The 72,089-nt window shown below is 38.6% G+C and overlaps 1 long non-coding RNA gene across 1 annotated transcript; it reads left to right on the top strand.

Moving 5' to 3' along the window:
• The first annotated feature begins 10,003 nt into the window (after positions 1-10,003).
• LOC136794587 (uncharacterized) lies at positions 10,004-37,956 on the top strand. The gene is made up of 3 exons (XR_010841572.1): positions 10,004-10,085; positions 11,054-11,832; positions 37,690-37,956. It is a non-coding gene; the product is annotated as an uncharacterized lncRNA (long non-coding RNA).
• Positions 37,957-72,089: the final 34,133 nt, after the last annotated feature.

Below are 72,089 nucleotides of genomic sequence, written 5' to 3' on the forward strand. Positions count from 1 at the left end.
AATTGCCAGCTAGAGAAAGATATTTCAGACAAAATTGAATATTCAAAGGATTGTGAACAAGCCTAGCAGGTTCAGTGAACAAAGGAAAACTACATAGGATAAGAGAAGGGGCTACAAACTTAGTCTGGGACTAGAGGGAACCTGAACTCTATCTTACAACCAGTGAGAAGGCATCCAAATTTTAACCAGCTCCTCTATGGCCCTTCCTGAGGGAGGGCTTAGATAGAGGTAATGGATCAAGGATCCTGAAAAGGAGAAGGGACAGAAGGATGGAGCCACTACTCTGTCTGGACCTTAGGGAAAGAATGCTGGTGTAAATTAGCCTAGTCCTGTCCCCACCACCCCTCACCCAACTATCCTATAGAATATGTTCAGGGAATTCAAAGTTGCATGTATATTAGTCCAAGCCCAAAATGATAAGGAAAGTGAAGCTGGTGCCAAACATACTGACAGCGCATTTGAAACCCAGTGTGATTCATTTCTCTCTCTCTTGAGTTGATCATACTCCTCCCCCATCAGAACAGATGTTTGAGTCTTTGTAAATGTCTATGAACATACATCTCTCCACTCAAAGCCATGCTTAAAATACCTTTCATAAATATGTACTTTCATCACTGCTCCTTCTAGCATTTTCTCTATTTTCTGTTAAATCCTTCTTTGTGAATCACTTCTTTTTTGGCAACACTCATTCACACTAATATGCAAAGGGGTCACAGGGCAGGTCTGGGGCCACTTTGCCATGCAGATTATTTAGGAGAAGCAACACGAGAGCCCTTTGGGAAATTCTCGCATGTAACTAAATCAGAAAGTAATATCCTGTTTTGTCTGCACTCTGCACTAGTCCTCATGTGTCCTGTAGAGGAATCCCGGAGTTTCTCCCTGCTGGCTGAAAGATAAACAAACCGCTGGCTCCCAGCCCTACCCTCGAGCTGTCCTAGGGAATTACACTGAAAACAAAGTGTCATCAAACTGAACCAAAAAGATGGAAACAAAACCTTAAAGATCTCAGTAGCTGCTAACTTCACTTCTTGGAGCAGAAATTTTGATTTTTGCATTTTTGACAGACAAGCATTTATATCAAGAGTATTTGACTCTCAAACTTTTCATTTAAGAGGATCCCCTTTTTAGCTTCCAATACTTTCAAGAACTCTCCAGAATACTCACTGTCAATATCAGGCAGTTGAGAATAATAGTAATTCAGTAAGAGTTTTTAGAGGAATTTAAATTCTATTAATTATAACAATATATTTATCTGCCCATTGAAAATGACAATATATATACATATAAAGCATCTCTCTTTTGCTCAGTCTGAGGTGTTGCCAACAATCTCTCGGAAAGCATTTTGATCATGGAGGTCTTTGCAAGAATTTTCCTTCCCACACTCCATCCCCAACAGGAGTCCTCCACTCACAGATTGAAAATCACCATGACTCAGAAGAAACAGCAAGGGTGCAGTGTTTTGTGTTTCTTTTAGGTTTGTTTTTTTGTTTTGTCAAAGAACAGAATTCACTGTGATATCTGTAGAAAACTATTGGGATTTGGTGAAAGTCCTGTCACATTGTGCTCTCTGTCTGCCTTCCTCCTGTTTGAAATATCTCCTCAAAGGGTAGGAAATTTTGAAGGTCTCTTTTATCATTTATTTTATCATTGGGTAATCTTGTTTTAAGGTCTGTGGCTCCATACTTAGTATCTAGTACTGTAGTTTCTCCTTTGGGATTTCAGGAAGGACCAGAGTTATCTGGACTTAACACAAGAAGAAACATAGCAATAAGTCTTGAAAGAGAATCTTAGGTCAATAAGATCCCAAAGTTCTCTAAAGAACTTAGCAATAAACCACATTCATTATTTTACCACATACTGATGTGCACCATGTCAGGTAATGGAAGGCAAACATTTAAAATTCTGGCCTCACGGGAGTGAAAGAAACAAGGTGGGGGTGTTTTTGAGCTTATTTCAGAGCTTCGAGGCACAGAAACCTAAATGACATAAACTCTGTGAGAGACTCAGATGAAGTATCATAGGAGTTCAGAGACAGGAAAATGGTCCTCCACCCAGGTGAGATCTGGGTAGGCTTACAAAAGAAGCAGTATTTGAGTTGAGCCTCAAAAGACAGGGAGATTTGGACATTCTTTAAATCCCATGCTGGCTATAATGTTTGTGCTTTGGGTCCAGAAATTAGAATTTTGGGGAAATAGCCACTTTGCTTTCACTTAATCAGGGAAGGTTTTTCAACAGAGGATATGTGAAGGAATCTTTGAAAGAAGGTAAAGGCACACTCCTCTTAGCAGACAAGACAGTTTACAAGCCTCCTGACTGTGTGCACTGGTCATAAAAATTCAGGTTCCAGTCAATCTGAGTGAATGACTTTTCCTGTTACATGTAGAACTGTGTCCCTCTCAAGTTCATATGTTGAAGCTCTAACCCTCAGTACCTTAGACTGTGACTGTATTCAGAGACAGAGTCTTTCAAGATGTAATTAAGGTAAAATAAGGTCATATCGGTAGGCCCCAATCCAGTCTGACTGATGTCCTTATAAGAAGAGGAGATTAGGACACAGACCACGTGAAGACATAGTAGAGAAGATGTAACAGAGAAGAACAAACCTGACTCCATGTTGGATCTATTCCTTTAGCTCTAACATTTGTGATCTGTTTCCTGTGCTTAGTCATACTGGTTCTGCACCTTTTGTAAAAGAATATTGCCTATAGCCTGAAATCTACAGGATAGCCCATTCTCAAGGCTCTGACCTTTAAAGGTGTAACACTTTTCCATTCACATAGAGATAAAAAGTTGCAGAATAGAGAATAACATTTGTCTTGTTGGAGGTTTACAGGAACATTGTGACCCCACCTATGTGGACAGCTGCAAGAACAAAGGATTCCAGCATCAAGAAGTTTGCAACAATTATCCATACCCCCCTTTCAGTATAAAAGAAGGCTGAATATTAACTCAGGTAAGATGGTTATTTGGGACACTAGTCCACCATTTTTTGGATCTGCTGGTTTTCCAAATAAAATCACTATTCCTTGCCCCAACAACTGTATTGGCCTTTCGTGTGGCAGGCAGTACAAGCTTGGACTCGTAACAAAGAAGGTCGTCTACAAACCAAGGAAAGAGGCATCAGAAGAAATTAACCCTGCTGAAACCTTGATATTGGACTTCTAGTCTCCAGAACTGTAAGGAAATACATTTTTCTTCTTTAAGTCACCCAGTCTGTGATGTTTCATTATGGCAGCCTTGGGAAATTTAATCATTCACTGTAATAGTTTCCTGATCTTAGACTCATAATGCCTCCTAGATTAACATTTTTATTATACATCCCTATGCAAAAACCACCAACATTTTATATTTAATCACCTCCCTGGGCTTCATCTTTCACAGTCCTTCCTTACTTCCCACCACAGCAGCCCTCCCTACTTTCCCACTTCACATTTCACTCTCTGCACTCACAAGAAGATTCATTACCTTATGTCTTTTTTTATACCTTCTCCTTTGCCTAGAATGTTCTTATGCTCTACTTATTTGGGGAGTTCCCTGTAATTCTTCAAACCTCAGATCAGAAGCACAACCTCTGAGCAGGCTTCCCTGGCCTCCTCTATCCAATACTTAGATCATGTCCTCCTCTATATTCTGAAAATAATTATGTTATTGCACTTATAGTGATATTTCACTTTCCTAAACACTGACCTATTTTATAGACTATCTCTGGTTCATCTCTGTAGCACCTAGCATCATGATTCCAGCACCTAGCACAGATCCTAGCACACAGCAAGTACTTAATAAGTACTTATTGAATTGAACAAATAATTGAATAGGTTATCATCAAATAAATTCACATTTTAACAAGCATTTTCTCCATAGCAAACTCTGATGTGAGACAACACAAAAATACATCTTTTTGCTTGCCATTACATTGATATAGCATTTAACTGCTTGTCAAACACTTTTATGATTATCAAATATATATGTTAGGAACTAAAAGTGACCTTAGATCCTGCAGCAAGCATCTTCATTTGTAAAGGAAGAAAATTAAACAAAGTGAAGAAATTTATCCAAAGTCACATGGCTAGTCAAATAGAAGACACAGAACTAAAACACACACTGACATCTAACCCAGTGATCTTCCACTTATCCAAATTCTAGTCATTGTTTCAGGACTAGAGCAAGTCCCAGATCCTTCATGGAGCCTCTTCTGATTGCTCCAATCCATGCCAACACCTCACTTCTCTAGAGTTATGTTTGGCCCAACTTTTCTTGGCTCTTACTCTTGCTTTTACACTGATTTCTCCATGACTCATTTTTCAGAACAGGTCCTAAGTCAGGAAGACATAGATCCAAATCCAGCTCTTCATCCTCCAACACACACACATACACACTCACACACACAGAGGTAGACAGACACACATGCACACATACTTGCATACTGACCAAAAATAAACTGGGGTGGGGGCTTCCAAGGGAAGGGAGATTTCTGGGACACTTTCAGGCAGGATGACATCTCTAGGGCTACAGTAGAAGAGGCTCAATATGGGGTAGAAGGAGGCTTAGCCCAGGATGTGGCAGGGGAACCCTTTAGTGGACATTCTTCATGGTCAGAAATTCTGAAGGGTCACAGATATGAGAAAATATGGACTATTTAGATCTTGTTGACACTAGGGAAAGCCAGTCACCTCAGAGTATTTAACAACCTCAACCATTTCCCTAAATTCTAGGTGTCAAGATAGGCAGAAGGTAGAGAAGCCCTACTTTGTCATCCCTGTCCCATCTCTGACTATTCCATGCAGATTGCCTAGTGCTGGCTCGTGGTATGGACAGAATATTCCATGAGCTACCTGCAGTCTGTTGTGACCAACAGAGCCCTGGCAACTTGAGGTCACTCTGTGACAGTCATGAGTGCCCTGGGGCCTACTGATAGCCATGAAACTTTACCTTAGGAAATGCTATACGGTGTTCTGGAGCCATTGCCTGAAAGTGTAAGTGCAGATTTTGGGGGGTGTTGCCTGGGAGAAGGTTTTCTGGGCAACTAAACATAAAGTGAACTTTATTGGGAAAAAGAACTTGGCATTTTATTTTCTGTCCTAGATTAGGAAAAGTTAAAATTTCTTATAAATTCATATCATTGTGACAAGAAAGACTGAAGGATTGGCATTGTCTTTGGTGGAGGTTATCCTTGAGACCAAGCTGTCAGAATATTGAGCCTAGAAGCAAATAGAAAACTAAATAGGTCCCACTCTGGAGGTTAAATAGACTTGCTAGAAAAAGAACTGAGGGAAGAGAAATCTAACATTTGAAATTTTGAAAACTATTTCTGTTTGCCAAGAACTCTATTTACTGTACTTATGGAAAAAAATGTAAAAGTAGCTTGAAGTTTACATAGATAGTCATTGATTTTAAATAAACAACTATTAATTCTGTCCTTTTGCCCTTAACAATACCTGTAGTGGAGGGCAAGGATGAAGCATATATATCTTTCACGTAGGTATTAGGTCTTCAAAAACTATGTATTAAATGAAAAAATTAATGGATTGTTGAATTTTGTTAAGTTGATTTTGTTTTTATAATCTCCCTCTAATTTCATGTGTATCAGAAAATAATTTTCTAATTTAGTAGGTCAACTATTCTGAACTACAGCGTTTAGCATTTCCCTGGTAGATTCATGAGCAAGACCAGTCTCTTCACTCTGGGTTTCCCAGTCTTAAACTGCTTCTGAGTGTGTTTAGTGGTTGACACTACTAATTTGTTTTAGGACTGCTGGGTATAACTCCCATGATAGTAACTATAAGAGCTAGCATTTAATGAATGCTAGTACCAGACACTGTGTGCCAGACACTATGCTAACCACCTTACATGTATTATTTTACTTTATTCTTCATAAGTTCTAGAAGATAGGTGCTCTTATATTCTCCTTCTTAATCTTAAGAGACAACATGTTAAATTACTGTCTAGCAAGTGAATAAACCATTGAGTTTCTCTCTCTCTCTCTCTCTCTCTGCTTCTCTCTCTGTCTCTCTGACTCCAAAGCTTAAGCTCCTGTTCATTGTGCTAAACCCACCCCAGTAACAGGGAAAAATATAGGTTCACAGGACACAATGTACATATGAAGTATATGCTGTATAGACCCACCCTCCAAAGATCTGTACTTTCAGTATAATGATTTAATAGCAGGTATGGCCTATGGCCAAGCCATTTATACTTCTTAATCTGAGCTCCATTCTGATTCATGGTCCATACTCATTTATTAGGATGAATGTAATCCTACCCCATAAACCTGAGTGATATGTTAACTCAGATTCTAAAAGTTCTTCAATATGGGTCACCAGTTTGTCTAACCCTAAGAACTATATCTTCTAAAAGAATTACTAAATGCCATTACCAATGATATCTGCTAGTCTAAAGCCATCATTGATTAATTCTAGAAAATATTCAAGAAATTTGAATGAAGATTCTGCAGAAAAACAATGAATCAATACTGTCTCTCTGAAGGGCATCATAAATTTTAATGTGGTGAGTTTCAATATTACATTCTTGCTTGATCCCATACCAAATAAGAAGTTCCAGGTGAATTTCCAGGTGTCATCTAAGGAAAGCCTTAAGAAAACTTTCTGTAGTGTTTTTTTTTTCCCCCTCAGCATTATAAGTAGACAATGTTGATTTAACTTAACTGCTATTGTATAGCATGGGTTTCATCATTGATTAATTATTTCTCTGGATGTGATAAATTCTAGAATTTAGGCAGAGAATCAGTTAATTTTGCATAGAGAAGTGAGAAATCATAGGTGACATCAGGTGTTTTCCGTTTTCTCCAACCAATTTGTCTTTGCTAAGAGCCAACTACTAGCAATCAAGAAGTCTACAACTTCCTATCTTGTCACTTCCCCTAATGAAATTAATTCTGGTCTAGAAGCTGATGGATAATAAAATGTCTTAAGCAGGCCATTTACAAAAAGAGATGGAAAAAAAGGAACTGGAATCTTAGCAAAGCAGAACAATGTGATAATTGACTGTCACAAAACAACAGGAGTTGAATATTGGAGTGCAACGCTTTGGAAGTCCACAGAAGCCTCAGCTCTTCTGAAAGGGCTAAGACTGAATCTTATAGATCAAATGAATCTTTCTAGAAATCCTTGAGTGTGAGAGTTATGATCAATGTTAAATTGCCTAAAATTAGCACTGTCATTGCTGCCTAGATTAATTCTTTCTTAAATGCATTGTTGTATAATATCCAGGAAACTGCCTGTCCAGACAGTATCCATGCAGCTATAGCCTGAGGCTGGATTTCTGGGTACAATTATTTGCCCTCTTTCTCAATATGGGAGGCAGGACCTGAAATGAAACAGAGGCTGCCCAGTGGTGCAGAGCCCAAGGAGGTGAGTCCATCATTAAGGCACTGGAGAAGTAGGCAAACGGATGCCCTGCTGGAAGGCTGATTACCCCAGTCTGTTTCATGGAGGATGCTAGAAGATCCCAACTGTCTTTCCATTTCTCTCCTTCCTTGATGAATCCTTTCATCTAACTATCACTGTCCATACCCTAGGGGAAAAAAACAAAGACATGATGTACAAAATTAAGAAACATGGGGAAAATTATAAACATTCTAGAAATTCTATAAATTTCCTTTTTTAAAATTCTCAACTTCCATCTTGAAAGGATGCTCAGTAACCTCTTTGATACCATTTAAAATGGTAGTACAGGTACAGTTATTAAGCACACAGCTATTAGGAGACAATTCTCCGGGGTCTGTGGCATGTCTGAACACCTTGCAAGCAGAATCATTGACTATCCTTTCTTTCAGACTATATTTTAAAGGGTATGTGTACAGCAAACAGCCTTAGAAAAATGTCTGCCTCCATAGAAATGAGCAAACATGCTTACTGCTCATTAAAAAAGATGCTGTTCATTTAAAAATATACATTTTTGTAACTATTTATGGTGACAAATATTAACTAGATTTATTTGATGATCATTTTGCAATATATACAAATACCTAATAATTATGTTGTATACCTGAAACTAACATGATGTTTATGTCAATTATACCCCACAAAAAAATCCTCTAGGAGGTTAGTAGAGAAAAACTCTTCAGAAGAACTGTTAGAGCTCCACGTGACCCCAGTGGAGTGAGGGCATGAAACAGTCATAACACAAGGAGAGGGGGCTTTTTTCTGAGCCTGAATTTTGCATTTTTTTTTGTAATTCACATGCTGTGTCTTTAAAGCGCTTATATTATTGAAAAACAACAAAAAAAGATATGGTCCCTTAGCTCCAGGTTCCTCCCCTGTAATGAAACCTACTGGTCTCCTACCAGCATCCCTGAAACTGGCAGGCTAACTTGTTAGGGTAAAATCTCTGACCTTTCACAATTCTTGGCAACAGCACAGTGGCTGGTATACAGAGGATACTGAGTAAATGTTGGTTTCCTCACATAGGTCGCCCTCCTGCAAGCAGCAGCAGGGTCTGCTGTTTCTAGGGCCCGCATCCTAGTCGGCGTCTCAGTGTGGTCCGTTTCTCTCCTCCCCGCTCCGCAGGCTGGTACTTTGGGTTCTTCTGGTTAAGGAAGGCTTCTGCTTATTTGATCCCTTAAGTTTCCTCCACTCTGCAGGATCCTTGCCCCCTGTAGGTTCTCAGGCTTCACATGTTAGAAGCCCTACCATTATGTTTAGTACCATCTATTTCTGATCCCTGAAGAATCTTTCTTCTGGTCTTCAGCTTCTCAGCCCTCTGTGTGGCCTGTTCCTCGGCCCCCAGCTCCAGGGGGAACATTTCATTTAGCTGTTCCACTGGAGCCGCTCTGTGCCATGATATTAGCCTCCCTGTCTGAGACACAGAGGCGGTTCTCCCCAGGCCACAGCTTGCATTAAACACTGTCCCCTCCATCCCTCCCTTCTTTCTTTGTCCTTTGTATTATTTGTTTACTAGTATGTCTTTCCCATTAGCCTGTAAGCAATTTGGAGAGCAGGATATCGTATTTCTTTTTAAATACCCCTTACAAATAATAGACAGTCACTAATTAAAATTAATTTTAATTTTACATAGAGAGGCAGTGCAGGCATATGAAGTCATTAATAGTTGTTACCTTCACAAGGAAAAGAGGAGAGCCAATTTGTCACAGAGGCCACTCCTCTCCCTCATCTGTCCCTCCTTGCCATCACTGTTGCTGTTTTTGCACATCCTATTGCATAAGCTACTTTGGTAACAAAAAAGACGGCTTCATAACTGAGGTGCTATTCTGAAGACAACCCAGAAGCAAGAGTGGAATCACCAGAAGAAGGGGCCTTGGAAACCTGAGTGACACGGGAAGAAGTACATCAGTCACTTTGGAGAAGGTGTTGATCAGGATTATCCAGGAACGTCCAGTGAAGAGTTTTAAAACATAACATGTGGGGGGGTGGGCAGACAACAGGGCAAAATTTGAATGGGGAAGGCTCTAGGGCCATGTTAAATTTCTATAGGACATGGATAAGAGGGATGGAGTGATTTCAGGGAAAAGAATGCCTTATTTAATCTCGCTCTTAGAAAGTGTCTCTAGGGTGTTGCCCTTGAAGAAGGCAGGAAAATAATCCTGGAGCTGAAGGGTCTCTTAGTAAACCCAAGGGCCCCTCATTCTGCCCCCACCCTCCCCCTACTCTTTGCCTTTAGAACGCAAAGTTTGCCAGGCCCACTGGGTCTAAAACTGCTGCTCTGCACTTTCTAAGAGAGTTTCAGTCTGCAGGAGAGAAGAAATGAGGCCTCGGGAGGAAAGCTGGCCCTTTCATTTCACCCCTTTCCACATGCTGGAGATGAAGACACAGGGCGTACACAGCATCTTCATTTTATTTTCTGATGTGCCTGGCACAAATGCCAAAGACAGCTACAAGTAATTGCTCTCCAAGCTCCAGTGAATTAGAACATCTTCATTTAAGTCATGCATAGCCTGGAATTTTTTGTAAAGTAGAGAAAGATGACTTTATGTGGTGGTTGCTAGGCAGCCAGGCTCTCAGGGAGCTCAAACACTCATGAAGCTTTGCAGAATCTCAGCAGGAAGCCACTGTCCTCTTTAAAAAGCTCTCCTTATGCAACCCTTGAGATCTTCTACTGCATCCAGAAATGTAAGCTTCTCTTGTTTGTTTGTTTTTAACTACCCACAATTCCCACACCCCATTAACCAGTGATAAACCAGGAGAAGATTTGTGTTACCAAATTTCCTGCCTCACTGATGGCTTGAGGCAGCCTAATCTTCGGGCAGAGCTCCAGTGAAAGTACTACAAGAAATGACATTTTAAAGCTTTTCATTTATTGCTTTCCATCTACATGGAGAAATTTTGGAAAATAAAGAGAAATATTAGGCAATTAATAAAAAAATATAATCCATGACTCAAAACAATGGTAACTATGATGATATTTATTTCTATAGAGATATATAACAAAATTGGGATCACCGTATACTCAGGATTTAACACAATGCCTAAGAAATAGTAGACATTTACACTTAATAAAGAATTTTAATGAGTGGATGAGGATATTCCATTTTATATCCAGTTTTTCAATGAATATTTCAGATGAGTATTTTCACATTGTTAAAAATGTTTTAATGTTTGATTACTATTTCATCACATATATGTATTATTAAATCATTTGCCTATTTTTATCTAGTCTACCATTATTAAGGATTTAATTCTTTCCTAATTTTTAGCTAGTTTAAACAATGCTGTTAGGAAATGCTTTTACATAATGCTTTGCTCATTTTTCAGATTTCTTTAAGATAGATTCCTAAAAGCAGAGTTATTTAACCAAAAGGTATGAATTCCATTAAATTTCTTAATAGTTATCAAAGTGCTTTCACAAACATTGGTAATAATTTACTTTGCCATAGTAGGTTATGGCAATATCTGTCACAATGCATCTTAATTAATATAGTGTATTGTCATTTTTGTTGACATTTTATTTTTTTAAGTATAATTTGTTGTTGGAGATTAACATCTTATTTTGATCTTATATATATATTTTTACATTAGTGGTCATTTACATTTATTCTTTTGTGAATTAATGGCCTTCGCTGATTTTTTTTCCTATGCAGGAGAGGACTACACAAAGGCATGGACACCAGAAAGCAGGGGTCCTGGGCCCACCTTCAAGTGTGTCTGTCACAACCAGCTCAAAATGACTTTGAGACTTTAGTCTCACCTGGCTCAAGGGCATAAAAGTGCTGAAATTTTAAAAGCCCAGAAGGAGGATTTATTTTCAGAGAGTTGTAAAGACACTTTGTTCTCCCCATCCCACCACCCCTGTGGAAGGATGGGGACAGAAAAGGTTTTCTCACCTTTAACCAAGTGAGAGTGAGGGTTCCATGAACACCACTCAGAGAGTTTAACTCTGTCCCCTGAAATTTGCGGCACAGGTTATGAGAAGCTGAGCCTACAAGCTGCCTGAGGAGACAGAAGAGAGGGGAACACTCTTAGCTTGACCACACTACCCTCTACTTGGGAGGGAGACAGTGAATCTCACCAATCAGATGGGACCACTGGAAGATGTCTTGACTCCTGCCCAAGATGAGCACTTGGAGAGGTGGTGCAGCCAGTGGAAGGGGGGCGGGGGGTGGTCAGATGCCTGGGAGCTGGCAAAAGAATTAGAAGTGGTTCATAGAGGAAAACCACAGTGCATGTTAAGAACTTACCCTCTGAGAGTCCCCTGAAAGGAACAATCAGCAGTAGAGACAAAGAATCAGCACATCTTGATGACGTCATCATGGGTAATCGTCCCTGTGCCAGCCAACAAAACCTTTTCTGTCCCTCATCTCTCCTCCATCTCTCTCTTCACCACTGGAAGAGCCAGAGCCTGCAGTAAATCAAAGAGCAGGTGAGCAGTATCCTTAACAGTCATGAATCCTATGGCCGAGAAAATATAATTTTAAATGAAATTTAGAGTTTTAACCTAGACTGGACATTATAGTCACTGAAATGAGAGTGTTCTTAACATTCAAGTAACTGGAAACTTACAAAAGTTTCCCATGTTTTCATCTGAGGGATGAGAAAGAAATAGTCCACAAAGCCAGGGGTCAAGGGTCAACAGTGAGGTAGAACAAGGTTATTTTATACCTATACCCTATCAAGTTGAACTCAGTCAAATATCCGGTAGAAGAAGGACCCCAGTTATTTCTCTCCTCTTTTTTTTAAAGAAAAGCTCTTAGCTGTTCTAATCTGTTTCTTTTTCTAGACTACCTTTAAATTTCTTATAAAATTCCTAATTAGGATTTTTATTGGAGTAGTCCTGGACCTTCAAGTTGGAGAGAATTTACTTTTCTCCAATATACATGTTACCATCTAGAATATGTTTTTTAACTATTATCCAACTATTTTTGGATACAAATAAAGTTTAATACTAGTCATCCTCATTATATTCTACACAATTATTGTTGGCTTCAATTCAATAAATTTTATGGTTTGTTTTAATTGATGTTTCTATTATTGCTCCTATGAATGCAATATTTCTACTTTTGTGCCTAAAACTGGCTATTGAGTTTTAAATTAAATATAGGAATTTGTGTTTTTAAATTGTAATCAACCACTCTACTAATTTTTAAATTAATTTTAAGAAAACTGTAGTCAATTATCTTCCCATTTCATAGGTTTGCAGTTAAACTATCTGCAAATAATGGTATGTATGTTTCCCCATTTGACTGCTTTTGTTTCTGCTTTGTGTTCCACTGCATTGTAAAAAAAAATAAGAATAGAGAAATGTCATCAATGGTGATATACATCGAGTAGGTCTTGTTCTTTATTTTAACTGGAATTTTTTCTAGTCTTTCAATCTTGAGAATGATGTTGGTTATTGTCTTCAGAAAGATGTCCTTTGTTTGTTAAGGAATTAAAATGTTACTCCTAGTTTTATAAAAATTAGGTCAAGAATGGATATCTAAACTTTTTTTTAAAGACCTTCAGTTAAAGATATTTAAAGGCCTCCAGTGAAAGACATTTCAACACCCCAAGTAGCAGCTCTTTCCAGTGTTTAAACACTGTTGTTTATGCATAATTTAAACCTTATATTATGAATTAAGTCTACATGCTTATGTTTTGCCAGAAATAAAGATATAAAACATTGTCAGCTCTTACAGATTTTAAGGCACATATAGAACTAATAAATGGACAAATAAGATTCCTAATCACTACAGTTGTATATATGTTCAGTTTTTAGAATAGGAGACATGATCGATTTTTTAAAATTCCATAATCATAATAACAGCAGCTAACATTTTCAGCACATGTGAACATTTAGGAAAAAAAAAGGCATCAGCAACAGCCAATATATATTCACTGAGACTAACACATGTCAGATTATATGTTTTATAAAGTTATTAAATGAGGGGTATTCATTAGACAGAGTAAACCTGAATTTCATGAACTCATTTATTTAGTCGAGCCTCTCTAGATGTTCTTCTAGCTATTTGAAATTCGAGTCTGAATAGTGATCTGTGCTCCTAGGAGGAATTATCAGGAAAGGTTCTTAATCCTTCTTATTAAATATTTTTATCACTTATTCAGATGAAGGTATAAGGGGTATGCATATCTCACTACAAAATGTCATAAAGCTGAAAAAGAGAAGAAATCAAATGGCGAAAAAAAGAAATCAAAATTTTAAACAATCTTGATGGCCTGAAACATAAGGTAGAAATCTTTAAAGAGAATTTTAAATCTTAGAAAAATGGGTGAGATCCTATCACCTAGTATGGGAGAAGAGGCCACTGGCTTGGCAGCTGTTTATTATCAACACCATCGCAACAACATTCTCTAAATGCCTTCAAATGTGAGACTTGTGGTCCATATAGAGTGGCCGGATGTGGTGTCACAGGTTGGCTCCCGGGAAGCAGACGGTGAAGTGGCATTTAGAGGACAGGTAGTGTAGCAGCAGTGACCTTGCGATCAACACCTGTGGAGGGTCAAGGAAGGGAGCGGGAGCGGGCAAAAGGAAGAGTGGACCTGAGGCAGGTCCAGTAACTGCCTTGACAAAACTCACAGGGAGCCTGAAAACTAGAATGGCCCTTTGAAGAGTGCCGAGTTGGGCCAAGATGGTCCAGCTTTATACTCCCACATGAATCCATCCCTGGATGTGGGCCGCCCAGGGAAAAGGACGTGACCTTGGACGAGGTGACTCTCCACAGCTGAGGCAATCCCTGAAGGGGCTGACAGCTGAAGACTCTCCACGGACAGCACTGCCAGCAGCTGGGTCAACAAATCCTTCAGGGAGGGGGTTTCTGGGCCATGTATCACAGTGTCCACCACAGTGGGAAACCCCAGTGCCTGCTCCAAGCCCATAGAAATGCTGGAGAGAATGTATTCTTTTAATGTTTTTAATACGTGGTCAAGCATAAAACAGCAAGAAACAGTGCCAAAAGTGAAGAAGGAACTGACAGGCAAAGCATAAGAACCAGATATATGCCCTAGGGGAATATGGTTTTAAGCCCAGCGAGGAGGAAATGAAGGCTTTGGGCTCCATTCCCAGTCATCCACCAGAAACAAGAACTGCGAACTCCTGTCTGGAGTGTGTGGCCGAAATCTGTACTATCATCAAGATGAAAGAAACCTAAAATGAGATATTAACATAAAAATTGATCTAAAAGTCACTTTATGGACAGAGCCTCAACCGAGGCACGTCCAAAAACACCCCATTGTTGTCCCTGGCTTGGTGTACCTGAGGTGCCTGTGGTCAGCAGTGTCCAGCCAGAGATGGCGCTCATGCGCAGTAAGGATGATCAAGATAAGAACTTCCAAGTGCCAGAACCTTACAAACTTGGAGCATCCTGAAAGAGACTTTAAGATAAAGATGTTTAAATAGTCAGAGAAATAAAGGAAGGGACAAAATCTAAAAATCAAACTGAGCAAAATTAATTCTAGAAATTCTAGAAATTAGAAGTACAGACATTGAAATTAAAAAAAAAAAAAAATGGTTCAACTGATGACCCACTCAACAGCACACAGTTAAGGAGAAGAAGGACTAAATTAGAAAACTGATATGCAGAAATCACCTGGAATGCAGCCCAGAAAGATAAGAAATGGAAAATATGAAATTTGTCTATTAAATCCAAGGAAACTTGTAAGATGCTGATAAACTCTTTTCATTCATTAAATATTTGTTAAATACTTACTATGTACCAGGTATTATGCTAGACATGGGAACACAATAGTGAACAAGAAAGAGTAACATTTACTCAAGCCATTTATTGTGACTTCACCAAAATGTGGTTCATACTTTTCTAAGCCATGACGCCTACAAATTAAGTGAATAAATTATATGTTAAAAAGTAAGAACTATCTGGTTATGTAGTCTTGAGCTATGTCAAGCTGATGAGGAAAAATGTTGTCCCACTAAGCTTCTTTCTGGCTAACCATATCTGGAATATGATCTTTCTGGACACCACAATTTAAAGTTGGATGTTGACAAATTACAGAGAGTCCAGATTCAGGTGACAAAAAATGTAAAATAGCCTAGAACATACATCATTTAAGAAATAGTTGAAGGGTTCTCCAGCTAGGGAAGAAGAGAGTAAATAGATGAAAAACCCTCTAGTACTTTCCAACCCTAAAGTATTATGATTCAGCTTAAGGCTTTTGTGACAGAAATTAACTGTTTGCCTCTTTCTTCCCTCTAGCTACATAGCTAAACTATTAGTTCTCAACTTTTCTTCTAGCTGGGTGAGTTCACATGACTAAATTCTAGCCAATAGCATGGAACACTGTGTGCCATTTCGAAGCCTGGACCATAAACAACCTCCCCATACATCTGTACTCTTTCACTATCTTTGGACTTGGTGCAGATTGCAGTGACCTTGGAAACCGGTGCTCAATGTAGTAAAGCCACAAGATGGAGGGAACCTTGATCCCTGAGTCACTACATGGAGGAAAGTTTCCACCAATTAGGCATGTTTATTTTAGACTTTACATGATTGGAAAATATGTTTTTATTCTATTTAAACAATTACACATTTTGCTTTTATTTTTTTTTAGTAATAGTTAACATTGTCTTAACTAATACAGTTTTGTTTTGTTTTGCCGTACGCGGTCCTCTCTCTGTTGTGGCCTCTCACATTGCGGAGCACAGCCTCCGGTAGCGCAGGATCAGCGGCCATGGCCCATGGGCCCAGCCGCTCCGCGGCATGTGGGATCTTCCCGGACCGGGGCACGAACCCTTGTCCCCTGCATCGGCAGGCGGACTCTCAACCACTGCGCCACCAGGGAAGCCCTAATACAGTTCTTTTAAAAATAGGGCTCCCCATCAAATTTTCACTTCTAATTCCTACCCAATTCATTCTAATGGAATTCTATTTCCCACAATTCTATCTCCTAGGGAGGGACTCTCTTAGGCAGAACACTTTTCTCCTACCTTGAATTATTTTTGTCACCAAGGTTGGTGTATCATCTTGTCACTGGTCCAACTTTTCTCAAGGGGAGAGCATTTCTTACTTATTCTTCTCCAGAAATTAATTTAGACATCAGCTTCTCAATCAAACTGAGTTACTTAAAGCCTGGGACTCTTTCCTGCTCCTGTTTATATCCCTAAGACTTATCACAGTGCTAGGCACATAGCAGGTAATTATTGGTGGAATTAGTAAACAATAGAGGAGAGTTACAAATGTAAAGCTGTGCCTCTGATCTCTTTGGTTCTTAATGAGAAAGCCAAACAGAGCAATATTCAATAAAAAGAACACAGAGTGGGTTTCCCTGGTAGCACAGTGGTTGAGAGTCCGCCTGCCGATGCAGGGGACACGGGTTCGTGCCCCAGTCCGGGAGGATCCCACATGCCGCGGAGCCTGCGCGTCCGGAGGCTGTGCTCCGCAACGGGAGAGGCCACAGCAGTGAGAGGCCCGCGTACCGCAAAAAAATAGAACACAGAGACCTATATATGCAAACTTATATAAAACTCTTTCAGTGCAGGTTGCACACATCTGTGCCCATATTTGTATACAGAAGAAAACAGATTGATTTCAAATCAGTTATTTCTGTGTGGAAAACCAACAGCTTCTTTTCGTTCTTTCTACACGATCAAGGAAACCTGAAAGTGTAGCTATTTTTAAAATACACACAGGGCTCCCCCAAGCAAACGGTCTCTCACTAAATTAGTAAATGAGTAATGGTAATGAGATTACTCTGGGAAAAGCACATGTCAAAACATCGTAGTGCTCATGAGCATGAAACAAGCAACCACGGCTTTCAGGAAATCCTAATCTGCTATTGCACAAACACATCTGTCTAACTCAAGGCCAAATATCTAATAGACCCCTACTTTTTATGAGCAGAAGTAAAAATTTAGGCAATGCTCAAGGACAATGCATTCTTACCTTTCTCTGGGATCTGTACTAGAATCAGAAATAAGAGGATGAGAAGGAAATACCGTCTTCCTTGTTCTTCTGAAAGACAAAGTGAAAAAGCCAGTTCTTGATAAGTTAAAAATATCTAACTAGTGTGCTCTAGAAACCTAACCTTGCTCCTCCTTGGGCCCCCTTCCCTTCTCCTCTTGCAAGCATCGCACTGTGCAGTAGCAATACACTTCCATATCTGCCTTCGCCTTACCTAAGAGTTGTGAGGCCAGGAATCATTTTTTACCACATGAGACCTGGAACAATCCGAGGATTTAGTCAGTGTTTATTAAATGTTTGTCAAATAATTTTAGATTTTCCTAAAAAGTATCAAAATAAGTATGATGAATTCTCCCCTGGTTATGAGTAGACTTGGAAGAATAGAACACAAAAGTAATCAATAGCCACACACCCTCTTTTCTAATTAGAATTGTGAATGTCACAAAAACAGAACCATTGTCTTATTCATGGTACTATTGCCAGTATGCACTAAATAAGCATTTGCTGGGTAAATGCATGACCTCTCTCGAGTAATCTTTTGAGAAAATTTTATTTAATAAAGTAGCCTTATCATGATGGATCCTTGACACTATTACTTCCCCAATTTCCTTTGTATGCTCACAACTTGACCAGTGGTTTCTGCCACGTTTTTCGTTTTCTATTGTTGCTGTAACAATTACTGCAAATTTAGCAGCTTAAAAAACACCCACTTATTATCTCAAGCTGTGTGGGTCAGAAGTCCAGGTAGGCTCAGAGTCTCTGCTCTGAGTCTCCAAAGCTGAATGAAATCTGTCAGCCAGGCCGGGGTCTTGTCTGGAGCTCTGGGGGAGAATCCACTTCCAGGCTCTTCATGTGGTTGGCAGAATTCAGTCCCATGTGGTAGCAGGACTGGGCTGTCATTTCCTTGTTGGCTGTTGACCAGGAGTCACACTCAGCTTCTAAAGCCCACATTCCCTGGCTCATGACCCCCTTCATCTTCAGAGCCAGTGATGGGGAACTGAGTCCTTCTCAAATTTTGAATCTCTTTGGTCTCCCCTTCTGTCACATATCTCCTGTTTCTTTTGCCTCATCTCTACCTTGCTCTTCTGCCTTCAAGGATTCATGTGATTATAGCGGCCTATTTGGATGACCCAGAATAATTTCCCTGTCTCAATCTGTTTGGGCTGCTATAACAAAACTCCCATAGCCTGGATGGCTTGAATGACAGACATTTATTTCTCACATTTCTGGAGGCTAGGAAGTTCAAGATCAAGACATTGAGAGATTCTGTATGTGAGGAGGACCTGCTTCCTTCTTCATAGTCAGCAGTCTTCTCACTGGGTCCTCACACGACAGAAGGGCTGAGAAAGCTGTCTGGGGTCCCTTTCATAACACTACTAATCCCATTCATGAGCATTTCACCCTCAAGACCTAATTACTTCCCAAAGGCCTACCTCTTAATACACACATTGGGTATTCGGATTTCAACATATGAATTTGGGGGAACACAAACACTTAGTTCATAATACTTCCTATTTTAGGGTTAGCTGATTAGGAACCTTAATTCCATCTGTAAAATCCCTTCACAGCAGTACTGAGATTAGTGTTTGATTGAATAACTAGGGAATGTGAATTTGGGGGGACATCTTTAGATCTGTATCACACTTACAGTGTGTGAACAAAAGAGAGTGCCCCAAGTGGAAGCTGTCTTTATGTCACTTCATCTCATAAGTGACATCGCATTGCTTCTGCCATCTTCTATTTGTTAGAAGCAACAAATATATGCCCAGCCCTCACTCAAGGGAGGGGAATATGTAAAGCCTTGAACACTAGTAGGCAGGGATCATTGGGGACCATCTTAGAGGCTGCCTAGCCCAGAAAAGAAAAGTAATTACTTTTTATTGTATGATTCACCTGTTAAAAGCATTTCTATAAATGATAATGTAAATACTGAATGCTGAAGTAAGTAGAATTATCATAGCATTATACTGAGAGGAAAAGGTGATAGAATACATATATGTTTTTGATGGGAGAGGAGGGAAGAAAGAAAATTAAATTCTCATAGTCAGTTGTGAGGAATCAATATAAAATATTCAAAAATGGCAAATCAAGAAGTAGCAATGTCTGTTATTTAGAGACATGAAGGCAAAAGGTCAAATAATCAGGTAAAAGAGGTTCAAGTGCTTCTGGGATGGGTGGATGTGAGTGTGAGGGAGCTGTTCATGGAGGATGGTTGTTTCTTATAAGAAGCTTTAGAGACTTCTTTGACTCTTCAAACCATGTATGCATGTAACTTTGATTAAAAGAATGGGGGTAAAAGAAAACAACAAAAGAAGAACAAGCAGAGTTTTCCCATAGAAAATTGTGAAATCATTTGCATCCGGTGAAAACTATGTAATGCATCTCTAGCTGAGATGAAAAAACTTTGGCCCAAGAAATACTAAACAAGATGCAGACAATGAAGAGAAACTCTATCCAATTCAGTGCAACAACAGCTATCTGTCAGCTGCACACTAAGCCTGACCCACCCTAAATGTCCATGACGAGCAGCCAAAAAGACAAGTCTGGAATCGGCCCCTCTTTGCAGCCACCCTGGTTTTCTATTCTGGCTTAGCTGCTGCCTGAGGCTTGGTTTTATTTCTAGATATCAGCCCAGTTTCTACTGGTTGGAATTATGTCTAATGTTAATTTTACAGCTTTTGCTTATTTGAGAGACACAAGTCTCTTCCAAGGCCAAGGACTTTCCACTGCAGGACTTTGCTCTTCTTTTGCAGGAATCTGTTATGGCTGGATCATCCTCTGGTTGCCTCCTTCTTGTCATTTATGTCTTATTCATATGGGTTTGCAGAGGCTTTCCCTGACCACCCAAACAAAAAGTACACTCTTCCACGGCCCCCATCCCTGTTTTTCACCCCAATCTGTTTTATTCATAGCATTTGTCAGAATGTGAAATCACTTTGTTCATATATTTTTGCCTGCTTTGTTTTATTCACCATAGTATCCCTGAAGCCTACAATAAGTGTCTGGCATTTATTAGTTACCAATAAATAATTGTCGAGTGGAAAAATAGATTGGGTAGTGTATGAGTTAGTTTTGCTGCAATAATGCTAAATAACAAATCCTCCTAAAACTCAATGTCTGAAAATAACAAGCATTCCTTTCTTGCCCATGAATCTATGGGTCAGCTTGAGTTCAGCTGATCTCAGATGAGCTCTGCTGAGCCTGGCTCCAGGCTGTGGGTGTGTTCAGCTCGGCACCATGTGTTTCTTCATTCTTTTTGGGCTAGAGGCTGCCTGGGTCATGTTCTTCTCTCAGCAGATCACTGGAAACAAGAAGGCAGGCAAAATCATGTCATGCTTCTTGAAGCCTTGGTTGTGATTGGCACACTGTTACTTCTGTGAACCTTCCACTGGTCACAGCAAATCACAGGACCAAGCCCAACACCAAAGAAGTGGGAAAGTATATTCTGCCCACTATTATTCGGGATTATGATACTTAACTCAAAACACATATCTTTGCTGCTGATTAAATATTGAGTGTGTCACAGGATATTAAACTATATAAAAAATTTGATCTCATCCAACTACTTCCTTTTGCACATGAGAAAACAGACCCAGAGAAATGAGAGTGAGAGAACACTGCCAAGTTATATGGCAAAGGGGTGGATGTATAATCCTATTAAAGGGGAGGGAAGAATTAGGATCAATAATTCAATCTGATCTGAATGAATGAATGCAAAAGTGAATTGGATTGACAGAAAATAGGCAACAGAGAGAGAGAAATCAAAGACACAAGAGAAAAAGCATGGTCTTGGAGAAGGCAGGGGATGAAGAGATCAAATGCATTGGTGGAAGGTGGGCCTTGAAAAGGAAGGATTCTGCTGGAAGGGAGGAAAGCATGGGTAGGTGTATAGACATATTTCTGGTTTGTAATGAAAGAATGATAAGAATTGGAGGAGATCGGGTCTGTGAGAAAGAGTGCAATACTTGATTGGCGTACTCAACTGTAACACACCCAGCAATAACACAATCAGATATAATGTGATGGGTGCTGTGTTCCCAGACCATACACAAAAATAAACTCAAAATGGGTTAAAGACCTAAATGTAAGGCCAGACACTATCAAACTTTTAGAGGAAAACATGGGCAGAACACTCTATGACATAAATCACAGCAAGATCCTTATTGACCTACCTCAATGTGATACACCATATCAACAAACTCCTGATCACTTAATAGCATTAATCAAGGTGTAACTGTCTGTAGAGCATCAAAGTCAGTGAGTTGCAGCATCCTTGCCCTGAGATGACCTCAGTTTTCTTAGGGAAGGAGGTGTGGGAGTCATTTTCTGAAAGTGAAGGCAGCAAGAGTTTTATAAGTGGCTTGTGGTTAATGATGAAGGTTTGGAAAAATATCTAAGGGAAATGGGGGAAAGTGACCAAAAGCACCTAAAGAATTTACCACCAACAGAGGGCTGGCTTCACTCAGATTAGATCATGGATGGAAGCAGTGTCCATCCACATGGTTGCATGATTGCCTCTGGCACTCCTCCTTTCAACGATTTATGGAATGCTTACTGAAGGCCATGAAAAACAGTTCCTAGTTCCAAGCAGATGATAGTTTAATCAATATATTGCAAAATGGGTTAATAACTAGAGAAAAGACTCTGTTATAATTCAGAACTTAAAACTAAAAACTAAGGCATGGATTCATGCAAATGTAACCTTTCCATCTCATCTGCCTGTATCAAATGTCACTGCCATTTAATTTTCTAATAAATTACACACACAGTGTTTAAATGCAAAGTTTAATGAAGTCAATAAAATAAGGGCACAAATCAGTAGAATGTAAATTCCATTCCTATCCTTTACTACCTAACTGAGAGATAAATGTCATTTACTTTGAGATAATGTTTTCACAAGCACTTAGAGGAGCTTCAGCTTCAATATTCCAGAGGATCATTCCTGACCACTATTATTTATGATAATGACACTAAATTAAAAACACATATATGGGGCTTCCCTAGTGGCGCAGTGGTTGAGAGTCTGCCTGCCGATGCAGTGAGACACGGGTTCGTGCCCCAGTCCGGGAAGATCCCACATGCCGTGGAGTGGCTGGGCCCGTGAGCCATGGACGCTGAGCCTGCGCGTTCAGAACCTGTGCTCCGCAGCGGGAGAGGCCACAACAGTGAGAGGCCCGCGTACCGCAAAATAAATAAATAAATAAAAATAAAAACACATATATGGATAGAAACATCCCTATCATTGCTGGTGATTAAATATTAAGTGTGAGGGTGACAGAATGATAAAACTGTAAAGAACTTTGCTCCAGTCCAACCACCTCATATACAGCTGAGAAAAAAGGCACAAGGAAATAAAATAAATTATTTTTCAGGAGGCACATAACAAATTAGTGGCAGAACAGAAATAAATCCCAAATCTCCTGATTCCCACTCCAGGATCATTTCACATCACCAGCTATTTCCTTACCTGTCTTGGCAGTCTTATTATGCAGGGGTCCCAGTTGCCAGAACAACGAAAGAAAAGAAAGGTATCAAAAGGTTAGCTGTATACAACATCACTCTCTGTTCTTCGGGCAATCAGAGGAGCCTAGAGAAGCAGCCCCATCACCCAGAGATTGACAGGCACACGGCCTACCGTGATAAGAGCACAGTCAATTCCAAACCCTCTTGGGCACCAACAGAAGCAAAGTGTCTGCCGCTCAAAGGTGCTTTCTGCAAGCAGGATGTATACCAGCTAAAAACCTGAATGAATATGGTCATTGTGAGGGAGCACAAAGTGTCATTTGCTTTATTTTGGAAACTTCACGGAGTCACTATGCTTACTCAGCTGCAGGACAGCCAGTGTGCCAGGAAGAATGTTACTGCTCACCCGCATCTTCACTGACCAGGATGCAAACTATTGAAGGGATGCTAATGGGCTCTTTAACTATACAATTTCTATCCTCAATAAATCTCCTGTCTTAATCTATTCCTGCTCCTATAGTAAAATATCACAGATTGAGTAGCTTAGAAACAACAGAAATTTATTTCTCACAGTTCTGGAGGCTGGGAAGGCCAAGATCACAGTGCCAGCAGATGCGTTGTTTGGCTCACTTTCTAGTTCATGGACAGTACCTTCTCACTGTATCCTCACACAGTGAAAGGGAAGCAAACAAGTTCTCTGGGGTCTGTTTTACAAAGCACTAATTGCATTCATGAGGGTTCCATCTTTATGACCCAACTGCTTCTCAAAGGCACATTGGGCATTAAGACTTGAACACAGTAATTTTGAGAGGACACAAACATTTGAATCATAGCATCTCCCCAGAGACAAAATCCACAGTAATATTAAATTTGGGACATTTTAGACAGCCTTATCCCCTGATTTCTTCTCCACATATCTAGTATTTTCTGTCACAGTTTTTAGGGAGTTGCAGGGAGCAGTATCTCAAGCATTTCAGGATAATATACAGAAAAAGTCTTGTTGATCTTGGACAGGGTCAAACCATTCTCAGCATATTGTTTGGTATTCATTTCATTTTAAGAAGGGCATGGAAAATCCAGTGTGTGAATTGAGGAGTCTGAAAAGTGGGTTATAAGAGAAATGACTGAGGGAATTCTAACTGCTTAGTCTGCAAAGAACACACAAAAAAGAGACTTCAGATTTCTTCAAATAATTTTAAAAGAATAGTCTTCTGTTTTGTAACCAAGTTTGTTAGTTACAAAACAGAAGTAGAGTCACAGATGTAGAAAACAAACCTATATGGTTACCAGGGGAAAAGGGGGAGAGGGATAAACTGGGAGATTGGGATTGACATATACACACTACTATATATAAAATAGATAACTAATAAGAACCTACTGTAGAGCACAGGGAACTCTACTCAATACTCTGTAACGGCCTATTTGGGAAAAGAATCTTAAAAAAGAGCGGATATATGTATATGTATAACTGATTCACTTTGCTGTACACCTGAAACTAACAAAACATTGTAAATCAACTATACTCCAATAAAATTTTTTAAAAAATTTTTTTAAATAAGTAAATAAACATTCACTTAGATACCCCGCAAAGAAGAATAGTGACTCTGTATTTGTAAAAATTATAGATAGATAGATAGATAGTGTGCTTGTCATTTTTTTAAAAGTCAACTAAATACCGAAAAGTACAAAGAAAAATGTTTAAAATTCATCCAAAATTTCACTACCTAAAACAACCATCATTAATATTTGATCACCTTATTCCAGATATTTTTCTATGTCCCACAGAAAGGGAAGGATAAGTATAGAGCAATATAGATAAACATATTTTACAAAAAATATCATGCTTTGTATAATGGTCTTGAAAAAATAAATATAATAAATTTTTGCTTGATTTTAACAGGATTAAAAAGAAACTGAAGTAAATCTGCATAACTGTCAGAGATAATACCAAAAAAATTTCTTTAAAAATATGAAAACATTAAGGGGTAGGGTCATTAAAGTTCTTTTTATTTAGCTTTAGACAATATTTATTAACTCTCTGCTAGAGATGAGGAAATTACTATATTGCACTTCTTTTCCCTCTTTCCCCTCTCCCTACCTCAAATTTTCCTTGGTTATTATATTATTTTCCTGTGATGCTATAACAAGTCACCACAGACTTGGTGCCTGAAACAACAGAAATTTACATTCTTACTGTTCTGGAAGCTAGAAGTCCAAAATCAATTTCACTGTGCTAAAATCAAGGTGTCGGCAGGGCCACGCTCTCTCTGAAGGTTTTAGGAGAGAATCCTTGCCTTGTTTCTTCCCACTTTGGGTGGCTTCCAGCATTCCTTGGCTTGTGGCTGTGTCATTCCAATCTCTGCCTCTGTGGTCACATGGTCTTCTCCTCTTCTGTCATATCTCCCTCTATCTCTGTCTTAAAAGAATACATGTGACTGTATTGAGGGCCGATCCAGATAATGCACAATGATCTCCCCATCTTAACTTAGTCACATCTATGAAGTTCTATTTTCCATTTAAGGTAAAATTCACAGGTTCTGGGGATTAGGACATGGCTAACTTTGGGGGGCATTATTCAGCCTAACACAATTATTTTATTATTGTTCCAACAAGTGATGGTTTACAGTATTTGCATTCTCTTCTGTACTTGTGATTCTCACAATTACTTAGTCTCGGTTCCATATTTAAGTAGAGTTGATGTCTACTCCCAGTCCTTTTATTTAGTTTCTCCTTTTCTGATTTTTCAATTTTGTTTCACCTCTTACTGGGCAGTCATTATTTATTGTTATTCTCTAATTCATTGACTTTTTTCCCTTATATCTAACACATCTTTTCTCTTTGGTTGTTTTAATTTGCTCTGTTACTTTTTTCCAATTTCTACAATTGTCGATCTTTAGCTCATTTGTTTTCACCTGTGTGGTTTTGTGATAAACATTTTTAGAGCTATAAATTTCACTCTCTGTACTACTTAGCTGGGTCCACAAATTTAACTTGTAGTGTTTTCATTTGTTCAATTTTAAGAGTTTTGCAATTTTTCTTATAATTTTTCTCTTTCACCAAAGTTTTTTAGTAATGCATTTACATTTTGCTTGACCTAGCAGTTTCTGAAAGGAGTATGTTTAAATGTGTTACTGTTAAGTATAGTTTTATTCATTTCCCCCCATAATTCTGTTTGTGGTTTTTATTTTAGCCTATCTTGTAAGGTACATGTATGTTTCTCATTATTTTCTTAATCTATTGTTCTTTTATGCTACACTATTACCCTTATGTTTTCACCTTGAATTCTTCTTTTAATATCAAAATTGCTATCACAACTTTGTCCAGCTTGTATTTTGCCATATGTGTAATTTCAAATTTTCTTTATCTTTCAGTTTAAATGTGCCTCTTCTAAAATCTCTATTTGTGGGACATACTTTTAAAATATATCTCTGAAATTCCGTCTTTTGTCCAGTAAGCTAAGTCCATTTGCATTTATTATTATTTTTATATGAGAATGCCCTTCCACCACCCTTTTCATCTTTTCAATTTACTACATTTTTATTCTGCTTCTTTTTCTCTTTTCCTGCCCTTCAGAAGATAGATTGGGTTCTCTTCTTCTCATTTGAATTTTACATTTTCTATGTTTATTATTTGATGGTTATGCCAAATTTATTAAAACCAAAAGTTTTATTTATATTTATCATCTAATTTCTTAAATTAGTAATGTCAATATCCACTTCATAAGTAAAACAAGTACTTTGTATCTCTTCACCTCTGGTCGCTGCACCTTTCTTTCTCCCAACTATGTTTTTAAGCAACCATAATTTTGTTCCAGATCATTATGAATATACTTTTTTTGGTCCTCTCTTTTGAAACAACAGTGAACTTTACTAAGTTACTAACTGCCTCAGTCAGTTTGGACTGCTATAGCAAATTACCAAACATGAGTAATTTATTTTTTAAAATATTTATTTATTTGGCTGCACCAGGTCTTAGTTGCAGCACATGGGATCTTCGCTGCGGCATGCAAACTCTTAGTTGCAGCATGCGGGATCTAGTTCCCCCACCAGGGATTGAACCTTGGTCCCCTGCATTGGGAGCATGGAGTCTTAATCACTGGACCACCAGGGAATTACCAAACATGAGTGATTTAAACAATAAACATTTATTTCTCACAATCCCAGAGGCTAGAATTCAGAGATCATGGTGTCAGCATGGACAAGTTCTGCTGAGAAGCCTCTTCTGGGATGCGGACTACTTCCTTCTCCTTGTATTCTCACATAAAGGAAAGAGAAAGGAAGCAAGCTCTCTTGTGACTGTTATAAGGATACTAACTGCATTCATAAGGGCTTCACACCCATAACCTCATCTAATCCTAATTACCTCCCTCAAGCCCCACTTCCTAATACCATCACATTGGAGAGGGAGTAAGATTTTAACAGATGAATTTTGGGGTGACACCTTCAATCTATAATGCTTATTTTTTATCCCACATAGTTTACCATTTTCTTCTGGATTTATAAGATCTTTGTGTAGTAAACCGTCTGAGGTTACTACTTCTGAGGTTTATATGCCTGAGGATATCTTTATTACATCCTACTACTTAAATAATAGTTTGTCTGGATATTAAATTTACTACATCAAACATATAAAATTACTCCATTGTCTTGCATACACTTTGCATTCATTCACTCCTTACACAAATTATGAGCTAGTGATTAGCATCAGACTGGCAGCTCAGGAATCTGATGCGTAGTGGCAGAGCACTGGCTCCGGTCACAGAGGTGCTGAGGACCCACTCAGGTCCGCAGGCCTCCGAAGACTATTTTCTTAGCCATTCAGCAACCAGCCCAATAGGTTTATCCTCCCAGTTCAAATGTGATTTAGAAGGAAAATATCTGGTCACTTGGGGACACAAGCCTTGAAAATGTATTTATAATTCAGGAAAAGGAGGCGGGGGAGGACAGTCTCTCCTAACCATGGTGAGCAATCTGTTCAGTCCCCAGAGCATGAAGTTTGATTTTCTTTTTATCTGGCTTTTATGTTCAAGGGAATATAAATGTCAGAAATCAAGCATTCCCTCTGGATCGTAGAGTAATAAATAACTTTCATACCATTTTGCACAGATGCAGTGACTAAATTGAGACCAGGAACGATGCAGACAACTATAGCAACAAACTGATGATGAATCTATTTTTAAGAGCAACTGTTAAATTAGAAAGATTTGTCAAATTAAAAGAAAAAAACATAGAAGGAAATAATTTCGAAACCAATTCTAAGAAATTCAAAGGAGATTCAGAACTAGAGTAAATGAGCAATCCACTCAGCCCAGAAAGAGGTGAGATCATCATTTTGCAACTTTAAACAAAATTCTGAATGTTTTAAGGCATAAAAGAGAGTTATACCTTGAAAGAATTAATGTATTACTGGGAATAGAAACAAATATTTCTGAAATAATAAAAACTTTATACTCTAAATAAAATATAATATTAGAAAAGAATAATATCACTTATCTGCCTTTAGGGAAATTCATACTTAAAACCAAGGTATGAATATTTACTCTAAATCGATTCAGTTTTATTAATTTAGCAAATATTTTTAACCACTCCAACATAGTAATACCACTCCTGGATATCTATTCTAAAGTAAAGAATACAAAATTTTCAATAGCAGCAAATATTCAATGAAGCACTATTTTGTAATAGGAATATATTAGAAATGAAACCAAAATAAAGGAAACTAATAATTTACTGAGTAACAATTATTTGTCAGGCATTATCTGGGTACTTTACCCAAGTTATATTTAACACTAATAATCTATATATTCTTTTCCTAATGAGGAAATGAGCTCAAAGAGATTATGTTACCTGTGAAAGATTAAACACATGGTTAATAAGAGCAAAGTATAACCTAAGTGACAGTGAATGGAATAATGATTAATTATGTACATCAATTTAATGTTTACCATACAGCCATTAAGACTAATAGTTATGAAAACCATGGAGCAAAAAGGAAAATGTGTAAGATTTGAAATTTAGTTAAACACACACATGTATTTAATTGCCTCTATGCTATAATTACATAAAATTATATCTGCAGACAGGCAATGAATACAACATGAGGACAGCTGTTCCTTGTTAACATACTGGTGTTGTGAATGGCTTTCCTTAATTTTAAAATTTCCACAGTTCATTCATTCATTCAGTAAATAATTATTGAATATCTACATCAATGAGCAAAACAGAGTCCCTATCTTCATGGAGTTTACATTCTAGTAAGGGAGACAAATGATAAATATATTACATGAAATCAGTTAGTGACAAAAGACATGAAGCAAATAAAGAGCATTGGGCAGATTGAGAGTGATAACATGCTCATTTAGAAACAGTGGTCAAAGAAGGCTTCCTTGATGAGATGACCTTTGCACAATGAAGAGGGAGTAAGCCACATGGATATAAGGACAGGCACTGCATTCAGGGGAAATAGCAGGTGCAAAGGCCCTGAGGCTGAAATTGGATGCCATACAGACATTTTAAAGATGTGGGGGAAGTTCATGTAGTAATGTTAAATAGAAATAGTATAAGGAAAAAAGGCTACAAAATTATGCCTATAACCTAACAATTATGTTTAAAAAGCACCCAAAAAAAGACATTAAAATAAAAAGTAGAACAATATGCTGACAGTGAGTTATCTTGGTATAAATGTAGTTTTTATGAGCAAGGGCTCCAAACCCAGACTGCCTGGGTTCAAATATCAGTTTTGTGACCTTAGGGAATTCACATAGCTTCTCTGTGCCATATCTGTAAAGTGGGGGTAATAATAATAGTAGTTCCATAAGTACTATAGTGTTGTTGAGAGGTATGGTAGCAGGATAATATGCCCATAATATCCGTGTTCTAAATTCTAAAAACTGTGTGTTACCTTATGTAGGAAAGGGGAATTAAGTTGCAGATGAAACCAAAGTTGCTAATCCATTGACCCTAAAATAGGGAGATCATGGAGGGCTATCTATCTGGGCCCAAGATAATCACAAGGGTCCTTACAAGTGGAAGAGGGAGGTAGAAGAGAGTCAGAGAAAGAGAAGTGACAACATATGCAGTGTCAGAGGGATGCTGTGTTGCTGGCTTTGAAGATGGAGGAAGGGGCTTTGAGCCAAGGAATGTGGGCAGCTTCCAGAAGGTGGAAAAAAGAAAGAAGCATTCTTTCCTAGAGCCTCCAGGGGAAAAAAATGCAGCCCTGCTGCCTTTAGCCCAGTGGCGTGGCGTTATGTTGGAACTTTGAACTCCAGAACTGTAAAATAAATTTGTGTTGTTTTAATTCACCAAATTTGTGGTAATTTGTTATAGCAACAACAGAAAAATAATACAAGAGGATGAAGTGAGTTTTTATGAGTAAAATGTTTAGAACAATACCTCTCATGTGGTGAACATTCTACAAGCTGTTATAATATTTGTGAGGTGTTTTCTACCACATTTTCCAATAAGCAATGCGTATGTATTGATTAAATATTTACCTTAAAAGTAACTGTGAAAAGACTACTTAAAAGGAGAAAGTGTTATCATCAGAATTACTAATTAATAGATGAAAAGGAAGATTTTAACTGCAGGAGAACAAAATTAATTCAAATATAAAATAAGAAGGAAAGAGAAAACAAATGTTCCCTAAATTCAAAGACCTTTTATTCGATCCATTCTTCACTTGCTAACAAAATACTGACAAGTGGCTGTGGCTGGAATAGATTAAAAGAAGTTTCATTTTGGATGTGTGATTTATAGACTATGAGGAAAACCGTGAATCCATCTAGAATCCAGATGTAGGTCCATAATCTAAGGCATGGAGTCCAGTAAGTTCCTCTACAGACAAGGATCATAACAGCTTGGAATTTCACTCCTAGTAAAAGCCTCTAGGAATTTGTGAATTTCATTTTCATTCCAAAATAAAACTGAGAAATCAAATTGTATCAAGTCAACCAAGAGCACCTCCTCCCTTAATTCTTGGCTCCATCAGGTCTCCAAGGGACTCAAAAATATCAGTTCCATTCAAACACTTAGCAAGCATCTCCCATACATATGATCAGACACTGTGTTAAGTAGCACTGAACTTAAATACAGGCAGAACATAATCTATAATTTTTATAGTTGAAAAAAAATGGCCTCATTATTTTAAAAAGTTGGAACATTTACTTCTCATGCTCAGTTTTTTACTCAAAAATATTTCTTAAAAAAAATATTTCTTGGGCTTCCCTGGTGGCGCAGTGGTTGAGAGCCCGCCTGCCGATGCAGGGAACACGGGTTCGTGCCCCGGTCCGGGAAGATCGCCGCTGAGCCTGCATGTCCGGATCCTGTGCTCCGCAACGGGAGAGGCCACAACAGTGAGAAGCCCGCGTACCGCAAAAAAAAAAAAAAAAAAAAAAAAAAAAAAATTTCTTGAATGTCTTTCTAAATATATGTAGATACTATTGAAATACTTTCAAACAGACTACATGTTTTTTCAAACAATTTGTAATACAGGAATAGGAAACTTTGTAGCTTTTCTACCTTACTACTTTGGAATTTTTTTCAGATACCTCACCATTTAGATGTTTGGCTAAAAGTCAGGATGTTTATGATTCCATAAGAATTATATAACAAGATGTTTGTCAAAATGTTAGATTTTTAGGACAGAACTTTTTCCTTTTTAATTTAATTTTTAATTCTTATTAATGAAAATAATGCACAAAATAGCAGATACCTGGCCCATCCATCTTCTTTCCCAATTCAAATTCCCCAGAAACAACCACTTTCAATATTCTTGACTGTTTATTCTGGTGTTTACTTCCATATTTTTAAATAGCTTCTTTACACTGCTCTTTTATGATTTTTTTAAATTTAAATGATATCTATTGATTCCTACTATGCGAGATGAGATTTTAACTCTCATAGCCACCTCCCTCGTCCTTGTCCTCGTCTTTCCTATTCTTCTAAATTATCTATATCACTCTTTTCAGTTTAATCAACATTTATTGTTTACATTTTATGTAAAAATAATGCACAGTAGATCCATATAGTGTATTACAGTTTCATTTCCTATCTTCTATAATATTGTCCTCCCTGGAATTAATAATTTCCTAATTTAGTCCAATTGTTTCATTTGCTATATAACTGTCACAAATTCATTGCTCAACTCTGACAGAGCTGGATTCCAGAACAGCAGGAAATCCATTAGATTCGCTTTTTGTTGTTGTTGTTCCTTGCAAGCATCACTGCTGGATCTCTCTGACCTGCTCTGAACTGGACTCCAGAGGTCTGCCACACATCAGTTGTCCTAAGACTTCTGGGTCATCTTCAGAATTGCCTTCACCCTGTTCCTCTGTTATAAACCTTGTTTCTAGGACACCTTGCCTTCTTCTCTCTTGGATGAGGTTCTATCTTTAGGGAAGCACATCTTTCAGGAGCTGCCTGAAAAGGGTGCTTGAGGCCAAAAATAAATTTTAAGAACTTTGGAGGTACAAAAATATCTTCCTTCCACCTTGATGCTTGGTTGTTAGTTCAGCTGGATATAGAATTCTGTTTTGTAACTTCATTGCCTCCAGCAATAGTTTTCTAGCATATTGTTATCAGGAACCTAACCTTCTTCTTATTCCCAACCATTTGTATGTAACCTATTTTCCCCCTTCTCTGGAGGCTTATAGAATTCTCTTTTTATCTCTAGTGTTCTAAAATTTTTATGATGATATGCCTTGTTTTGGTTTTAGTTTTTATTCTTTGTCACCCATTTTGCTGGCCAATCATTCGACATTTTCTTTGAAACTTAATTCCTATAGTCTGGGAAATATTTTTAGAATAGATCTTTAATAAGTTTTTTCTATATTTTGTCTAGTCTCTCTTTTTGGAATTTCTGTTACTCATATCTTTTGGAACTCCTCAACTTATCCTTTAATTTTCTTGTCTTTTCTCACCACTTTAGGGAGATATATTTTGAAATATTTTCTCAATTTATTTTCCAAGTCTTCCACTGAATTTTTAATTCCTGCTCTCACGTTTTAATATCCAAAGTCTTTCTTTTTAAAGCAGTCTATTCTTTTTCACAGATACATTTTCTTCTCTCATATTTCTGAGACTATTAAAAGGCTCAATTTTTTTCTGCTTGTTCAGTTCATCGTTAAGAGTCTTTCCTCAAATACTTGTTGATTTGTAGGTATCTTATTAGAAATTAAATGCCTCAGTGTGGGACTTGTTGACTAGTGGGCTTCAGTGCAAGATGATTCAGGGACACAATTGTATTTTTAGAGCTTTGCAAAAATTGTCTCTGCAGCACTTCACTCTTGGGCAAGTTATATTTGCCAAATAAAAATCTTCGTATGCTAACACATATATATGTGTTATTTCTAAAAAGAAATAAAAAAGGTTCTGAAGGACATAGGGGCAGGTCAGGAATAAAGATGCAGACATAGAGAATGGACATGAGGACACAGGGAGGGGGAAAGGTAAGCTGGGATGAAGTGAGAGAGTAGCATGGACATATATATACTACCAAATGTAAAATAGATAGCTCGTGGGAAGCAGCCGCATAGCACAGGGAGATCAGCTGGGTGCTTTGTGACCACCTAGAGGGGTGGGATAGGGAGGGTGGGAGGGGCACTCAAGAGGGAGGGGTTATGGTGATATAAGTATACGGATAGCTGATTCACTTTGTTCGTTATACAGCAGAAACTAACACACTATTGTAAAGCAATTATACTGCAATAAAGAGGTATAAAAACAAATCTTCCAGTCCCATGGTTTAGGATTAGGGAGATGATTACAAGCTTCATTACTAGTATTTGAGAGGCTGAATGAGGCTGGATGTTGGAGGTCTCACTTCTAGAATGCAGATCTCCACCTAACATCCTGTTTTCAGTAAAGTTCCCCTTTCATACCCTCAACTGTGTGTAGCCTCTCCAATTTGGAGCTCGTGTGATTCATCCTCTCTAAACAATAAACCTCAACCCATTGGCCAGAGTAGGGAGGGGCAGTTGCTCTGAGGAGGAAAATATGGGGTCCTAACTGTTAATGTAAATAAAGACTCCACAAATCCAACAGTTTTTATCCCTGCCCTGCACCTCCTATTTTCCAGGTAACCATGATCCCAAATTCCTGAGCCTCTCAAGTTCTGTAGAATGAGTCAGCTTGCTTTTTACTGGATTTCTACACCACAGGCTTCTATTTCAGATTTTTTAAGTCAGTTAAGTCAGTTATTTCTGGTTCCTCCAAATTCCTGCTTCCAAATATTTTGAAATGAATTATCTGAGGTAAATTCATGTTTTTATGGCCTTGTAAGTATATGCCCTTAAAATTTTTTTTTTTTAAATAAATTTATTTATTTTTGGCTGCGTTGGGTCTTTGTTGCTGCACGCAGGCTTTCTTTAGTTGTGTGGAGCGGGGAATACTCTTTGTTGCGATGTGTGGGCTTCTCATTGTGGTGGTTTCCCTTGTTGTGGAGCACAGGATCTAGGCGCGCAGGCTTCAGTAGTTGTGGCACACGGGCTTAGTTGCTCCGCGGCATGTGGGGTCTTGCCGGACCAGGCCTCGAACCCATGTTCCCTGCATTAGCAGGTGGATTCTTAACCACTGTGCCACCAGGGAAGCCCAGTATATGCCTTTTTAAAACTCCCTTTTAATATCATTCTAGTGAGACAGGGAAACAGTGGAGGTAAATACATGTGTTTATGCTATCATGTTTAGCTGGAATAATCCCTTTCATTTTATAATATAATTAAATATTCTTTTTAATTTTCATGATTTTATTCTGAGATTTTGTAAGTATGAAGCAGTTTCTTAAGGAACTGTATGCAGTTGCAATCAGAGGCATTCTTAAACACCTGTCTTCTTAATTTTCAATACATAGTAGTTAAAAGCCTAGAAAAGTGTGGATTAATAGACGTGGAAAAAAGTCATAGCTCAGTCACTCACTGTTTGTGTCATCTTAGGCAAGTTACTTGACTACTCTAGGTTTTAGCTTTGTTTTCTATAGAATGATAGTTATAATGGTACCTATTTCATAGTAAGGGTTAAATGAGATAATTCTTATGTGCCATTAACTTCAAAAGGTGCAGCGAGTGTTCACTATTCACGGATGGTATTGCAGACCATGCTAGGAGTTCAGGTTTTTTTCCTGAGGCCAACAAATTATTTTCCAACAGGATGGTACAATGATCACATTTGTGGTTTTGAAAGATCCCTCTGGGTTGTGGCACAGAGAAAAGATGTATGGGGCAAGAGTGCAGGAAAAGATTGGGGAATTGCTTTAGTATCTCATTCTCAAGCAAGAAACTGGAATCAAAGTAATAAAATCAGCAATGTAAAGAGGTGAATTACAGAGACATTGAAGAGGCATATTTGACAGAACTTGGCAACCCTTTACATATTAGGGGAAAAAGGAATCAAGGATGTCTCTTAGTCTCAAGCTTGGGAAGCTGATGGATGGTGAGGAAACAAGATGAAAGAAAGCTTTCCACTTTAGAATCATGTTTGAGGGGCCTCAGAAATATTTAAGTGACCATGTCAGTTAGGTAGATGGGGAGTTAGGCCTATAGATCAAAAGAAAGACCTAGAATACGACACTCAAATTATATTCTAAAATCTATTCAAGTAATAAAGGGGCTGAAAGTCATGATACTCTTTGTGGAACACCATCAAAGAGCCAAAAATAAGCCTACCCATAATAAGGAGTTTTTAAAAATTAAATAGATATGTGCTTACATGACACTAAACAAGTAGCATCAGACATTAAAATATACATGGGAGAAAAATGTATTAGTCCACCCATTAGTTTCTTTTTTTTTCATGGAATCTGGGAAATTTCAACATTGTTTTACTCTACCAACCACGGCTTGAGTTCATAGAAGACCACTATGTTAAAAGTATTGGAATGCTAATATAGATAAACTTCCGTTTAATCAAAAAAAAGCTTCTTTCTAAGGTAAGCATGCCCATTTATGTCTCCAAATGGCTGAAGATATCATCTTACCTTCTGAGCACCTAAAAACACATCCTTACTGGGTTTGCTTATCTCAGTGGTCTATATTTAGTAATTCTAAAAGCATCCAACCCAACTAATACCTCTTTTGAACTCTGGTTTCAAACTTTTTTAATGTCAAAAGACCCAAACATACATTGTTCCAAAGAAGACATACAAATAGCCAATAAGTACATGAAAAGGTGCTCATCTTTAATGAGTAGGAAAATGAAAATCAAAGACACAGTGAAATATCACCTCACACCTGTCAGGATGGCTATTATCAAAACGACAAGTGATAACAAATGCTGGCAAGGATGTGGAGAAAAGGGAGCCCTTGTACAGTGCTGATAGGAATGTAAATTGGTACAGCTATTATAGAAAAAAGTATGGCAGTTCCTCAAAAACTTAAAAATTGAACTACCATTTTGATCAGAAATCCCAGGCTTGGGTATATATTGAAATCAGGATTTCAAAGACATATCTGCATACCCATGTTTATTGCAGAATTATTCACAACAGCCAAAATATAGAAACAACCTACATATCCTACAGTAGATGAATATATAAATAAAATATGGTCTATATTTACAATGGGATATTATTCAACCGTAAAAAAGAAGGAAATCTTGCCATTTGCAACGACACGAATGAAACTAGAGGGCATTATGCTAAGTGAAATAAGTCAGATAGAAAAAGACAAAAAATGTGCAGTATCACTTATATGTGGAATCCAAAAAAAAAAAAAAACCAAGTTCATAGAAACAAAGAATAGAATGGTGGTTGTCAGGGGTTGAGAAAGGGGGAATTGGGGTGATGTAGGTCAAAAATAGAAATTTTCAGTTATAAGCAGAATAAGTTACGAGGAACCAATGTACAATATGATGACTATAGTTAATAGAATGATATTTTATGCTTGAAAGTGAATGAGAGTAGCTCTGAAGCATTCTCACCACACAAAAAATAAAAAGTTAACTATGTGAGGTGGTAGATGTGTTAAGCATCTTGGTCTTGGTAATCATTCCACAATGAATATGTATATTAAATCATCGCATTGTACACTGTAAATATATAGTTGCAGTGTCAATTATTCCTCACTAAAGTTTAAAAAAGATTATTTCAAAAAGAAAGAGCACTAAAAGGCTTTTTTTAGTGGCCCCTCATTCTTTTCATGCCACTTGTGAAAAGAGCCTCTATTAAGACTATAATTGGAAGCAAACCTAACATCTTATGTACACTAATGGACATAAACTCTTGCCAATCAAGAGTTTGCAATAAACTCTTGCAATTTTTCAAAAGATAGTCCAAAAAATTCAACTAAGTTAGGTGTTAAACACGCATGCAAGTAAACTGGGGAACCTGGCTAGTCCCCTTCTCTGCCCTGTATTTCATAGAATTATACTTTTCTAGATGGCCCATGAGGCCTCAGGGTGCTTGGCTATGACCGTGCTTCCCTACTGGCCTGGACAAGAACAGTCTCTTCTTATATCTCTTTGGAATTTGCAAAGCAACATGCTTACAACCACAGCAATTCTACTCTGTTAGTCTTAACTGATTGGGCCCAAGATCACAGGCTTATGCCAAGGGCAGCCTATTAGAAATGCTCTGTTACAGATGGCAAGCAACCAGCTCAAAACTCAGGGCATGCCATAAAAGGCCATGTCTCAGAAGGAGCAAATTCAAATATGAGTAAGATTCTAATCAAGTTGCTAAAAAACTCGCTTAGAACAAGGCATAAATATGGAGCAACTCCTGGGGTAAAATTTATTGATATTTCATTTCAATAGCCCAGGATATGAAAGACTCTGAACTCTTCCTTCTGATTCCAGCAACTAATACTTCTAATTGGAAAAGTCTGCTGCTCATATTACCTTATGAAATGCAAACCCACTGAGATGCCTGCTGGTACTTGCAAGTGAACTCACCCCTCTGTGCTCTTTCACTCTTAGGACAACATTGTGCAGTGAGAAAGCTCTGGCTTGGAGTCAGGGACCTCGGTAATCACCCACTCTCCCTGTGAACAAGGACAAAGACAAGTTGCATCTTCCCTGAACAAGTCTGTCTTCTCATTTATAAGAGGAAAGAATTGAACTGTATTATTTCTAAGTCTCTGTCTGTATCTATTTGATTAAAGAACAGTTTTAGGTGTGCTCCCTGTCTGAAGAATGCAGTGTACTAGGTGGTATATTGCCTCCCCACCAAAGATACCCACTTCCTAATCCCTGAAACCTGTGAATATATTACCTTACTTCACAAAAGAGACTTTATGAAGGTGATTAAGAATCTTGAAATGGGGAGATGATCCTGGATTATCTGCGGGTCAAAGTAATCAGAAGGATCCTTATAAAGAGGGAGGCAGGAGAAGAGTCAGAGAAGGAGAAAAATCAACAGAAGCAGAGTTTGGAGTGATATGTCCACGAGCCAAGGGATGCTGGCAAACTCTAGAAGTTGGAAAAGACAAGGAAGAATTTTCCCCTTGACCCTCCAGAAGGAGTGCAGCACTACTGTTATCTTGATTTTAGCCTGATGAGACACATTTTGGATTTCTCACATCCAGAAATGTAAGATAATATACTTATGTCATTTTAAGTCACTAAATTTGTAGTAATTCACTGCAGGAAAAATAGGAAACTAATGCATGCTGTAATCTGGAGAAAAGATGGACAATACTTTTTCCTGTACAGAAAGTAAGGACCTATAAAAAAAAATGTGAGGTTCCAGAAAAGCAGTCTATGCTTTTTGGAAAGTGGCAGGAATATGCTTTTATTATATAAACTGGCACGGGGCAGAGGGGAAAAATATAGGAGATATTTCATACTAACTGCAATGTTGTTTAACAACCATCCTGTTGTCTTGCAATGAATTAAAATAATACTTTAAAAAAATCTACCAGTGTATGCTTTCAAAGGTGACAGGTAATCAAGAAGTACTCTGCTTAAGTGTCACCCCTTGTACACATATAGATGTTATATCAGTAAATGTATTATTATTCATTCTTTTTTAAATTCATTTATTCTACAAATATCTATTCAGTACCACTATGTACATCATGCTAGGTACAAAGAAATACAATGATAGAATAATTATGATAATAATATTAATGATATCTTCATGGTTCTTACAAACTAGTAGGGAAGGAAGTATGCAAAGTGTTAGGAGAAGGAAAGGGAAAGAAAAGGGTTTCATGGTTTTACAGAACTCTTTATGAGAGAAGCAAGAGAAAGAGAGAGATAAAGAGAAATTATCAAAATCACGCAGGGTCCCAGAACTCAGAAATAATCCCAATTAAATTACATTTTGGCCTTGGTTTCATCATATCCAGCCTCTTGTTGATGGGTGCATGCATGTATATACAGTATGTAGAATACACATTATTTCTGCATAGAGAGTATAATACATGTAGAATCACAGGGCATGTCATGTGGGGACGGGGAGCTAATATAATGGGGGATCCAAGAAAGCCCCCATAAAGGCTACTGTCTACCTACACTTGACGGTAACACTTAAGCTGAATTCTGCAGGGTGAGTAGAATCTGGCAAGATAAAAAGTGGTGGAGGGAGAGAGGAACGTTCTGAAGAGAATAGTACAAGCAAAAGTTCCAAGACCGAAGAAACATGGAGCCTTACAAGGAAATCAAGTAGAACAGAATGACTGGAGCCCAGGGAGAGAGGTGTGCAGGAAGAAGTAGGAAATACCAGGCAGAGGAGGCCCAAGCAATCCAGGGTCACAATGAAAACTTAATCCCAGGTCAATGAGAAGCCACTGAAGGCTTCAACTAGGAAAGTCACATGATCAGGCTTATGTTTTTAAATTTGACTATACTAGCCACATAGAGACTGTAATGCAGGTCTGTTCAGTACAAGAAGGTTAAGAAGAAAAACCTGGTGATAAACATCAAATTCAGGGAGTCAGGAGGCCTGTTATCAAGTCTCAACTCCCCTACTAAATAATAATAATGGTTGTCATCTGCTAACAGGTTACTGTATGCCAGGCACTGTTTGAAGTGTCTTACCTATTATGACTCATTTACTCTCCCAGAATCTCTATGAGGTATGAATCATTACTATCCCCATTTTAAAGAGAAGGAAACTGAGGCACAGAAAGGTTATGTACCCTTGCCTCAGATCACTTAGCTAATAAGTTACAGAGCTGGGATGTAACCCAGGCAGCCTGTTTTCAGAGTCTGTCCTCTAAACTACCATCCTGCTCTGCCTCTCATGACCTACTGCATGTCCCAGGGAAGTCACACAGTGCTTTCCCTGCCAGACAAAGGAATGGTGACTCACTGGACCACCCACATCTGTAAACCAAGGGGGTTGAACCAAATCAATGCTTATCTCAGGTCTTTCTGGTTCTAATTTTACAATTTTGTCTGGAAAACCATGATTCTCTACCCGGATTCTTCACCTAGTAGGAGTCTTTGGAGCCTGAGAGGAATAGTCACAGTGCTAGGTGTGGCTGGACTTAGAACCTAGCTTAGAGTGCCTAAAGGTACAAGTAGATTCCTACAACCTGTATGTTTTTCTTTCTGATTTCAAGGCCTGCTCTATCGCACCCATTCCCTTCCCCAGACAAATCACTGCATGGCCATCTTCCAAGACTCCAATCTTCATCTTGATGAAGTAAAGTTGTGGGACTGAGTTGTGGGACTATAAGTGACTTTTATGATATCTCTCTCTCTCCATGTTTTTTTTTTCTTTTAGATTTCACATTAAAAGCATGCATTAGTTATTTAATCAGTAAAAAAGCATATATTTTAAAACATGTGTTCTTATCAGGCATCTAATTTTTTTTGGCACTCTGCTCAATAGTTAGTTTCCAAAGATTTAATTCAGTAATTATTATTTTTTTTAATCTGGCTCCTCAAATTAACCTTTAATTTACAAAAGATCCAAACTGAAAAAAGGCCAGGCTATATATCTTTTAAGTAAGAAGTCAATAAAGTTACAGAATGTTAGATCTGGAAAGATTTTCAACATCATCTACTCCACTGATTTTCAGACTGTGTCTCCATGAATCTTAGAATTGTATAGATAAACCTTGGGGGCAAAGGAGAGACTAAATGGGTATGGATCTAAATCCCACCTCTTCTTTAATGAAAATATCTCCTCTTCTATTTTCTCTTTTGAATAAAAGGAATGTTTCTTGCTCCAGAATATATCTGAAGTCCATTTGCTTCTTTCCATCTCAATTGCCATCACTCTAATCCAAACATCATCACCTCTGTACAAGATTATTGTCATAACCTCACTACCTAGTCTCCTTGCTTCCACTCTTGCCTCTTTCTCCAATTTCACCTTATACCACTCCCACTCTACACCTCACTTCCTGTTCTCAAGTCATATTTGCTTTTTATTTATTCTCTAAACATACCTATATTAGCCAAAATAGGATAGGATATGCTAAGGATACGAACAACCCCAAAATAGCAGTGGTTTAATAAAATTATTTATCATTCAGAGTCTGATATACTCTCCTCTGAGAAGTGACTGAAGGATCCGGGCTACTTCAATTTTGGGACATCATATCTTCAACACATGGATTCACGATTGCCATGAAAAAGGAAGGGAGGGAGAAGTTGCCCAGCCCTGGAAATGGAACAAAAGCCATAGGTCAGAAGTCAGTCACAAGACCTCAATCTAATTACAGGAAAGGCTGGGATGCATAGTCTTCCAGAATGTCCAGGAAAAGGACAATGACATAGGAGATGGCAAACAATCAATGAACATATAACATGATCTCTGCATACTAATTCAGGGCAATTGCATTTGCTATTTTTTTCATACCATATTCTTTCCATAGCCTTTTGCATAGCTGAATTCTTCTCATTTTTCAATTTTAAGCTTAGTTTTAATCTCTGAGAAGCCTTCTCCAATCACTTTAACCAAAGTAATCACTATGGTTGAGATTACTAATTACCTCTCATTATTCGTTCCCCCCTTTGTCTTTGGCAAAGAGAACATATGTTTAGCTGAATGTGTTTTTGCCCAGCTAAGAAACTACATTTCCCATTCCTCCTTGCAACAAATTTGGCCATGTGACTAAGTTTTGGCCAATTGAATGTAAAAAGTGTGATGTGAAACTTCTAGAAAGTTCCCTAAAGAGATGGGGTGGGCCTTCCTTCACCCCTTCCTCCCTTCTACTTATTGTATTGAGAGAGCCTGGGTTGATTCAAGCAGCTATCTTGGACTATAAGGCAGTTCCTAAGTAGGGTGGAGCATCAGTTGGAATAAATTTATGTCCCTGGTAACTTTTTGGTACTGCCATAGCAGACCTGGACTGCTTATCTCAGGATTTCCTGTATGAGGGAGAGAAATTAACTTCTATCTTGTTTAAGACATTCATTTTTTAATAAACCACTGATATAGTACAACCTCCTTCTTATGCAGATAAGGAAACTGAGAACTTATGACTATGTAGCCATAAATATGGAAGGTCAGGACAGAGTTAGTTCTCTGACTTCCAGTCTAGTACTCATCACATCAACAGTCTTAACACGCAGATTTCAGGAAATAACAAAAACCAAATATACTGAATTACTACTGTGTACAAGGCACCAAAGTGTGAGACTTACATAGTCCCTGCCCTTGTCGTGATGACAAATGCATATATAAATAATTATAATACAACATGGTTACAGTATAATAGTAGAGACATTTACAAATGCATGGTAGCACAGAAAAATGGGAAAAGTAGGTGGTTTAATTCTGCTCTGCACTATCAGGAAGGTAAAAACTAACATAGGAGTTGGACTTTGAAGGATGAGTAGGAGTTTTTCAGGTATAAGAATAGAAGGTAGAGAGTGAGAGAGGCAGATGAAAACCAGGGTACAGAAGCATGAAAGGACATGGTGCATACAAGAAATGATCAGAGTAGAAAGAGCAAGAAAGTGAAAGATAAGCCTAGAAATTTAGAAATTCTGGCTCAGGAAAAAAATCTAAAGGTCCTTGTATACAAACCCCAGACTAGATCCATAGGCAAGGAAAATTTATTACTGGACCAAAATTTGGGTCTGCTTGCCCATGCTCAGTAAAGCCAATCTACTGACACCAGGTTGTGATGAAGGAAAGTGCAGGGTTTATTGTAAGATGCCATGCAAAGAGTCTGGGACAGCTAATGCTCAAAAAGCTCAGACTCAATGGGTTTCAGCAAAGAATTTTTAAAGGCAAGATAATGGAGGAGGGTCCCAGGGTATGTGATCACCTTATGCACAATTCTCTGATTGGTTGATGGGCAGTAAAATAAAAAGACGATAAGAAATTGCAAATATTTCCTGGTTCCGGCCAGACTCCAGAGAGGATGTGTTAATTTCTTCCATTTGGTGGAAGATTTAGTATCTGTAGACAACTCAAGAAATATCCATCAGATACTATTATCTAGGTATTTCAGAGAGGAGCTAAAGCAGAGGATATGGGGGAGGCATTTGTCCAGGAAGGTCCCATAGGGTTCTGCTCCGTTACAGATTCATAATATGATAGTGACTGCATTGGATCTTTATTAATTTTGGAGAGCTATTTCCCTTTCCTGCTTTCTTTCTTTAGGATTTACTAAAGAAAGAAGCCTGCTTTCTTTCATTAGGGTTTACTCTTTGGCACTACATGGAGAGTGATGGGACCCACTCAGGGCTCCACTCGCCCTTGTCCAAGGAGAGCCAGGCAACACAAGCAAAGGCATTCAGACGCTCCATCCCTGCATCCTGAATCTTGAACAGAAAAACAAGGAGACCACAAATGGCTGTCACTCCAGTCATAAGCAGGTCAAGGCCCTCACCCTAACATTCCTGCCATGAGACTGTCTTGTGGCCCTCCTCAACCCAACATCATCCCCAGGGTGGCTTGGCTCTTATCCTTCTTCCTGTGGATTCCGAGTTCCCATTATTCCTCTGATATATTTATTTTGCTTAAATTAAACAGGATGGTTTCTGTGGCTTCAAGAAAAGAAAGTTAACACATAAAGTATCCCAATATGAATTAGCAATGTCAGAAGGAAATGTCTCACCCAACTCCTATTGTTCTAGGGTTGAGATTGGGGTGTCAGGAATTAGCACATTAATTTTGGCTCCTACACTAAGCTACACCTACCAAGCTAGCTTTCATCAGTAAAAGCTTACTGACTCTTTTCACCTTATTTCTCATTTGGTTTAAAGTTTAATCAAGGAAGATGGAGCTATTTGTTGGGATCTCTGGGAGACCTAACCACCTGTACTACCATGGTTAACCTATAGTACAACACTATGGGGAAAGTATTATCAATGTCCCTATAAACAGCAGGAAATTGTGCCCAACAGATAGAGCCAAGGCCAGATCTCTCATTTTCTAACTCAAGATCCTGCTTTTTTTTTTTTTTCTTAAAAGGGATTGTCTAGCTGGCTTTTTGTTCCCTCTTGTTGCTCTCCAAAACATTTTTCTATTTTACAAATTCATAGAAGTTACAAATCATTTTATCTTTGTCAAGGCAGGAAATCTATGCTTCCCATGAGGAGTTTTTTAGGCCTGACCTAGATAAAACCAAATGGTTTTTAACTGGATTTTTACATTTATCTGGACACATAGAGCAGGAGAAAAATGATGAGAAGGAAGTGTGCTTCAGCACAGGGTACAATGGGCTTCTGAATCCTCCTTAATTAAAAAGGGATTTAGGGAATTTATTTTTATCAAGATCCTCAGAAGATTCAAAGCACACATTTTTGAGATAAATGATCATGTTACCAAGAGTAATAGGAGATATTATTAAGGGTTCTATAACTACTTGGAGAATGACAAACAATTTAAATGATGCAGGATATAAAAATATTCTTCCCCTAAAAAATAAAAGTTCAGAATAATGGAATAACTAAAAAGACATCTCAACTATTTCATTCCAATCCTTGCACAAAAATACACAGATAGGCCCTGAGATGGGGTTATAAAGAGGAGAGCAAATTATCAACCTCCTTCATACTCAGTCCTGATTTTAATATTACATGAAATTCAAATAAGATGAACTGCAAAGCAACTTTCCAGAATCATCTTTCTGGATTCAAAGATAAACTCTCAAGAGAAGATGCAACAGTTTGCATTCTCAGCCTTTATGGTGTCTTTATTAGTAAGGTTTTGCTATTGTTCAAAGATTATCTAAAGGTTGCCATTTTTTGTTAAATCATCAAATCATGCATTTCACCACAAGAACTGACTTTATAACTCATCTATTTCAACTACTGCACTTGATCAGTACATAAACTTACACCTAAAAGGAATGATAAATCAGACATAATTATCTCCCAATGGTCCCACCTCCAAACACCATTACACTGCGGGTTAGGGTTCAACATATGCATTTGTGGGGGATGTATTCAGTCCATAGCAATACCTTCATAAGGCACTTGGGAGAAAGATGAGGCTCTAAAGACACTTGTGATGTGAAACATCAAAAGTGGCCATTAAATTGTTTTAAATGAGAAAGAACTATTTCTGTAAGAAAGAACAGTAACTTGGTGGTGGTGGTGGTGGTGTGTGTGTAAAAGGTATAAGAAAGAAACAACAGAAACATGTGAGAAGCTGGGAGAGGGGGGCCACTAAGCTGACTTGTGGCTAGGTCACCTCTTGATGTGAAGTGATCAGGGGAAAATCCCCTGGGAGTGGTTGGGTGGGTACCCAGAGGACTTTCAGGGATGGGATGTTTAACATTCAACTCTGATCCTCAAAGTTCCCAGATGATTTTACTACACACACAATACGCCCCATGAAGTGGGTCTTTTTGTGGAAATCAAGGAAGAAGCCTAGTTTTATGTCTTGGCCTTCTGCACACCATGGAAGGAAACAGAGGCTAATACAAGGATGTATAAACTAAGGAAGACCTAAAGATGACTAAAAGAATGTAACACGGCCCCCCCTAGCCCCACCACCACCAGCCATAGGTCCACACAGATGACTGAAGCCAATTTTATCTGGCTCTCAAGAAGCAGGGAGACCCCAGAGTCTTTAACATGGGCTAAACAGGTAAAAAATATTACAAGTATTTACTCAACACTGGGTTTATTTAGAGACTATCAAAGACCATCTTTAGAAGCTGTTCTAAGGAGAAAATCCCCTCACTGAATATTTTAAGGTTATGTCAAGTCTCCCAGCTCCCTGCTAAGCTCTTCCTAGTGAGGCAACCTTTGAATCTGATGTATCAGCTGTCCTCTCCTTCTCTCTTAGTCAGCAAGAAAGTCTGGGGGTTTCTTTTCTTTTCTTTTTTTAATGGTTAACATACACATGGAGTGTTTTCTTTGTTTGAGGGTGGGGGAAAGGGGAAAAGTTTTAAGTATGTCGTCTTTTCTCTCCCATAAATGATCAAATAGTCTATTCAAGTATTTTCAAAATGGTTAATCTTCTGTGATACAAGTGTCTTTCCCCGCCCAACCCTAAGGAAAGATGACTCCTAGTGTAATAAAGTGGGCTCCAGAGAAATCAGTTTATTTATTCCAAATATTTCAGCTAATGAGAAAGCAAATTCGAGCTCGCTGTCCTAAGGAGTTTCACAGCCAAGCTCTTGGCATGGCGCTCTGATCTGTTCCTTCTGACTCGAAGGTTCGATGGGGCCCCTCTCTCTCCCCAGGTTTCTCATTAGTAGAAACCCCACCACTCACGTGGGATGCAGAGGTCTCATTCCTGCTGACGCCTTTATTGTTCTCCCCTGCCAGCCTCCCCCATCCCCTCTCCCTGTCCAGAGCAACCCTCCCTCTCTGCAGGACTCCCTCATGCTCTGTCATCCTTCCGTGTGGCTCCTGGCAAGAGGCTTCCTTTGATGGATTCCACAGACCCCTGACCTCACTTTGAAGTCTCCATGGCTTCCTCAAACATGCCCACCTCGAGCCACAGCACTGCCCCTTTCGCTGGCTTACTAAACTCATTAAGCACCCCAGGGGACCCAGTTTGCCTTCTGTGTGACAGAATAATAAGTAAGTTTGGGGAAAAAGAAGGGAAGTGAGTGTTTTATTCTCAGACAGGCACCACCAAGAAAACCAAGCTTCCTCTTGGAAGGAAGTGGAGAGAGCTGCTGTGGTTGACAGGCTAATCCAGTTCCTGTGGGGATGGCAGAGCTCAGGCTTCTGGGACAGCGAGATATGAGTTAGCCCCATGTTAGGTCTTGGCTCTGCCTGGCTGAGATTGACCTGGGTCAGTCAGGTCACTTTGCCTGAGGTATGACTGGTAACTACCCCTTAAGGTCATTTTGAGAACTAGTTGACTACTTAATTGTCACAGTATGTGGTAAATTAAAAAAAAAAAAAAAAAGTATGACCTCAAAAAAGCTAACTCTTATTGTCATTTCCTACGGTCAATCTCAGTGAAAAGTGAAGCGTTTACTGGTCAACCCATGAAGACCTACGTCTGTATTCCCACGGACGCTATAAAGGAAGAGTACATTTGTGCAGTTTCAGATGATCCTGCATAGTCACATACCACTGTTGATCAATGCTTGAGGTCCTCAAGGCAGAGAATATTCATAGCAGTAATGATCATTAAACAGCTACTATCTATTGCCATTCACCTGGGGCCAGGCACTGACTGCACTGAGCAATTGAAATGTCACCATACCATTTTGGTAGGCATTACATGCCTTATTTTACATAAAAGGAAACTGAGACTCTGAAAACTTGCATGACTTGTTTAAGGGTCAGAGCCCTGACAGGAAACAGCACATCTGCCTACAAGAGATGATGAAGCATCCAGAAAGTAACAAAAATGGAAAGCTATTACCACCTCTAGGCTTAAAGGGGGATAAAGGGGCTGGGTGGAGGGTAGCAGGGAGGAATCATGTTATCATACTCCAGGGAGAGCCAGAGCCATAGAAGAGGAGCCACCCGAGGACCTGAGGCCACAGCAGGGAGGCAAGGAAGGATGGGGTAACAGGTGCATTGGGTTAAATAACCCATTCACCAACCTCTCTCTCCTCTCAACCTCTGAAATGTTGCTGGTGCCTCCTCTTGGCTGAACCTGATAGGAAGCCAAAGGACAAGTGAGCCAGGATGAGGCAGTCCACTCAGTCAGCCTCCCCGGGCACAGGGAAGAGCAGAGGAGGGTGAACAATGGATGGCAGGTGCGGGGTGCTAAAGGAGAATAACCAGCAGTCACTCAGCCTCTCAGAGGGAAAACTAGGACCTTGCTCAGCTCACCTTGTTTGTTCAACACAGCTATCTCCACCAACTAAACAATCTTAGTATAGGCTTGGTAAGCAAATAAGTCAGCGAAGGGAAATTACAGGATGCTGTAAAAGACAGCAATTGGAACTAAATAAATCTGAGTCCAGAGTCCAATGCTGAAATGCCTTGTGACCTTGGACAAGTTTACTCAGCCTTTTCAAGTCTTAGCCTCCTCATCTGTGAAACTCGGTGTCTAACTGTCCCTAAAGCATACGTCCAGTGTAAGAATTAAGTGAGATAAAGGGTAGAAAGTGGAAAGGTACTGTCACATCCGTTACAGGAGCAGACTCAGGCGTCAGAGTGCCCAGGTTCAAATCCTGGCTGTGCTGGCTCCCAGCTCTATTATCTCAGACGAGCAAGTGAACCTTTCAGTGCCTCAATTCTCTCCTCTCTGAGTCAGGATGACAATAGGAACACCTACCTTACAGGGGTGCTATGATGATCAAATGACTTAAACTACGTAAAACAGTTAGGAAATGTTACCCAGAACTTAATGGGGGCTCAGTAAAAGTTGGCTGTTTTTCCTCAAGTGCTTAACACGCTGCCTGTGCCACAGTAAGTAGTGACCTAGATTTCACCTTCTAGGCAGGGTGGCAGCAGGATGAACGAGGGGCTCACGTTTCTTTTGTCTCTCTTCTCTCTAGAGCACTCAGACCCCAAGTCAAAACTCAAAGCTCTATTGTTTCACTGTTTTCCATAAGAAAGCCAATACCAGTCAGCATTTCATACATGTAGTAATTGTTCTGAAATCCTGGGTGCAGAGGGGGATTGCCCTGCAGACAACATGGGTTTCAGCTGTGTTGCTGTCTCCCACCTTCTGTGCCCACTTGCTCAGCACCTGTCCCCTGTTCTTAGCTCATTCTGAAGCTTATGCTCAGCATCCAAGAATGGCAGGCCTGTCTGTCACGAGCTGCTGCCTTGTGGAGGGAGCGGTAGTGCCTGGCCACCTGCCTTACCCTTCCCCAACCCCACACGACCACACAGTGAACTTCTGGTGAATAACATGTTCTCTGTCTGCTTACAGAGCACTCAATAGAGTCAACGAACATCTACCATGTGCTAAAAACTCTTCTAGGTGCTGGAGATACAATGATGACACAGGAGACAACACTGTCTGCCTTTGGGGAGCTTATGTTCTTCTGGGAGGAGCAAACAGTCCACATAGCAACTAAGCAAAACATGCAGTAGGTTAGGAGATGACAAGAGCCATAGGGGAAAAGGAGTGGAGAAGGGGAATAAGGAGTCACAGCATGAGGAGGTCTTGCCATTTTAAATGGGTGATCAGAGAAGGCTTCACCAAACAGTTGAAAAAAATATGGAATGCTTCACAGACTGTGTCATAATAAATGCTCAATATTATTAGTGGTCAGAAAAAAAAAATTAAGTTTCTGACAAGCTCTGCTCTCAATTGTTTTCTCTCCATTGATGCCAGGGGCACGTAGCTGGAAAAGTTTGAGAAGCGTTATTGCAAGGACTCGGGGTACTAGAGGGTAATATGTGGTGCTGTATGCTTCTCTGCCCAGCGCCCCAGGGCTGAGACATGGAGCAGCTCATGGATTTCCCAGGGTCACCTGCAGGGATGCAAACTCTGAGCTAGCTATGATTTGTCCTTCCTGGATACCCTTAGGAAATAGGTGTTAGTTGAATTGTGTTGTTAACGTCCCGAATGGACTCCTCTGTTGAGGAAACCTTTGAAATAAGTTGTTTCAGAGGCAGCAGTTTCCCTCATGGTCAGCCGTGGTTGCACTTTGTGGTTTGGGGCAGGATGGGTCAGAATAAACCAGATGACACTGTAGAAGCAAATTAAAGCTCATGAAATTCTATGAGCTTGACACAACAAAAATTCCTTTCTTACTCATGCAGCAACCACTCTGGGTCAAGGTGACCCCCTGGGACAGCACTTCTCCACACAAAGACTCGAGGATCCAGGCTACTTCAATCTTGAGGCTCCACCAACTTGACATGAGGCTTTATCCTCAATGGCAGGGGAAGAGAATGCCTGGAAATGTCTGTGTTTCACCCCGGAAGTGTTGGACATTACATCTCACAGATTGATTGGTCAGATCTAGCAAATGGCCTCATCTTCTAAAAGTGAGGTCATGTGACTAGCTTTCTACCAGGAAGGAAAGAGGGTTGTATGTGGAGAGCACCAGTTAAGTCTACCAGAGTCACTTGCCCCTACTCCTGGCAACTTGTTGAAGGCAGTAGAAATGGCTTTACTCTCCAGTCACGTGGTACCAGCCTAGCAAGTTTTATGCAGAAAGAATGGCTTCGAGTTCTTTCTCCTGTAAGGTGTCTGTTAGAGCTTCCTGGACAACTTTCCAGTACATGCCCCAAACAAACTTCCTGAAAGTTCTCTTCAAACCCAATGAGATGAATGCTCTTTCTTAATGAGACAGGCCATAAAAAGTATCATGAAAACCACATAGCTGTAACTTGTCAAAAAATCATACCAAGTTAATACATGACTTACTCCCAAGAGCAAGGAAATACTTAGTTAGCCTCCCTTAGGGCTTGTGTTGATCAAATGACTCTGCTCCACATTTCGCTCATATCTCTTAATTACTAGTATCTGATAATTACTGGGCTTCCACAATTTCCCACATGATAAAGAAGGCTTTACAGAAAAGACAGTCTAAATTTTCTTTATCATGTTCATTTTCCAGCATTATGAGGGCATCCTCACCTCCTACCAGTATTTGGAAGCTGTAGTATGAAAACTTGCACGGTGGGTTATTTTTGTTGAGTGGACGAGAGTGGCTGCATGACTATGCTAACACAACCATAAAGTGATAGACCCCTGCTCATCACGTCACTTAGAGTGGTGATATGACCATCTGGAGTACCTGCTTTCTCTAAGTTCCTATTTTGCATGTAGTCCTACCATAGACAGTTGCTCATATCCAACACTTCCTTCATCAATTCCACTTTTCTCTCCGCTCTTTGTAGATGTTCAATAATTACTTCAAACTTTTCTGATATGTTAACACCTTCAGGAAGGACTCTTGGACATGTAAGGGATTCAAAAAGGGCTTCTGGGGGAGTTATAAATCTATGGTGGCCAACCGTTGCAATTTTCCCAGGACTGTCCTGGTATTAGAACTTCAAGTCCTGTGTCCCAGAAAACCTTGCAGACCTGGACTCACTGGGTAGTTTGTCAACCTGCGTAATCCACTGAAATTGTGTGAAATTTTGGTGTGTGTGCAAACGCACATTTTCTTGTAGAGAGGATGCAGGGCTTTACTCAGAACCACAAACAAGTCATAAAATGGGAACAAACCACAGATTAAGGAAACTCTGAAAGGACAGAGGATTATAAACCTCTAACAACACCCCTTCTCACTCTTACAGCTCTGTAAACAGCCATACGATTCTATTCCTGTTAGTGTTACAATTAATCTACAAATAACACTGCTGGTACAGGGGACAGTGCAAATACACACGGATACTCCCATGACATATATTCATTCCTTTATTCCACAAATACATATTGATATTGGCCTGTGCCCAGGAAATAAAGAGGGAACCAGACAGTTCAGTCCCTGCTTACAAACAAGCAGCAAAGAGATAAACAAGATGTTTTCAGCTTGTAATAAGTACCATGAAAAATAAAATGGGACAAATGTGATATAGAGAAATCAAAAGAGGCATACTTTAAAGAGGGTGGTTAGGAAAGGCCTATCAAAGGTATTTGGGTTGGCCAAAAAGTTCGTTTGATTTTTTGCATAAGATGGTTTTAGTAGCACTTATTTGTCTTTAACTTCATTTGAAAAAATTTTGTTAGACTGTATTGTGACAGCTGTCATATCAGCGTGCATTTAAAAAAATTTAACAAAATTGGTGAATTTAGGGGTAGCACTTTAATATTGAAGATGGAAGAAAAAAAGCAACATTTTTGGCATATTATGCTTTATTATTTTGAGAAAGGTGAAAACGCAACTGAAATGCCAAAAAAAAAAATTGTGCAGTGTATGGCGAAGGTGCTGTGACTGATCGAATATGTCAAAAGTGATTTGTGAAGTTTCATGCTGGAGATTTCTCACTGGACGATGCTCCATGGTCAGGTAGACCAGTTGAAGTTGATAGCGATCAAATCGAGACATTAATTGAGAACAATCAACTTTATACCACGCGGGAAAGAGCCAACATACTCAAAATATCCAAATCAAGCATTGAAAATCATTTGCACTAGCTTGACTAGCTTGGTTATGTTACTCACTTTGATGTTTGGATTCCAGATAAGTTAAGTGAGAAAAACCTTCTTGACCATATTTCCGCAGTGATTCTCTACTGAAACATGATGAACACATTCCATTTTTAAAACAAATTGTGATGGGTGATGAAAAGTGGATACTGTACAATAATGTGGAATGGAAGAGATCGTGGGGCAAGAGGAATGAACCACCACCAACCACAACAAATGCCAGTCTTCATCCAAAGAAGGTGATGCTGTGTATATGGTGGGATTGGAAGGGAGTCCTCTATTATGGGCTCCTTCTGGAAAACCAAACGATTAATTCCAACAAGGACTGCTCCCAATTAGACCAACTGAAAGCATCACTCAATGAAAAGCATCCCAAATTAGTCAACAGAAAACGCATAATCTTCCATCAGGATAACACAAAACCGCATGTTTCTTTGGTGACGAGGCAAAAACTGCTACAGCTTGGCTGGGAAGTTCTGATTCATCTGCCATATTCACCAGGCATTGCATCTTTGGGTTTCCATTTATTTCGGTCTTTACAAAATTCACTTAATGGATAAAATTTCAATTCCCTGGAAGACTGTAAAAGACACCTGGAGCAGTTCTTTGTTCAAAAAGATTAAAAGTTTTGGGAAGATGGAATTATGAAGTTGCCTGAAAAAGGCAGAAAGTAGTGGGGAAAAAATGGTGAAGGCATTGTTCAATAAAGTTCTTGGTGAAAATGAAAAACCTGTCTTTTATTTTTACTTAAAAACTGAAGGAACTTTTTGGACAACCCCAAAAGAAGCATTTGTGCTGAAGCTACAGGAGTCAGGCAAAGATTAAGGAAGACTGCTCAGGCAGAAGTGGAGCAAATGCCAAATGAGGGAGGATGAGCTGCAGGAAGGAGGCTCATGTTCAGGAGTACAGAGGGCACCAAGCCGAGTGATGTCAGATGGAGTGGAAGAGATAGAGACCCACTGATGTCTGGCAGGCCGTGTGGAATTCAAATCTTATTTCAAATTCAGAAGGAAGCAATTGGAAAGTTTTTAGCAGGGTAGTGACATGACCTGACTTGGATTCTTTTAAAGATTCTTCTGGTTGCTGTGAGGGAAAGGGATTGCAGGGAATAACAGTAGCATCAGGAGGACCAGTTCACCCAGATGAGAGAAGAGAGTGGCTTGGACTCAGATGTAGACAGTAGAACTGGGGACAGGTGGACATGTTGAGAATGCATTCTGAAGGTACAGACAACAGGACTGGATGCTGAGAATGAAGGAAAGAGGACAACCAAGGTTGATTCTGTAATGTATTGCTGGCATGGCTGTCTCCCATATGAAGCTGTGAGGTTTAGTCCAGAAGAGACCGATAATAGAGCTAGGACAAGCACCATGTTTCCTAGAAGGTATCAGAAGTGTCTCTAAAATCAGTCCACGTATGAGATACCTGTGTTGGTCTATTTCATGTTGAATTACTCAGACGTGAGTCCTTATGTTGTCTCTTCCTGCTTCTCTCCTGTCTTCCTTGCCTTCAAGGATCCTTGTATGGAATCTTTCCCGCCAATAAGGGCAACTAATTAGTCTTCTTTGACATTTTCCTTGAGATCTGAAATAAAAACCGTTCCCAGGTTCTGTCTGCAGCCCTTGGCAAAAAGAAACATTTTACTATATTGACTCATCATGTGTTTTATAATGTGACAACTTAAAATTGAATGAATACTTTACATATCTTTGGGGACGTTTCTTCATTAACATTTTTTAGTAAGCAAGGAAGAGTTTCTCTTATTATAACAGATGGTGGTGTGTTTTATCGTTATGGCAGTCACATGCCTCATACCTCAACAGCAGTCAACTCCTCAGCACTGAAACATTTTAATATTTCCTCGTGGGCTTTGCTAAGCACAACTGAATAATCCATTTCATATTTAAATTGTGCCCAGTGCTTAGCACATAGTAGGAACTCTGTAAATGCTTGTTGAACAGCTGTATGAATCAATTAAAGCTCAAAGAATATTTCTTTTTACAAAGCACATAATTAATTATGCCATTTCAGCAAATATTCTGACTAGTCCTCAAACATCTTTTGAACTGATCGTGGATAAAACTGTTGAAAGCTGAGTTCCTGGAATTCTCCCTCTGGGTTCAGGCCAGTGCAGCACTTTAATCGCCATCTTTCCCCCTCCTTCTATCTGTCAAGGAAAAGATCTCAGTCGTGCTACTTAAGAAACAATCACATTGGTCAAGGTCATCAAGTTTCAGTGAATATGTGGTCACTGCGAGCTCCCAGCTCTCACACACCAGTTAGGCGCCATTTAACTGGTCTTCATTTCTTCCCAGCTGCTCTTTTCACGGATACACATTCTGTATACCTGTGTGTTGATGTGTCACAGATACCCATATACAGGTAACTCAGAAATGAGGTGTAGAGCATCTAAATCCATACAGCACCAATTAAATGGACGATGGAAGCAGCACGCGATGGCAGCCCAACACTGCCATGTGTGGTCACTCAAGAGGGAAATAGTCATTGCCTCTCCACAGAAGTTCCCGGAATGAAAAATCAAACTTTTGGAAACCTTTCAGGAGTTTTTATATCATTATAAAAGTAACTAATGTTTATTGTAATAAAATAAACAGTAAGACATATAAATAATACAAATAAAAGCCACCCTCAACTTGTCCCCTCCCCCCACTCCCCCAGACCCAATTCAAATGGCCACCGAGATTACCATTATCAACAGATTGGTATTATCCTTGTATACTTTTTCTATGCACAAATATTCTTCTTACAACTAAACTATACTATGTATTTCCTACAACTTGCCATGTTTAACTAACAGACATCATTACAAGCCAGTTCAGAGAGATGTGCTTTATTCTTTTTAATAGAAAGAAAGAGAGAAGGAAAGGAAAGAGAGAGAGAGAGAGAGAGAGAGAGAGAGAGAGAGAGAGAGGGAGGGAGGGAGGGAGTAAGGGGGGGAGGGAGGAAGGAAGGAAGGAAGGAAGGAAGGAAGGAAGGAAGGAAGGAAGGAAGGAAGGAAGGAAGGAAGGAAGGAAGGAAGGAAAGGAGGGATGGAGGGAGGGAGGTAGAGGGCTTGAAGAGAGACCATCTAATCTACCTGTGGTTTTGTTCAAGGATCTCTGAACCTTGCTTCAGAAGATGAGAGGCCATTTGGACAAGGCTTTCTTTCAAAAGCAACAGTTATAAAATGTTTTGAGTGGTGGTGATTTAATTTTAATGCCCCTCAGAAGAAACAAGATCCAGTACAATAGATAATTGAATCATTCAGGCAAAATGGGGTTAAGGGGACTGAGGTGGGTAAACTGCTCTTTCTGGCCCTCCCTAGCTATATTAATAAAAATCTCATGGAACATCTTAACCTTATGTTTGTCAAGCTCTGAAGCAATCCATGGCTCTTTCTCTCCTTGGATTTTCTACGAGCAGAACAAAAAGATATCTGATCCCAAGATAAAATCCCAAAAGTAGCATCACCTGTTGCCCAGAAACTTTCTTCCAGAAAAGTAGGAATAAAAATTAAGTTTGTAAAGGAAAAATAAATGCCCAAAACAGGAAGGCTTGCCACTGGTATTTTCTCAAAAGGATCACCTTCAACGTGTGGAAAAACTAGCAAGTCCATTGGCATCCCCTCTCCAGATTTTAATATCACAGTCTGCCAGCTTTTTCCCTCTTTTGAGAAAAGTGTTTCAGTAATCTGTCTCCCTGACCCCCAAGGTGTCTGTGCCAGCATGATGAATTTCCTGTCACAACCCTAGAAATGAGTAAATTAGGATATACAGGTTGATTCTCATTATTCACAACAGTTATGTTTATCAAGTCACCACAAACACTAAATTAGAAAATTCGGAATCATTGCTCCTCAGGAAAATGTAGGTTAGGTTCGTGTGAGCCTGTGGTCACAACATCTTCATCAGCAGATGGACACATATTCTGTTTTATGTGTGTTTCTGTTTAAAGGCCATATATATGATTCATTAACATTGAACTCTCCGCCAACAGTCTAACTCATGACTGAATGAAACTTATCTAAGACACCTATTTTCTCCATAAGGCACACTTAGTGTGCTGAGGGACACCACACTACACTTCAGCACTGCAGTTTTAGGTCACTTTAAACAGTGAAATCAGCAACAAAAATGTGAAAAAAAAAAAAAGGGACTTAATACACTGTGAAAAGGACAGCTGTTTACAGTATGAGCTGAAACAAGAAGGTGGAGCCCAGCCGAGCTCCCCTCAGCTGGGAACACGCATGTCAGGTAACTCAAACAGCTCTGCCATGTCTGCGAATGATGACAAAAGTATTGATCTGAGGTCACAAATAAGTGTTAACAAGTGACCAGATCAGTCCTCCCCACCAGGCACCCATTCCTGTCCTGCCCAGCCCCTCTAGGTTGACCCAGTTTGGTTTGGACGGAGCCAACAGACGGAGCCCCTTTGTGAAGGTGCCGAACCAGGCACTGGGGAGAGGCTGCAGTAGGACATCCAAAGAACCCTCTGTCCCCAGCTGCTCATCATCTACTGGGGAGAAAAGGATCACAAATAAGGTTGACTTCCGACCCAGTTTGGTAAATGACGTAATAGGCTAATGAGGTGAAAGAGATAGCAGATTAAGAAGATGCATAAGTCTTCCTACAGTTTTCCTTCTTATTCTTTATTCTTTAACTCTCTCATATCACAACACAAAATAATATTCTTTCAAAGGAGAAACCAGAAATAGGATTGTCAGATTCAGCAAATAAAAACACAGGACAGCCAGTTTAGTTTGAATTTCAGATAAACAACGAATGATTTTTTAGTATAAATATGTCCCACATTCATACTAAATAATTTATGCTTATACGTTAGGGTAAGGATGTCCACTGCCATGAGCAGAGAGAAGAAAACAGCTGAGGAGGGGGAGACTGGGAGGTGGACGATGAATGGAAGCCAGGGGCAAGAAGAGTTTTTCCTTCCTGGCTCCACTAATTTCCCCTGAAAGTCACTAAGAATTTGCTGTATCTTTTACTTGGGGCTGATGATGTCTTTCTCAGTAGGCAATTGGGATGACCAAGTGAGATGATGTATGTAAGTCTCCTGCACAGCACCTCCAAATAAGAGTCATTGTCATTATTGTTCTGTTTCCTATCTGAGGCCAGAGGGAGAACCAGCACTTCTGGAACCATCAGAAGCTTCGGATTTTTTATTTTATTTTGGTTTCATTTGGTGTTGGTTTTGGTTTTGTTCCCAAGGCTATTGGGGCCTGGGAAATATCATCATAGGAAGATATCCAAAATTGCCATTTTTTTTCAACATAAGAGAAAATAGCTTGCTTCTCTTCTAATTTCCTTAAGGCTGAGTCTCACCATGAAAAGTAAAAATGTCAATTACATATCTGCTTGTACTACATCTCATCTAACATCTGGATGTTTGGAAACTTCTAGATGTCAATTTTTCAAATTTCAAAATAGATGCTTGTTGATTTTTTTATTATGGCTGTGAAACTCCATTAATGTTATTTTATACCTTTATTAGCACTCCTAAAGTGACTTTCCACACATTTGATTTATTTCTTGCTTACTCCCTTTTCAGGACCAAGTAACAAAGGGTTTGAATGATGAAGAACTAATCAAAAAGTCATGGCAGCTTACTTTGTAACTTCTCTCAAACAGAATCATTGCTTTGTGTTGATTTTCTTACTTAATTTTCATAACTTGAGAATTCAGCAGTGGCAGCAAAGGTCTTAAACAATAACAGGGGAATTTATTTATTCATTCGTTCAACAGATATTTATATATTGTGTGACTACAGTATATAAATATTGTCAGTCACTGTTCTAGGCACAGGAGAAACAACAATGAATGAAAAATAGATGTAAATCCCTGCTCTCTTGGAGCTCACAGTCAAGGGAGATGGAAAACAGATAGATAAGTAAATATAATGATTGATCTTGGTTTAATGTTCCAATACATGACAGATCCTCTGTCAGAAAAGGAGCTTGGATCTCAAGACATAAATGGAACAGGCTAAGAACATGGACACTAGGCCTACCCACAGATGTCCCCCACCAGATTAATATAGACTACATATGACACCTAGATATAGGCAGCCCTCCAAATAGGCAACAGAATTTGGTGAGCTGATGTGGGCTAACAGAGGAATACAACAGGCAGGGTAGAGGCAGGGTTAGGAGGTGTGGCAATAGTTGTGAGCATGCAAACTTGAGTGGTGTTCAGAGCAGCTCTACATCTCCCACAAGCCAGGCCAGAGGAGAGCTGGGATCCTGTCTTAGATGGCCCAGGGTGGAGAAGAGATCACCTAGGGGTCAAGACAGAGCCCAGGCTCTACAGTGGACTAGGAAACTGGCAGCCTGACCATGGGAGCTAGACTTTCATTCTTTCTATCAATATTTATTACCCACTCACTATGTGTCATGTCCTGTTCTAAGTACGGGGGATACAGCAATGAATAAGACAGACAAAATTCCCTTATGGAGTTGCACTCAGAGGTTCATAATAAACACTATAAATAAATAAAGCATCCGCTCAGTGCTTTGCAATGACCTACAGGGGTGGGATAGGGAGGACGGGAGAGAGGCTCAAGAGGGAGGAGATATGGGGACATGTGTATGGATATGGCTGATTAGCTTTGTTGTGCAACAGAAACTAGCACAGTATTGTGAAGCAATTTTACTCCAATAAAGATGTATTAAAAAATGAAAATAAACAAAATACATAATACTGAATAAATAAATAAATAAAGCAAAGAAGGAAGTTAGGGAACACTGGGAAGATGTTTGAAATTTTAGACTGGTCAGGGTAGGCCTTACTGAGAAGATGACAGCTGTGACCTGAAAGAGGTAAAGGGGGAAGGTATGTCACTAAGTGGGGGAGAATGACTAGAGGCAGAGGAACAAGCATGTGCAAAAGTCCTGAGGCAGGAGTGTGTGCAAAGAAAGGCAAGGAGATCAATGTGGCTGGAGGAAGAATTGTAGCTGCTGAGGCCAGAGGGTGAATGGATATATGGTATAGAGTGAAAAGAAGATACGTAAGTCATTGAGTGAACTTTTGCTTTTACTGTCAGTGAGATGGGAAGCCCACTGGAGGGTTCCGAGCAGAGGACAGTCATGATTTTAGATTTAAACAAGCTCAATCTGGCTGCTCTGTAGATAGCAGACTATAGGGAAGCCAGGGCAGTTTCTAAATTCAAGACATTAGTTAGGTAGTGGATGACATGATGCTGAATCAGCTCAGCCACTGCACCCTGGTTTCTTACATTCCTTTGTCTAAGAACAAGATTGATGACGGAGCCAGGAGCAAGGCAGTAGGTGCTGCAGATGGGGACAAAGCAACTCTCACTGTGGGAGAAACAGGTCTAGAAGGCAGGAGTCACAGAGATTAGTGGCTCTCAAGCCCTGTTTCATGCACATCACTTCAGGGAGCTTTTAAAAATATGATGTAAGACCCGTTTAATTGTTCTTGGGTGGAGTGGTTTTATTAAGCCCCCAATGTGATTCTAATATGTAGCCAGGGCTAAGAACTACTGATGGGCCCACTGCACCCTGACACCGCAAAAGAGCAGGTGGCCAGACATCCATTCATCACCCATTTCTCAAGTATTTATTATGCCCACCTGGGAGCTGCACTGCCTAGCGCAAAGGAAAGGCTCAGGAGATGACACATTTTACTGATATAAACGCAAGGAGCGATTGAAGCACTTTGTGCTTTGGAAACTATCCAACAGTGGTAAGTAAAATAATTGTGGCTGAGAGGAGAACTTGGCAAAGGGGAGAATGGTTAGAGCAATGGTTCTCACTGAGCATGTATCAGAATTACCTGGAGGACTCTTTAAGCCAGAGTCTCTGGGCTCCACCCCCAGAATTTCTGGTTCAGGAGGTCTGGAGAGGGATCTGAGAATCTGCACTTCTAACAAGTTCCCAAGTGATGCTGCTGGTCTGAAGACCACATTTTGAGACTCACTCTGCATTAGGTTTGGCTGTGGTACATGGTGAGGTGAGAGGCGAGGAAGGCCTGACCCAGGTAAGAATGGAGAGACAAGAACAAGCTGAGAGATGCTATGCAGGTCAATTCAATAAGAACGTTGCAATTGATTGTCTGAAGAGAGGGCTGGGGAAAGGGGCAGAGGAGGAGGTCCATGAGGATGCTGAGGTCAAGATGTGGAAGCAGCCCCTTTTATTAGGCACATATTTCAGTGCCTCTATTAAAAGCAAAAGAGGTTCTTTGTTTTCTCTGTACAGGTTTTTAAATTGTTCCCCCCTACTGAATAGTATGATAAATTCCACTGCCTTATTTGTTTTATCAAATAAAAGAATGCCTGACAATATCTATTAAGCTAATATTATAGCTCAGTTCCAGAACATCTTGTAGTGGTTATTTCTAGCATGTTCTGGAATGTGTACTTAGGGTACTCAGTTCCTTAACCAACCCACATTAGAAACTGAATTGCTAATGCACAAGCTCATCAAGGTTATTATGCCTGCAGAGTAATTAGATTATAGCAGATGCAGACCGGGGGTCCATCCTCTGATAGTGCATTTATATCAGTAATCTATAAACTCAAAGGCTGATGATAGAGCAATAAATACTGTGAAAAATGTTTCTATTTTTGACTGACTTTTCTGGTAGATGAAACAACAAAATTGGTCTAAAATTTTTTCCTCATGAAGGGATATGACATTGAAATACTTTCGCCTATAATTTTAAAAGCTGGGTTAGTACTGAGGAGTTGTGTAATAGCTTTAATAATCTATAGTTTGGAGAAATGAGTTGAGATATCCTTTTTATTATCTGGCTGCAGATAAAGCATGATGTTCAGCCCCTCTGCATCACACCACCTATTTATAAAATGCATATTCCCCTCCCTGACCTCAGACTTCCTGAATATCTTGGCAGTGGCCTCAGAATCTGCATTTGAAATCAGGACCACAGGTTTAAAAGCCACCGAAGGGGAATACATTTGGGGTCTAAACAGCAAACAATCTATGCTAGAAGTTAGAGCAAAGAAGCTTCACAAGAATGAGGGTTTTCACACATCTGTTTCTCTATGCAGTTGTATACATAATCATCAATTTCAGAGCAGGAAACAGAATCTCCCCCAGCCCAGTACTAGCAGCTTGTCAATAATTTGTCAGAGGAAACTCCAACAGGAACACGGGTCTGCCCTCACTTCAGGTGGTGCTATTTTTATGTACCAACCATGACAATCTTACTTAGTTAGTTATTTGCTTTTGTGGCTATCACCATACCAAAGCTTTTATGGTCACCATACAATTTATCTTGCTTTCCAGCAAATTATATATACATTTGTTAGCTAAAAATATTACAGGTGAAACCAATTTGAATGGAGATCATGAAACCCTTATGGCCTCCACACGTACTGCTGGGCCACCTATGCATACATTACCCAGATGCATTCTATTTTTTCCTGATACTGATGGTGAAAGCTTATGGTAACTATTTTTAAAACTTTTATTCAACTTTATTGAAGCCTATTTCACTTATGATAAACTACACATATTTAAAGTATGCGAGTTGATGACTGGTGACATATATGTACATCCACAAAACCATTGTCATAATCAAGAACATATCTATCAGCCCCAAAGTTTCCTTGTGTCCCTTTGTAATTTCTCCCTTCTCTCCCCACCCAGCCCTGGCACTAGAAACCGTTGAACTGTTTTCTGTCACAATAGATTTGTTCGTTTTTTTCTAGCATTTCAAATAAAAGGAATAATAGAGCACATTCTTTTTTTTTCTGGTTCTTTCATTCAGAAATTTTGAGATTCATTCATGTCGTAGCATGTATCAATAGTTTTCCTTTTTATTGCCAAGTAGTATTCCACTGCATAGATACACCATAACATATCTATCCATATAAAATATGTGTCTATACCTTCACTTATTGATGGGTGTTGGGACTGTCTCCAGTTTCCAACTGTTACAAATACAGCTGCTATGAACATTTGCACACAAGTCTTATGTTACATGCTTTCCATTATCTTGGGTAAACACCTAAGAATGAAATGGCTGGATCCTATGGTAAGTGTGGATATTAACTTTTTAAGAAGTTGCCAAAGTGTTTTTCAAAATGTTCTTTACTCATTTTACATTTCCACCAGCAGCGTCTGAGTTTCAGTTACTGCACAACCTCATCAGTACTGTCATGGTCAATCTTTCTAATTTTAGCCATTCTAATAATGTGTTTGTGGTATCTCCCTATGCTTTGAATATGCATTTTCTAATAACCAGAGCCTAAGACTGGCAAATGTTATTCTGCTTTTCAAAGAGAAGGATCAAATGGAATATGAAAATGAGAAGACAGGAAAGTCAATACTAGTCCCCATCAAAATTCCAGAACAATTAATCAACCAAGTGGTTAATAAATAGTTAGAAAAGGCTGGCAGTATCACAAGCTGCGACCTAGGCCTTCTATCAACAATTCACACTGAGCAAAGATTATTAATTTTTTGATCAGGCATTACTAGATCAGCAGATAAGACAGACAATGTAGGCTACAAATACTAAATACAGTCATCAAACATGACAGTTGTTTTCATATGGGAAATACTAGTGTGCTGCTAGGCTTCCAAATCCTTAACACCTCTGTGTCCTCCTCGGTTTCCAGCCTTGTGTGGCTCTTCGCTCTCCTTCCATCACAGCAGGGTCTCTTCATTTGCCGTTGGGTTAAATCCAGGTCCTTCAACAGCCTCATGTCTGATGACTCTAATTTCTGTTTCAGTGTGTACTTTTCCATTCACAATGGCCCTCTTCCAATCTTCTATGTGTTTTTCCATTTAATCTAGTTGTCAGCTCAGGATATTTTATGAAAAACCACTTGTACATTGCTTGCCCATAAATTTTTAGAATTTTCTAAGTTCAAACACAATGACCTATTATATATGCTTATTCATTACATTATCTATTGAATGTTCAGTTTGGGGGCAATCATGTTATCCTTGTCCAAAGGTCTATGTCTGCTAATACATGATGATTGACTTTATCCCTTTAATGCCATGGATATTAAATTAGATTCAATGTTAGCCTTATTTTCAGTTATACTTCTGCCTCTTAATCCCAAAACAGTTCTGAATTTAAGCAGGTCGTAATCTACATAGAATCTCTTATTAAAGTTGAATAGCTTTCCATACTTGTTTCAATTGTCAGCGGGAAGCAATTTCAAGGGAGTTTTCCTAAGTGGAGGAGGAAAAAATAATCTCTTTATGGATAAGGGGTGACATGGTGTTTTCCCCAAAAATGCTCCCAAGATGATTATAGAAATCAAAGGGCACTGTGCCTTGCTGCGTATATCTGATATATGAAGGGGAAAATAAGATTTTAGCAGGGTCAGAATGAGTAAATTTAATCTTCTCAGCTAAGGAAGAAAACTAGAAAGATTGTTCACTACTTTCTTTTCCCTAAATCAGGAAACTACCAACAAGATGCCCCCTTTCCACAATGGAATGAGCTAGTAAAGAATGTGTGAGGTCACTGAGGCTGAGATTATTTTAAAAGGAATATCTGAGTAGAAAATAAAGCCTTTACTCAAGTATAGAAATTAGACCAGCTTGGAGACTGTGCAGCTGGAAATGTAAGAAAATTATATTCTTCATATTTTCTATGAAGAATATTTCCCTTAGGTTATTAATACATTGCAAAAACTGTTCTAAATGTATTTAAGAAGCAAATTTGCAGCACCTGAAAAACAAGATCACATCCAAATAATTCTACAGGTATTCCAATTGTCTATTCCTAGCCTGGGAGGCAGTAAGTTTTGGGAGGTTTTGTTTATTAACACTCTATAATTTTAAGTAGTAAAGTTTACTGCAGCATTTCTCAAAATATAGTTTTAGTATCATGTAAAGCTGAAGAGCTTGTTAAATGTAGATAGACTCTTTGGCTGATTCCAGATATCCTGAGGTTGGAGTCTAGGAAAATGCATTTTTACCAAGCTTCCAGGTAATTCATAGGCTAACTGAAGTTTGAAAACCACTGCTTTTAAGAGACTGTATTGTAGGTCAAGTCTCGTGCTAACAGCTGGGATTATTGCAGATACAAGAGTAAACTGAATTTTTTTAAATTTTGGAATCAAGTTGTAGTTTGTAAAGAATGCTAACCTGTTGCCTTGAATCTATTTATGCCTGAAAAATTCCCTAAAGATGATTGGAGAGTTTGTTGAACTGACTTCCATTATGCACTATATAAAACCCACCACATTCAATTTCTTGCATATGAATATCTACATCATGGTTTGTCCCTACACTTTGGTGCTTTGTGAGGAAACCTTTATGGAGCCTTAGGACTGATTCATCTTAAACCTTCCCTGAAAACTTTCTACAAAAATGTGCCTAGTATAATGCCTGACATATGATAAGCACTCAGTAAATATTTACTTAACAAGGAAAGAAATGAATGAATAAATGTTTGCTCATCTCATCTTTTTCACCCATTCCTGCCATTAAAACCTTCTGTATGGGCTTCCCTGGTGGCGCAGCGGTTGAGAATCCGCCTGCCGATGCAGGAGATACGGGTTCGTGCCCTGGTCCGGGAAGATCCCACATGCCGCGGAGCAACTAAGCCCGTGAGCCATGGCCGCTGAGCCTGCGCGTCCGGAGCCTGTGCTCCACAACGGGAGAGGCCACAACAGTGAGAGGCCCGCATACCGCAAAAAAAAAAAAAAAAAAAAAAAAAAACCTTCTGTATATTTTATCACAGTAATTAATATTGTCATCCACTCAGATTTCCAAGCTAAAAACTGGAGAGTAATTCATGAAGCCACCTTCTCTTTCATATATGATTGGTCACCAATCCCTTAATGTTTGTATCATCTAGAATTTTCTCACTTCCTTGTTGTCTCCAAGCATGGGTTATATGAGATGGTATATGTTAGTAAAAAGAATAATAAATCAAAAGATATAAGGATAATGAGAATATACATGCCTAAGGTAAATATATAAAACATTGTTATACAGTGTTAAAATCAATAATTGTAGATTTTACCACAATCCTTTCAGAAATTTTAAATCAAGTAAAAACAAGCAAAGGACTATAGCAGATTTAAATAACATGCTTGACAAACATAAACCAATAGATGTATAGAAATTTATACCAAATGGAGATGAACATTGTTTTTGAGCAAATATGGAATATCCATAAAACTTTTTATGTATTAAATTTCAAAAAATTAACATCATACAGACTATATTTTCTGTTCATCATACAGTAAAATTAGAATCCAACAACAGGATTTTTTTCTAATCTCATATGCCTGGTAATGAAGCAACATACTATCAACTAACCCTGGGATTGTAAAGAATACCATAAAGAAAATTACAAAATACTCAGAACTGAGACACAAAGAAATATGCCAAAATTTTGGAACACAGTTAAACAAGTATTTAAAGGGAAATTTCTAGTTTGAAATACATTTGCCAACAAACAGGAAAAATTGAAAACTACTAAGTACTCAACAATCTGGAAAAAAGAGCAAGGAGCACACACCCAAAGGAACAAAATAGGAAACAGTAAGGATAAAAGGACAACTCAGTGAAAGATAGATAGAACAAAAGAACAGTAGAGATTAACTGTGCCTGAAACTGGTTATACGAAAAAATGTGTAATATAAACAAACCATTAGTAAGAGTGGGAGTGTGGAGGTGGGGCATGGAGAGAGGAAGAGAACATTAGTGCAGAGATAAATAAATACAGAATGAAAAGTAATAACTTTGAATAATGTATATAATAACCTCTAAAGTTCATTTATACTATATGCAGTATATATATTACACTTACATTTCTATTATATATTGTACTTATGGTAATGGAGCTAGTAGATAGAAATATATAGTATCATATGTGATACAATGTATTCTTACAGTTGTTTGAAATATACATCACATATTGTGCATATATTATATGTAGTATTTTGTATAGTATTGTGTGTATCATATTCTATCTCTAATTCATAAATTTATATAGCATATATTGCAAAAGTACACAATATAGCAAAGTATTACATTGTGAAAAAGAGAATAACAATAGTTGCAACATAAATTAAGGGAATAATAATCATACAGTAACTAATTTGGTAATGTAGACAAAAAGGAAAATATAAAGTGTCAAAATTTGTTTAAAAAATTAAAAACTGGAATAAACAAACAGTAATTTTAAAAGTGAAATGGAACTGACTTTTCTGTACACCTGAAACTAACACAACATTGTAAATCAACTATACTTAAATTTAAAAAATAAAAAGTGAAATGATGAGCTTCCCTGGTGGCACAGTGGTTGAGAGTCCACCTGCCGATGCAGGGGACACAGGTTCGTGCCCCGGTCCGGGAAGATCCCACATGCCGCGGAGCGGCTGGGCCCGTGAGCCATGGCCACTGAGCCTGTGCGTCCGGAGCCTGTGCTCCGCAGTGGGAGAGGCCACAACAGTGAGAGGCCCGCGTACCGCAAAAAAAAAAAAAAAAAAAAAAAAAAAAAAGTGAAATGATAATGAAACCCTCCATGCAGCAAAAGCTTCAATCCCCAATAATTGAATAGCTAAGTTTTATCACATATTCAAAGAACATATCCTTATTTTATATGTCATTGTAAGATGTAGGAGAAAAGGAAACACTGTTTTACTCATTCTATGAGACTAGTATAACCTTGATTCTCAGGTAAAAACAAGTCAGAGAAAGAAAATTATAGGGCAATTCAGGAACATTAGTACAAGATACTAAATAAAAATATTTGCTAAGCAAACCCAAGAGTGTTTTAAAAATACTACATTATGATTAAGTATGGTTTATTCCAGAAACATAGGTTGGTTCAATATAAGAAATATATCAATGTAATTCACCATATTAATGAACTAAAGGAGAAAAATCATATTATCTCAAGGGATGTATAAAAATGAATTTGATAAAATTTAATAACTACTTACAATGTCTAGAACACTTCTCGGAAAACTAGGAATAAAAGGGAATTTCCTTAACTTAATAAAGATCATGTACCAAAAACCTAAACAAACATTATTCTTAGCAGAGGAATTTTAAAACTTCCCACTAAGATTAGAAAAAAAACAAGGATACTTACTATTACTATTTATGTTCTTCAGAGTCCTGGTTAGTTAGCTATGAGACAAAGAAAAAAGCTCAAAGATAGATTGTAAATACCTAAAACTCCCATTATATGAAGGTAATATAATCATATAACCAGAAAACAAAACAGAATCAACAAATCAAAGTGGTAATGTGGGAAGTCAGTTTTATTGCCAGACAGATCAATTTACAAAATTCAATAAATTTCTACACCCTTGTAATAATCAATTAGAAAATATTATATCATTTACAAGTACAATAAAACCCATACAATATTTAGGATGTCACTTAACAGAATACATAGGACATTTACAAAAAACAAAAGTTCTAAAATTAATTATTAAGAAGATATAAATGAATGAAACGAAAACATCATGTTCCTGGAGGATTGATGTGTTGTAGTAAAGATGTCAGTTCACCCCAAAATTAATTTCTAACTTTAATGCAATTTGTATCTAAATTACAATAGCATCTTGGGACAACTTGACTTTCTAAAACTTATAGGGATGAGCACAGATATATTAACAGTTAAGTCAACTATGAAAAGGAAGGAAAAAGAAAGGAGGTTAGCTTGTTAGAGGTTAGGTCAGGTCATCCTACAAAACCAGGATAAGAAGCAGGATTGCAGAAGCTCAAGTAGAGACAAACAGTGGAACAAGAATGGAAAACAGAAACAGATCCATGGAGTACTGTCAACTGATAATGTTGGCCCCACAGATCTACAGGAAAAGATAAATGGTTAAATAAGTGTTAACAGAAAAACTGGCTGATGATAGGGAAAAAAAACAAAACTGTACCCTTCAGGGGTTGGTTGATATGGGTGAGGAGTGTCCAAAGGCTCAGACTTTCAGTTATAAAATAAATAAGTCATGGGGATGTAATGTACAACATGGTGACTTCAGTCAATATTGTATTATATTTGAAAGTTGTTAAAAGTGTAGATTTTAAAAGTTCTCATCACAAGAAAAAAAAATTTTTGTAACTGTGTGTGATGACCCAAGTTAACTAGACTTATTTGGTGATCATTTTGCAATGTACATATACAAATATCAAATCATATGTTGTATACCTGAAACTAATATAATGTGATATGTCAATTTTACCTCAATTTTTAAAATTCCAGAAGAAAATTGTATCTTTTCCTTGTACAATATACAGAGCTTGACTCCAGCTGTATAAAACTATAAGCAAAAAAGAAAATACAGAACACTTTTTATAACCTAATTTTGTAGAAAGTCTTATAAAACAAAACTTCAAAATTAGAAGTCATGAGACAAAAAAAAGTTTTGGGATTAAACTGCAACAAAACCAGTCCTAAGTCAAAAGCACTTGAAAACATCACTTTTATACTGCATATTCATACTAACAAATGAGTCATTAAACAATGCCTAAGATGTACCTCCATGGGGTCAAGGACAATGTGTGTCTTGCTCTTCTTCATAGCTTGGGAACCTCTCCCGGTGCTCGGCACATAGTAGGTGCTTAATAAATATTTACTGAATAAATAAGTTTTATTGTAGTTCTTATCCTACATGGTAAGACAAGGAAATATGTAATCTGTCTTAGAAATATTTTATTAAAATATTTTTAATTTTTAAGGTTCAGTGATTTAAAAAATAATATTCAGTTATTTATCAAATGTACTTAGACAGCATATTTCATTTTCTAATTATGGTAGCTAAATAAGGAACTAGTCCATCATTATTGTCACTTATTATTTTTTGTGTACTTTGGTGGTTTCCGATGCCAGCTTGAGTCATGAGATTTGCATTCATATTCAAAGTGAGTAAATAAAGTTTGCAAATACTGTTTCATAAGGGATTACTGAAGTAAATATTTCTCTAAAGTCCAATTATATTATATAATCTGAATTTCTAATTTCTGCTAATTTGACAGACCAGGGTAAAAGGCAGAAATGAAAAGAGTAATTCATGACTGATTTATGTCTTGGCCTCATTTCCTACGATTTAACCAACTCCTAAAACAGTTCTCTCTTATTCTTGACAAAAAGAAAAACATAATATACTTACAATTAAATAAATACAAACAAATACTGGACTCAGAGTCAGTTTGGAATGTTTCTGATTTATTGGTTGTGCTATTTTTCTGCTGCCACAGGAAGTGGTACCAACCCCTTGGCAGGCTGTGCTTTCAGTAGTATTATAGGAACTGGGCAGCTATCTATGAATCCAGAGAGAGAAGCAAGAGTAACAGATCAAGACTTCACAGAGCAAAGCAGATCTCAACCACTGAAAGTAGTTTTCATTTATTCAAAGAGGAAGAAATAGGATTTGATAAATACCCCCAAATACTGCTATAGTAATAATAAAGCTTCAAAGTGAGACTAATCCAAAGTCATTTAGTTATCAGCTAATCATGCATTTTTTTGTTTGTTTTTTGTCCCCTTGACTGTTCCATTTGCCTAGAGAGTTTGGGATCATGCCTGTAGGGTGATTTTTCACGACTGGTGCTCACTGATTTCAGGTTATGCAATAAGCCAAAGGTGAGGCTTTGTGTGTGCACCCTATGGAATAAAACACTTTTCCCAGACATCGTTGCTTAAAAGAAGCTACATTGACTGTGCTAATCCTTGTGTGGCACTGCCTGCCATCTTGTTTCTTAAAATCCCAGAGCAAAGCTGTAACTGGTACCACAGAGCTTCCAGCTGAAATTCTTTTTCTGGAAACCATGACCTAATATCCTCCTATAGCCAAAATGGCTAATTCATCACTGAACATATTAATAAAGACTTTTTTGGTTGCAAATGATAGAAAACGAATTTCTATCTATTAAGTTTCAATTCAACTAATTTGAGCTAGAGATTGGCGTTATTGTCTCAGAATCCAGGAAAGATTGAGACAAAAGATGACTTTGCAATATCATATATACGGCTGACTTCAGGAACTACTGGAACTAGCAACCCAAATGGGATCCCATCGACCCCTTCTCTCTACCCCTCATCTGTTTCTTTCTACAGGTAAGTTTTATTCTCTTTCATTGACATTCCCATCATGGGAAACATGGGTACCAAAATCTCCCAGGTATTACTTTTTACAATTTCTAACACAAAATAAAGACTGAAATTCTCATTTCTACTCAAAATCTGGGAGGAAAAAATGCTACTGCCTCACTTTGGGTCAAATGCCCACTCACAAGGATAAGGTCATGTGAGAATAGGCAGCTTTTACAATAGCCATATGGATTAGGGGTACAGAGCACAAAATATCATGGTTGTTCACTTCACAGAGCATCAGTGGTGAATATATTTGAATAAAATAAGGTTAATCTGGCCTTGCATGAGTCTTATTGTCTCCACTTCTGGAATATCACAAAATATTTTTAGTTCAATCAAGAGAAACCCAAAAGATCTAGAAAAGCTATAGAGAAAGGTAACAAATTAAGGCAAAAAACATTGCTATAGATAGAGGGTCATTTCATAATGGCAAAATGTTTTCTTCATCGGGAAGATAGATAGAAACACTCTAAATTTATATATATGCACACTAATTTGACATTGAAGTACATAAAGCAAAATTGACATGTGGAAAAATAGACAAGTCTACATATTTTAAAAACATCTTCCTAAAATATGTCAATTTGGTCCAAACCACCACTGCCAGAAACAAATGTTTCACATGAAATTTCTTAAGAGCTTAGGCTTCTGCATGTCAATACCCAGTTAGTAGATAGTTCCAGGGAACTCCTGGCTCTGGCATTCAGGGACTAGGTATAGCTGTGCAACATCTCAAGAGCACTCAATTTCACATCAGGTTTAACCATCACTGATCCTACTACTGGATAGTGATTGGCTGGTTAAAAAGCAATGTGGCAAAGAAATCTTTGTCCTAGTTTTCTCAGAGGTAAAAGGAATCCAAGCAATTCTATGGCATGTCACAGAGCACATCATCTTGTGAAAAAGTTGGTCACATAAGCACAAATTGGCCTCACACAGGATTGAGCTTTCAAAACTTGAAAGAAAGAAAACCATTTATATAAGGATCTAACTTTATTTTTTAAACAAGAATGCCAAAAAAGAGTTACAAAATTTGTGGAATATTACCTTAAAAGTTTTATTTTAAAAATCAGCACTTTTAACACATATTACAATGATTGTATGTTTGTAAAACAGTATCTAAAACTGTAAATTGGTTTATCGTGCAAACATGAGGTCCAGTCTGAATGCCCCCACTCTTTGCCCCTGCATTCACACACACCCCAACCCAGAACCAAGCCTCACAGGAGGCCCCAGGACAGGTGTATACTTCACTTTGATTTCATTTCAACAGATCTAAGACATCAGTCTTGGGAATTAAGCTTACTGGGATCATATTTTGCTCATATTAAGATTTGCACTGCTTTCTTAAATCTGATCCTTTGCTTAAGATCAGATCATCCCCACACAAGTGGAATGATTATTCAGGGGTAGCTTCCTAATCAGAGTACTTTCTTAAACAAATAATTTTAACCTATAGTGAAACTTCCCTGGGACTATACTAACTTTGAATACTCATAATGGTAAAAGGGGATAGAATTGGCAATGAAGACAGATAATTAGGACATGCCAGGGAACCAGCTTTGACGATCAAAATGCATTCTTATTCAAAATGCTTCATTGATGGAGAAATCAGCTTTGAGAAGGTCTGCCATTTGTCCACATTCCCACAACTAGTAAGTGGTAGAGTCCACTTATCTCCTGCCTGGTCCAAAATCTGAACAATTTCTATTACACCTACACCAGTTTACAGTATTCAACTATGGTTACTAAATTCATTTGTTGGTTTCAATCTTTCCTTTTTCTTTTTTTATAAGTTCAATTAGGTCCCATTTGTTTATTTTTATTTTCATTTCTATTGCCTTGGGAGACTGATCTAAGAAAACATTGGTACAGTTTACATCAGAGAATGT

Source organism: Kogia breviceps, chromosome 7 (genome assembly GCF_026419965.1).
Source record: "Kogia breviceps isolate mKogBre1 chromosome 7, mKogBre1 haplotype 1, whole genome shotgun sequence".
Classification (NCBI taxonomy): domain Eukaryota; kingdom Metazoa; phylum Chordata; class Mammalia; order Artiodactyla; family Physeteridae; genus Kogia; species Kogia breviceps.